This window comes from Nuphar pumila, chromosome 7 (assembly GCF_984573655.1).
Source record: "Nuphar pumila chromosome 7, dmNupPumi1.hap1.1, whole genome shotgun sequence".
NCBI classification, from domain to species: Eukaryota; Viridiplantae; Streptophyta; class Magnoliopsida; order Nymphaeales; family Nymphaeaceae; genus Nuphar; species Nuphar pumila.
The window spans coordinates 114,202,441-114,274,529 of NC_143255.1; the positions used below are offsets into that span (position 1 = coordinate 114,202,441).

The following is a 72,089-nucleotide window of genomic DNA, read 5'->3' on the forward strand; positions in this document are numbered from 1 at the left end:
TAGAAATTCTCAGAATACACATTTCAACTAATCAAGCATCCAATTAGTTAAATGATATACCTATCAAAGGAGCCCGTGAAGATGAAGGCTGAGACTGGCTACTACTGGATGAATGACCAATGTAAGCTCCACGAACCATATTCTAACAAATAAAAAATGTCATGCAATACATTCAAATTGTCGTATGATGTTATGAATATTATTCTAACCAGTTAAAAGAGAATCATCAGAACGTTATGATGAAGAAAATATCAAATTTATTATGCAATATATGATGTCATACAATCACAAGAATTATGATGCATGCATTGATAACTTAATATTTTCATGTGCAAACTATTCATAACACGATACATTCATTTGAAACATGCTTTCATTATACAATTTCAGATGTAAGTCATAATGAAATTGAAAGTAACTACATGCAAGTATGGATACAATCACATCAAACATTGCAATACATCAAAAATATTTATATAAAAAAAATATCAAACATGTACCTGCAACAAACGCACTCTAATATCCCACTAACTACTACCAGGCCTAGCATGAAATCCGTACTCAAAAAATAAGAACACTTCTATTCTCATACATTAAAATTATGCTCAACATGATCTCCAAACTCCAACAAAGCAGTCCTAGATATCAACAACTAAGTGAGTGTGTGAACAGTAAAGTGTTGCATCCAATAAATTAAATAACATGTGATGCGCTTGCATCACTTACTCACCACAGGTATTTACCCGATTTGTATTGTTTTTGTCACTTACTTACCAAGGGTGGCAGGGCACAAGCGGGATCCGTTGAGAAATCTACAAGAGACACTATGTTAAAATGAAGTCACCCTCTGTCGAAAGGAAAAAAATGTGAATAAATATCAAAGTCAGATGGAATTTCGGCGAGGCGTAACGCCTCCCAGGCGTCGACCACCTCTTCGTTCGGCCCAATAGGTTTTCAAGTTCGACCGGCCAGTCAGTAGGCCAGCGATGTACGACAGCGACATGAGGTCTCCAGAGGGAGTGATCGTCCCCCGGAGCGACAGGCACGGGGTGATGCCGTGGTTCAGGAACCCGACGAACGCCAGACGCCCCCCGCCCATCGCCCCCCCTATCAAAAAAAAAATGAGGCAGGAGGGGCGACCCCCTGGTGAAAAAAAAAAATGAGGCAGAGGGTCGCCCCCCTACCAGAAAAAATAAAGAGGCAGGGGGCCGACCCCCTGGCGGAAAAGCAGAGGGGGGCGACCCCCTGCTCGAATAAAAAAATGAGGCAGGGGTGGCGACCCCCTGCCAAAAAAATGAGGCAGGGGGTCGCCCCTCTGCCAGAAAAAAAAAATGAGGCAGGGGGGGCAACCCCCTGCCCGAATAAAAAAATGAGGCAGGGGGCGACCCCCTGCCGAAAAAAAATGAGGCAGAGGTTCCCCCCCCTGCCGGAAAAAAAGAGGACCCCCTGCCAGAAAAAAATAGGTAGGGGGCGACCCCCTGCCGAAAAAAGCAGGGAGGCGACCCCCTGTCCGAATAAAAAAATGAGGCAGGGAAGGCGACTCCCTGCCCGAAAAAAAAATGAGGCAGGGGGGGCGACCCTTTGTCGAAAAAAAAAATGAGGCAGGGGGTCACCCCTCCTTGCCGGAAAAAAAAGAGGCAGGGGGGCGACCCCCTGCTGGAAAAGTAGGGGGGCGACCCTCCCTGCTGGAAATAAAAAACGCGCCAGGGGGCGACCTCTGCCGAAAAAAAAAAACAAGGCAAGCGCCCCCCCTGCCGAAAAAAAAGAACGAGGCAGGGGGGGGCGTCCCCTTGCCGGAAAAAAAAAATGACCCACTTACCTGGGAGATGTCGGGCGGCGGGCGGGGGGTGACGGGCGGCGGGCCGGGGGGTGATGGGCGGCGGACCGGGGGGTGATGGGCCGGGGGAGGGACGGGCAGCAGACCGGGGAGCGACAGGCGATGGGCCGGGGAGTGCATCGGGCGGGAGAGGGTGGCGGCCGGGGGAGTACGTCAGGCGGGAGAGACAAAACAGTAAATAGAAAGAAGGGTTCTGATTAGGGATTTACGAGAAATTTAGCGACGGATTTGAAAATTTTACATGACCAGTTAGCGACGAAATATTTTCATCGCTAACGTCGTCGCTATGTAGCGACGGAAAAATTTCTGTTGCCAAATCCATCGCTAAATGCCGCGGGTAGTGCGACAAAAACCTGATGTCGCTAATTAGTGACGGATTTGGCGATGAAAGTTTTTTCGTCGCTATTTTTGTAAATATTACGGATTTTAGCGACAAATTTGTTTCTCTCATTAATCCGCTGCAAAGTTGCGACGGAAAAAATCTGTCTCAAAATTTCGGCGCTAATGACCATTTTTCTTGTAGTGATCAGCCAGATTAAAACAACTTGCATCACTAAATGGACCATGTAGATCACACCTGGTTGCATTGGTCGATTGAGAAAATCGCTATGGACCCCTCATCATAGAGAGAATTTAGCCAGTTCTAACCTCCCATATTGTGAATTTTCTGTCTCAAGCTTTTCCAGATAGTACCATGAGATTCAACCAATTTCAGGTTAGCGAGCACTTAACTTTTGAAGTTTTTCATGTTTCTACCTCATGGTTGCATTCATTTTTTTACAAGCAAGCTTGGTTTAGTCCGACCCCCACCAGTCATACAACGTACCATTGGGATTTGAACTTGCAACGTCTCAACACAAGATGACATGCACTAACAGCTCCTACCAAACATTAGGAGCTCCCGTATCATCAACTACAAGGAGTATAGTGGAATCCTCGTATAACCTTTCAAGGCAAAACCAAACTCAGTCCCTTAAATGTTCCTAGGCCTAGCATATGTTTCTTGTCAAAGTTTCATTTTGACTCATTGTTTACGATTTATTAGAAATATACTCGATTCATAGTCCAAATGCCTTATAATAGCCTTAGCCAAGTTGGTGGTCGAGGTGCAGGTTGCGCAAATCTAAATAGCTACTGGTTATGTTTCCTAAGGGTTTTGCCTGCATTGTCTGGGGCTCGTTGATAGGGAGGTCTCCTCTTACCCTAAGTATGAGTCTCTATGTAGGGCATCCTGTTCCACAAGACAAAGCAGGAAGCTCACTAGCGATCAAGGGGGGCACCCACAGAGTTTTACTGAAGCAGTGTCAAACCAATCAACAGGCATGTAGGTATGTCAAGCTAGCTAAGATCAGTGGGTCCAGGTCTCCAATTCCAAGTGCAGTCTCCACGTAATAAAAGAAAAGAAAAAATCACACTATCTTTAAGCAATAGTCATAAGGTTCAATTGTTCAAGGGGCTATAACCCCCAACTGGGCTCTGTAGAAAAGAGAACAAAAAAAAAAGGGAGGGGGGAGGAGGGTGGGCAACAAAGAAAAAAAGAATAGGAGCACTACTTATTTTTAAATTATGTTTTGAAGTTGAATTAGAAAAGCATGCTGCAACTTCATAGTTTGCAAGGCAAACTACAGCAACTCTTTTCAGACAGAACTGTGAGTCAGGCAATTGTCTTCTTTCATTTGTGGCTTTTTAATTCATTTCAAAAGGAGATATGCTTAGATAGTGATGATAGGTAATTTAACCATTGGTTATGATTGGAGACTATGAAGTCCCATTCATATTCTCTGTATAAAGGTCAACTCATGACAACTGCTTTGCCACCTTTAAAATTGAGGCATATCAATGGAGAAGAATTTCTATTGATCTCGTTGCATGAAACACTTCATACAAAAATATATAAAAAAACAACTTACAAGGTAAGATGGAGCCTTACATTACGGTAACTACTCTTATCCTAATATCCTTATTATAGCTTTGATAACAACCCAACCCTCCTAATGAGGTGAGAAAGGATAAGAATCAAATGAGATGAGGCTGTAAATGAAAATCATACACCAAATGTACATGTTTTCTAATACTCCCTCTAAGTTGGGGCGTGTGGATTTAACACCCCCAACTTGTTCTTGAGTCGATGAAACAGGTCCCGCACTAAGGACTTAGTGAAAATGTGAGTACATTGTGAATGGGAGGGAACAAATTGAATGCAGATCTCTCCATTTTAAATTTTATCGTGAATGGCATGACAATCAATTTCGATGTGTTTTATCTGCTCAAGGAAGACAGAGTTAGCTGCAATATGAAGAGTTGTCTCATTATCACAAAATAATGTCATTGGTTTAGAATGGTGAATTTGAAGATCCAAGAGGAGCGACTTGAATCATGTTAATTCATAACATGTCATGGCCATAAACCAATATTTTGCTTTGGTTGAGGATCGAGTAATTGTGGTATGCTTTTTAGTTTTTCAAGAGATTGGACTATCTATAAGTAAAATAAAGTATCCCGATGTGGATTGTCATGTAATCAGACATGAAGCCCAATCTGAATCACAATAACTAGTGAGGTGTAGTTGTGCAGAAGATGAGAGAAGAATACCTTACCTTGGCATCCCTTTGAGGTATCACAAAATCCGAAGTGCGGCTCTCACATGCAATTCTCTCGGCTGGTGCATGAACTGATTGAGAATGTGGACCATATATACTATTTGGTAATGGTAAGGTAAATGAGTCTGCCAACGAGCGATCAATATGAGGTGGCATCATTCAACACTTTTCACTCTTCGTTAGTGAGTTTGAGAGATGGATCCATCAGTGTGTCTATCAATTTGGCTCCAAGATAACCACTATCACCAAGTATATCTAATAAGTATTTTCGTTGGGACAAAAAAATACCTTGTTTGGATTGGGCTACCTCAAGGCCGAGGAAGTATTTTACCCATCCAAGATCTTTAATATGGAACATGTTGTTCAAGGTGAATTTGAGGGTCTTAATATATCCAACATCATTTCTGACAATTATGATATCATCAATCAATGTATATGAGGATGAACATGCAGCCAACTGATGTAGATTTTGAGAATAAGGAATAGTTCGCCTTTGACTGACTGAAACCGATGTTTTAAAGTGAGGACGAGAATTTGGCAAACCAATTGTGAAATGATTGTTTAAGGCTATAAATGGACTTATTGAGATGACATAATCGCTGCTCCCACTGACCAGAATATCCTGGTGGCAAGCTCATATAGACCTCCTCATCCAAGTCACCGTGCAAGAAGGCATTATTGACATCAAATTGGTATTTTGGATGGCAGTGATAGCTAGTAAACATCAAACAATAACCAATTTGGCAATGGGTGCAAAGGTTTTATTATAGTCAAGCCCTTCAACTTTTGTATATCCTTTGGCTACTAAATAAGATTTGTATTGTTCGATGGATCCATCAAACCAATGCTTCATTTTATAAACCCACTTGCACCCAATGGGTCTTTTATCGGGAGTTAAGAAAACAGGAGTCTAAGTATCATTGGCTTCTAATGCCTGAATTTCAGTTGTCATCGCCTCCTTCCACTTGGCATCTTGAATAGCTTGGGTAAAGTTTTTCAATTCAACGATTTGGGTTATGGCTGCTAGAAAAGCTTTATGAGAGTCCAAATTTTTTTTGTAAGACAAATAATGAGTGAGAGGGTACCAAATTCTTTTGGTTGTGTCCATCTCTGACACAAAAACTTGTACAACAATATAGCATCTATAATCCTTGAAATATCCTGGTTGAGATTTGGCCCTGGTGGATCTTCTCGGATTCAGATTAGTGGATATATGTCACTCCTGATTTGGATCTGAATTTGGATCTGGATCAAGCGATTGATCATGTTTTGGATCAAGCTCTAGTTTGTGGACATGGTGTGGGACATGATCTATAGTATCAATCAAAAAATGTGGATCATTGTCTGGGGAGACATTTGTGATTGGTAGAGGTAATACTACACCATAATCCTTTTCATATGCACTTGGCATGTTTTGAAATAAAAAATGTTCTTATGAAAAATAGCATCCCTATTAGTAAAAATATTATGGTTATCGAGGTCATAAACTCGATAGGCATTTTGGCCATAGGGATACCTGATGAATATGCATTTTTTTGCACAAGAATCAAACTTATGTGAGTGATGGATGTTATGTGCATAACATAAACACCCAATCACACAAACATGTTGGTAAGTAGGATTCTTATGAAACAAAATTTCATAAGGAGGGAAGATTTCCTTGGAAACGTAGGGCTTGTGCCATATTTAAGATATCATGGTGTTGGCATTCTACGACCCCGTTTTGTTAAGGTGTGGACATGCAACTGTGTTGGTGCACGACCCCTTGGTCATGAAGGAAAGATTGCATCTCATAAGAAAAAAAATTGGTTCCATTGTCATTGCGAAGATGTTGAATTTGAGTACCAAACCGGGTTTTAATCATGGAGAATTTTTTTTTCATGAACTGCATGGTTTCATATTTGTATCTCATTAAATACACCCAAGTGATTTTGAAAAAATCATCGATAATAGTTAAAAAATAGTGTGCACCTAAAGTAGACAGGATTTGGTATCTCCTCCACAAATCTCAATGTATTAATTGGAAGGGGGTTGTGGTTGAGATAAAACTAGTGGAAAAAGGTAAACGTGTTTGCTTGGCAAAATGACAAATCTCATAATGGTCTTAAAAACACAAGCATCAATCTTATTGGAAGTAACAAGAGTTTGAAATCACTTATTGAAAATATGGCCAACTCTAGAATGCCAAATGTGGGTTGTGGTGGCAGCCAAGGCAATTTCACTGGTTGTCTCAAGAAAATAAAGCCCATTACGTCTTCTATCTGCTCCAATCATCTGTTTCGAGATATGATCCTGTAATAAGCAAACATCATCGTCAAAACATGCTATATAATTCAGATTTCAGTGTAACGCCCCAAAATTTTAACCCTAAAACTTTTTTTAACAGCGAAAACAACTTTTTTCTTTGGGTTAAATATTCTGGGCGGGTTACAATACAATTAATCATCATAACTGAATTAAAATATGAATATTAAGATTTAATCCAGTTTTAATAGTTTAAAATACATATCAAAGTATTTTGATAACAATAATTATTTTTTTAAAACTATCCCTAGGTATGAAAAAGACTGTCTCTCGATGTCGCCCAAACATTCTGCATTTGCTCAGTAGTTGCACATCATAATCTACCTGAAACTCTATAAAATGAGTCAGACTCATGAAATCCCGATAAGAAATAACATATTTGCAATAAATACACGATATCAGATATATTTAAACACAACCTCATATATCAATCATGTAACACATTATCTTAGCAGACAGTAAACATAAAATCATGCTAACAAGTCAATTTAATGCACATTCATTTATGCTAAGATCACAATAATACAATAAATGATGCATATGCATGAACATTTACAAAATGCAAGAACATATACAATATACATGAACTTACCATTTTAGTGTTCTGAGTCCTTCATAAATGAATAACTTCTTATATTTACTTATTATTTTCTTGCTTAAATGATGCATGCCATGTTCTATCTATATGCAATTCACAATTTTATTTCACTTACCAATATCTGTCTATAGGTATAACACATACTCCCCCAGAAGGAGGTATGGCCCAGGTTTGTATTTTTAAACAATTGTGTCTTATTAATTTGCGTGATGCCTCAATTGTATATACTCTAGAGAGAAAATATAATTTTATAGAGAGAGTTCCCAACTCTTGCAACTCGATATATCTGATTTTCCTCATGAGTCTTACCTATCATACCGTGAACAAATCGTGTTAGTTCCTTCGATTACGGGTCCTGTGGATGGAGGCACAAGCAACCTTCCATGCTAAGCCAATATTTCCACAAAACCATCAATATCAAGCTTACGCTCCTAATAAGCTACAAGAGAATTAATTTTATTTTTGTTTTCTTAATTAATTTTCTTATTAATAGTGCCAATGCAAACATGAAACCATATTCAGGGTTCATATACAACAATATTCATGACACTCAATGCATGCTTTCAATTAGTCTCTACCATAAAATCAATACAATAATGCAATCAATATGTATATACACAGTCAAGGTAGACTAATCACTGATATTTATGCATGTTCAATTAAATCAATAATGAAATATATTCATTTAACATGCATATCAATCCAATATCTCATTTAAGCATTGAAAAACATATTGTAAAAAGTAAAATGCAACTCGGTATTAACACATGTCATACTGTGCAATTCAGATCCCTGTTAATCTAATTTTGAAAAACCCACCAAAAATCTCAAAAACCAAATTTAACTCTCACCATTTTACTGGGATTTTCCCATCATCTTAAGAACATAGTTCAAGAAATAGAATTAAAAAATTTATTGTAATAAAATAAAAAAATAATTTGAGACTGAACCTTGTTCAGAAAAAAATATCAGACAAATCCTATTAACTGCAAAAATTTAATCCAGATTGAGGAATTTCTCAAGATTTATAAAAAAATCTTTTGACAAAATACTTTTTACAGAATCTTGTTATACATGTTACCTTTCACCCATATTTTTTTGATTAGTTTTTATTACGGTTTTAAAGCTTTCAAAATCTTTAGTTGGAATCGTCCTGCTGACAGGGCAAAACATTTGTATTATGTTGCAATAAATGTTTCGGCCACAAAACAAAACCAAACCGGATGAAACAAGATTCAAAATTCAAGTCTTAGATGTGTGGAACACTCCAGTATTTTTATTTTTATTTATTAACCTCATTTTTATAGAGATATTGATTTTTTTCTGAGACTTATTGGAATAAAAAATGAGGACAAAATAACCAAGATCTAAACTCATGCAAGATCTATTAAGCAAGAACAAAAAATATGGTGAAATTCATATAATCATAATTTTTGAATTCTCTAAACATATTTTATAACATCATACAACACATCTTTGATTATATTTAGGCTAATTTTGTTAAAACATTAACAAACATAATCCAAAAATCATAAAACCTTCATGAATATCTCAAATACGATTTCATCTATGCAATAATCACAAGTGACAAAAATAACATAGAATCATGGATTATTTATTCAATAACATATTGTTTAATCATGTTATACATGTCCTAATTTACCATATATGATCAGATTAACTTTCTTTATTATAAAACATCAAAACCCTAAAATATTTTTAGCAAAACCTTCTTCAAAATAATTTTCGCATATTTTTAATCAAGATCTATGCAAGAGACATATTTATAACATTAAGATCCATAGAAAAACACTCAAAAAATGCTTTTAATTTATTATTCATGCTAAACAATCAAATAAAATACATATCTATCTATTTATATAATTTTTGCTTTTTAGGGTTTTGAAACTAGCCTTTTTCAAATCATTTTCTTAAAACTGATCTTCCAAAATACTGTTTTAGGTTTTTGAAAATCTTTTTCATATAGATCTAATAACCATAGATGTTCTACGCATAGATTACATGAAGATACAAGCCTTGGATCAAAAAGAGGATATGCTAATGCATCCCAAAACCAAACATCATAAAAGTTGAGATTCTCTACCGAAAATATCCTTCTCGCAACAACATCGTTGTTTTTTCCTCTACTCGTACCTTGTTCTAGGATGAATTAGACCTTCACCAAGGTGGTTGCAAGTCTCTAATAGAGGTCTAGACTTTTCTAATGGCTTGGAGGAAAAAGAAGATGTGAGAAAAAAAAAGGGAGAGATGCATATCCATTTCATGAGGGCCTCTATTTATAGATTGGCCTAGGCAAGAGTCTCATCTCTAATATAGAAAATTAATATTTATTAATTTATTTTATTAATAAAATAATAAATAAATTATGAGTCCTAACTTATTAAATTTTGAAGTTAACTAAGCTAGAGGATAAAGGTAGTGTCTTCTTACCCTGTCTTGAGCTCCAGTGACATAGTAACCTTTTGGGAAGCCTATAGACCCAAAGACTCAACAAAATCTGATATTTAAATAGCCAATTTGATAGCCCTCAAATGTAGATCGTTGTGGTAGTCTTAGATTTAATCGTATGCATACAAATCAGCAAGAAAATTTAGTCAATGTTGAAAAACGTTAATTTTTGACCTACAATCATGCATGAACTTTGGTCGATGATAAAATGCTCAAATCAACATCAATTTAGACATGTAGATAATTGATTTTGGTGCCCTCAAAATGAGAAACATCAATATCAACTCCAATTTAATAGGTGAGCCATCGATTGGCCAAACTTTTTGTCGAAACCATAATGATATTTTTAGAGTGTCTCGCCCTATGGGTCTAATCCAATGAGATTAGATCTAAATATCCTGAGTTATATCCAATCCAATCCATACTTAAATTAATTCAAATGTCATAAATTATATCCAACCTAATTGGGTTAGATTCAAAATACAGTCTGATCAATTTTAAACAACCAAATTTTGAACCTTATCCAAGTTGAAAAACCCAAAATAGAAGCCAACCAATTTTAAAAATTATATTTTTTAACCAACTCGTAACCAAAATCACCAAATCTGATCTCTGTTGAGATCTATGACTCATAATAGACCTAACTAGAGTCCTAGTTCAAATTAAACTCTTAAATCTCACCAAATTTTAACTTGATTTTTGCTTTAATTTTTCTTTAATTTAAAAGTTAAACTAAAACAAAATTCTTAGGTGTTATACTCGGGTAAGTTTACTAATAGAGATTAGGTTGAATTTGAATTCAAGAATGCACATGACATTCACAAGATGAATTTTTGGAGTTAATGCCATTGTCGATATGAGATATGTGGGAAGTGATCCCATTGGGAAGACTGAGTGGAGGGCAAGATGTGGGTTGAGGTGAGTTTAGGTTTGAAAGGGAGCCAGTCATATGGTCGGTCGTGCCCAGGTCAAGAATCCAATATTGTGAAAGAGATGAAACAATAACAAAATTTTAGATATTACCTATCAAGTTCGATTGTGGTTCTGATTGATTACCTTGGTTGATGAAAGCAAAAAGTTGTTTGACCTATTCCTTAAAGAACTGTTAGTTGAGCATTGTTTTCTCACTTGAAAAGGATGTCGTGAGAGCAGACTGGTTCACTTTTGTGTTAGGCATCCCTTCTCTCATCTTTGTCAAGATTACGTTTCTCTTGGTCATCCGATTTTGGGAGCCTTACAAGTGGTAACATTTTGCCTTAACGTGACCAACCTTTCTGTAATTGTCACAATGAGGTCGAGTTCACGCTTGGAGTAATCGACTTTGAGTTTTAGCCACCGCAACAAATGGTGTCTCAACAGTAGCACTAGGAGTTAAATGCATATTGTGTTGCCGCTCCTCTTGAATGATTAGGGAATATGCCTTGGATACCTTAGGGGGTGGTTGCATAAGTAGAATTTGACTATGAACAGTGTTGTAGTTATCACTCAAGTCCATAAGAAATTGAATGAAATGTTCTAATTGTAGTCGATCATGCACAAATTTCATACTATCACACGCACACATGAGAAGCAATACATATGAATCAAGCTTGTCCCATAAACCTTTCAACTTTGTGAAGTAATTTGCCACCGAATTTTGTATTTGATTCAAATTGATGATTTGATATTGGATATGATAGATCCTCTACACATCGAATTGAGAAAAGCAGTCCTCAAGTTTTTTCCATGCCTCGGCTAAACTTTGAGCATATATAATACTCTTTCACAAGTTCTTGTGAATGGCATTAAGGATCCAGAAGAGAACCATACCATTGATTCACAGGCTTTATGATGGTGCCATTGATGAAACCCACATTATTTTTGGCACTAAGTGCCATGGATATCACCCACTTTCATATTGAATAGTTCTCTCTGGTGAGAACTTAAGACATGAGTTAGGTGCTCAGATTGTCCGAATGATGGATATAAAACAATTTCGAATCAATAAGATCATTGTCCTTTTGAGGTTGACTACTATTGTGGTCGTTAGAATCCGTGAAAGTTGGGCCTTAGAAGCCTACTCTGATACCATGAAAGAAAATGATGATAAAAAATATTGATGGAAAAGAATTTTTATTGATCTCGTTATATGATACACTTTATACAAAAATATATAACAAAACAACTTTACAAGGTAAAGCGGATGACTTTATAAGGTAAGGTGAAGCCTTAATTTACAATAACCACTCTTATCTTAATCTCCTTATCATAGCTTCGATAACAACCCAACTTTATTAATGAGGTGAGAAAGGATAAGGATCAAATGAGATGGGTCATTAAATGGAAACTATATACCAAATGTATATGTTTTCTAATAAGGTGATATTGAAAATCACCAGTAATGGTGATTTTTTCAATATCCACCCTCGTTATAGTAGTACAGAGCACCACCATGGGGAGTCCTTTTAGGTTCTTCTCAAGGTCATTTTTGTATCACCTTTTGGGCTCTTTCAAGGGGATTTTTGTACCATAAGGGCATTTTGGCGGTATGGAACATGTCTTCGTACAAGATGTGTAGTGGATATTGAAAATCAATATCACCTGATCCCAACCCTTAAAATTGACAAGAAGCTTTCGGTGGTGGCGTTAGATAGGGGTAAAATGGTTAGGATATGGGTTGGATCATGCCTAATTAAAATATGAATCTAAATTTTGTGCACTTGATATGAGTTTGAATTGGAATTTGAAAAAGATACAATAACTTAAGATTGAATCTGGATTCAAACTATATACAATAATACTGGATTCAGTAAAAACATAAAGATGCTCCTTACATATAAATATGCTATCAAGATGGATTTTGATTTGAATATGAAAATGGTATCAAATTAAATCTGAACTATAACATATTCAGTACTGATGTTAATCCGGTTTGAATCTAAAAATGGTCTGATTAAGAGAAATTTTGAGTCTGGTCCAAATAAACATTCTGATCTTACTTGAAGGATCTGAAACAAAAAATAATATGATAAATTCAGATAAAATATCCGACCATATCTAATCCATTTTCACCCCTAGTGTTCATTAACTCTTTATAAACTTATGTTCAACACAGACCTAAGGTGTCAATAATGCACAAGGGAAACTTAACTAGGATAGACAATACTATTTGCGACAGAATTTTGTTTCTAGATTTCTCATGCGATAAAAACATTCTCAAGAGAAAGAAAAAGCTTTGATAAAGCTATAGGGCCAATCTAGGACACAAGCAATCCATCCATGGTTGTAGGATCCCATCATCGCTTGGATGTTGCATCACCGTGAGCGGTACCCCTCACTATTTTTTTAGATGAGGGGTACCCCTTACTTGATTTACTGTCATGAACTATAGTAAGGTTGAATGTATTAACAAATACAAATAATGGCCCACAATGGCTTCACTCGGTAGGGATAACTTGTGAATATCACCAAGTTGATGGGATGCCATGAATTCAAAGACTGGGGGGCATGTCCCTTGTTGCAAGGTCAAAATTGGCTATACTCCCAGTAGACGGAGGGGATCTCAAGTTTTTTACCAAACTGGATGCCGACCAATGTGCGGTCGGAAAGAGCCCCCCCCCCCCCCCCCCACAAAAAAAAAAAGAAAGAAAGAAAGAAACAACTTACAAATGATGGTGTCTTGCATGACAACATCCACTGCAACATCTAACAAAAAACAAAAAAAGGTTTAATTACATGATAATATGAGAAAAAAAAATTTTAAGTTGATTTTGCAACTAATAGATTCAATTAGGGTCTGTAAAATTAATTACTCACACTCACACGCACAAAGGGGCACCAGGTTTAACGTGGTTTGACCAATGTGGTCTACATCCATGAAATCTCTCTCTATCTCTCTACATGTTCAACATAGATGAGAAGTTTCCTTTAAATAATGTTTCAATTATAAGGATTTAGGAAACGAACTCCTTAATGAGTTAGTTCTGCTCATCTTGGAACCTTCAAACATCGGCATCCCATCCTTGGGAGGAGCTTCTTTAGGTAAGAGTGTATCCTTCTTGGTCTTATTGGCCTTGCCTTCTTCAGGTTGGAATCTATCTACCTTAGGCTTATCTTCATTAATTTGTTTATAGTGTCTATTAGTTTTGAGAGTCTTGTCTTTTAAGGAATCTTGAGTCATCTCCACTTGGTAGATTGTTGGAGTCAATATGTCACCCGGAGCCATTGGACCCATTTGGATATGATGTGGATCTATCGGGAATCCATATTTACCTTAACAACCCCCTCAAGCTCAACGACCTAGGGAGGGTGTTGAGCTTTTCCTGGAAGAAAGTAAATCTAGAGCTGGAGAGAAATTTAGTAATAAGATTTGGTAGCTAATCAGTAGTGGAGATGTACTTGACCTGAAGATGATTCTTGGCAATGTGATCCCGAATAAAGTGCACATCGATATCAATATTCTTGGTATGACTGTGGAAGACAAGATTGGCAGATAGATAAGAGGCACTAATATTGTCACATTAAAGGATAGGTGAAACTGTGCAAGGAAGGTGAAGGTCCTTCAGTAAAAATGTGAGTCATGGAACCTTGACAACAATTTTTGATAGAGAATGATATTCAGCCTTTGTACTGTAGTGGGCCACAATGGATTGCTTTTGAGCGTTCCAAGAAATCAAGGAGTTACCAATAAAAATAATAAATCCCCTTGTCAACTTGGGATCATCTATATTGTCAGCCCAATTGACATCAGAGAAGGTAAAAAATTGTAAATTTACGCACTTAGGAATGAGCAAACCATAGTCCAAGGTATGTTTGATATGGCGCAATATTCACTTAATAGTTTTCCAATGAGCACTAGTGGGATGATGCATGTACTGGCAAACTTTGTTAACCATATAGGCAAGGTTCGACCTAGTTAGAGTTAGGTACTATAGCACACCCACCACCTGGCAATATCGAGTCGGGTCAGCCATAGGTTCACCATCACCAAGAGTCAACATGGTGGATGTTGCCATAAGGGTTGTGATTGGCTTGACCCCAGTCATATTGGTTTGGTCCATCAAATCAACCATATACTTTTATTGAGATAAGGACAGACCAGAGGTGTAATATCTGATATTTGTTGGTACTTTTTTAAAGTTTTGTAATTTTTGGATAATAAAATTTTGAGGCCGTATTCATGAATTTCTTGTGATTGCATTCATATCAAAATTTTGATGAGAACGGTCTTTGTTTCATCAAAAATTGAGTTGATTTGAGTTTGGAGTAAGCCCGACAAGTTTTGGTCATTTGGGGAAAGTTTCAGAGTGTTTTGATCATTTTGGGAGAAGTTCAGGGGTATTTTAGACTCAAAGATATTGTCATATGATTCTGTGTTAGCCGAGCCAGTCAACTGCATGAGGGTCATAGTTGTCCACTTTTAGTTTGATCGAGTGGCATGTTAGTTAATTCTGAAGTTGACCTAGGGTGGCAATGAGTTTGAGGGATCCCTGGGAGAAATAAAAAGCATGCAAGGCCATTTTAGTCTTTTAAAGGACTGAGCAGCCACCCAGCTTAGCCAATCCCAGTAGGTCAAACCTACCAAGGTAAGCAAGACTCAGTCACATAGCTAAGCTCATTAAGGCCTTGGTTAAGATAACTAGGATTTAGACTCAGTTAGCCTAATAGAAGGCTAACTAGGGCCCAAAGAGCCCATTCTAGTTGAATTTTGGGTTGAAAATTAATGGATCCAATCCAAAATTCAACCCAACCTAGCCCCTTTCTTTTTAAGAGACCCAACATCTCTCTCTAAAACCCTTTCACGAATCTGCATGTCTCTCTCCCTGTTTCTTTCTCTTCTCTCACTCCATTGTTACTCTCTCTTCCCTCATTATTGGAGCCATGAGGTGTGCTCCTCCTTCCACCCATTTTCTCTTCGTAGTGCTGGTGAACTGCACCATTTTTCTTTGTACATCATTGTTGTTGTGTGATTGTGTGAAGTTGCTGCTGGAGGTATTTATTCTGTGAAGAGAAGCTTTAAGGAAGGACTGACCAAGGTAGGTTAATCCTTCCCTTTCTCATCGATTTCGTCTTCACCTAGCTCTTCTTCATTCCCCTTCTTATTTCCCTTCATTTCCTCTGTTTTAGGCATCCTTATGGCGGTGGACAAGTTGCAACAAGGGTGTTGTTGCAAAGGCGACGAGTGTTGATTCTTAAGATTTTTATTGTGGCCTTATTCTTGTCAGATTGTGTTCCAAGGTAGGAACTCTATCCTTCTTTCCGCAATAGTGGCATGCATAGGCACGAACTAGGTTTTTGATTTGTGGATTTGTTTTGAAATCATGAAATGTGTATCATGTTAGATTTCTGTTGTGTACTTGCATGAAATATGTAAGGAAGCTCATGTGTTAAACTATTATTTTTCTAAAATTCGTACGTTGAAATGTTTCAGAAAAATATAAACCATGATCTATTCATTTACATGTTGAAATAATCCAGTTTGTATGAATATGCATGCTAGAAAATGTTATTTTCGTGTGCTACGTATGTTGTATGAAGGCATGAATGCTTTGTAAAACACATTATGAGATATTTTTGGGCATTGTGTTTGCCAAAAATCAAATTTTTGATATGTTATAAATGATTCTGAGAACACAAGAGTCGATCCTTGCTTTGAAGAGTCAACCCTTGCTTGTTCAAGTGATTTTAAGGCAGCCTGAGGGTTGACACTCGGTTGTGGAGAGTCAACCCTCAGGGTGTGTTGTAAGAACCAAGAGTTAGTAAAGGTCGACCTTGCTTTGACAAGTCAACCTCTGCTATTCTGTTTTATGTTCCTGAGACTTGAGAGTCGACCCTTGCTTTGGAAGGGTCGACCCTTTGCAAGGTGTATGTTGAATGCTTGTTGTGTAGACTCGCAAGGGTCAACACTATGCTTCAAGGGTCAACTCTTATTGGGTTGTAGTGTTGACCCAGACTCACGAGGGTCGACCCCTAGTTCCAGTAGTTGACTCTTGCTGAGTCTTGGGTTGACCCTTTTGTGTCCAAGTCAATTCTTTCTAAACAAGAATCAATCCTTACACTATGTGAGTGGATTTTCAATATTTTAAATAGTGTTTCTTCAAATCTTTGACCCAGTTTTGGATAAAATGTATTTGGGGTATATGGTTGTAAATCTATGAGCATGTGGTTTTAGAAAAAGAAATCCATATGCCTTTTAAGGTTTTGCCAAAGCCTGTGTTGTGGGAATGATTTTGATATTGGGCATGTGATTTAGAATAAAAAACTCATATTTCCTTTAAAGTTTTGGCAAAGTTTGTATTATGGAAATGATTTTAGAATTCTTGATGGATTGGATTTCTGAATACTTTGGAAGTGATTTTGTATACTTGAAGGTTCCATATACTTTTGAAAATGCTTTATGAAATCTTATAGTTTTATGTATGTATATGTGTTCTTGAGAAAGTCTTAAATTTTATAATAACTACCAAATTAGTGTGCTTTTCAAAGGCTTTTGTTGAATATAACAAACTTGCAAATTTATGTATATTTTGAAATGATTTCTGAAATCTTTAATGCATGAAGATGTGTATATGTTTGTTAAAAATTTAGTATTTTTGTACCTTGTCATGTTTGGAATAGTGTTATTTTTGTACTTTCTATTTGAGGAAATATCTGACACTGTGAATCAAAGGAGTCAACTTCTGTAGTTCAAGGTCGACCCCTTTTGGTTCACAAGTGTAGGGCACACCTGATAGTCAATTCCTGCTCTTGAGAGTCGATACTCCAGGTCTAGGTGTTGGCCCCTACTTCCTGAGGGTCTATCCCTTTCTTTAACTAAGTCGAACTCTGAAGGTGAGAGTTGACCCTTTTTGGAACAAAATAGTTTCTATTTAGAAAGAGTCGACCCTTGAAGGGTGAGAGTCGACCTTTGCTGAAAAGAAAAGGTTTTTTATTTAGGAAAAGTCAACTTCTGAGTCGACCTTTGCTGAACAGAATGGGTTTTTGTTCAGGAAGAGTCGACCCCTAAGTTGACAGAGTCGACTCCTTTGCACTAGATTTCATGTTGTGGGTGTTTTAAACCGAGATGAATGTTGCTTAGCATGAGTAATATACGGTTTAACTTTGCATTAGTTTAAGAAACCTATATGCATTGTGATTAAGGGGTTTATGCATCAATTTTGGTTTCAGTAGTCCAAGGAGGGACCTAAATCATTTTGAGATACTAAATTAGTTGATCATGAATAGATGATCTCTAAATTTGGTTTAGCATAATATATGTTTCTTGTACGTTTGAACCTAGTATGCAGATGTGCTGTGAGCTTGTTTTATGTGAAAGAAATACATATGTATATGAATGAACTTGTGTGTGTTCGAGTTAGGACATTATGCACACATGTAGTTATTAGGATTTATGATAATACACATGGTATAAGGACCTTGTGTCAAATAATGTAATATAGCACTAGGTTATGTAATTAAATTCACTTTCAAAAATGATTAGAGATACGTAAGTCTAAGAGGACTAAAAATTAGTTGTGGGGTTCGTAAAATGGTGAATTTTATGAATTTACTCTTTATAATTAGATTGGACCTTGGGAGATGAGATATGCTCAAGTGTGAGCATATTGTGGATGATGGTAATGCTTAAAAAGAACATGATGCTGATTAGGACACAATTGTGACTCTAAGTATGCAACTAAGAATCTTATAAGTAAAGAACTTAATGTAACTTATTGGGCACAACCCTATGTACCCAAGGGGTACTATGAGAAATAAATTCATAATGCACAATAAGTAAATATGAAATAAGTTACACCGATATTGAAAGTCATGCCCTGGAAGATGGGGTGACATATACATGGAATTAGCTTATTGAGCGAGTTAGCACCAACCCCATGGATGATGAGTTAGAGGCAATCACAATTTCTGGTAGGCCTCGTCTTGGTCACTAAGGGTAGACTAGTCCCCAACTACGAAGGCTTAGGGGATGATGACTCTTTGTAGTTGGAGGTCTTGGCTACGTACACTAGTGGTAGCACAATTTTTCAAGGAAATGAACACATTGACAAAGGGTTCTGGGCTCTTGGTACTGGTGAATCCCGATGCTCTTTGGAGAATAATAATAAAATATGATAAAAATACAAGTATAAAAAAATACACCCCCAAGTAGACTAGTGAGTCGGGCAGTGGTATCCCCATGGAGAAGAAGATAAGAAAGTAAGACAATAAATTTAGTGCATCATTTAGAGGGCAAAAGAATAAGATAAATGAAAGATTTAGCAAATACTTGCGTGCATCTAGGATATGCACGTGTGGTTTTAATCTCTTAGTGGTTGAGTCGACTCTTTCCCACAAGAAGTTGGGAGTTTGGACTCATGTTGAGCCACAAACTTGGAGTCTAAATAGGATTGTGACCTATCTGTGTTTGCTATTGTGAGATGGGTGGCCTTGTTCCTACTGAGACGTGGTTAGTCCCACCCCTGCTTATTTTTCTCTTTTCAGGTACTCGTAAGAAAGGCATACGTCGAAGATGATTAATGCTGAGGACTTGGACACCCTTGGAGCTGATTTTGGACTCTTCTATTTCTTAGACCACTGTTGTATATTGTATTGTTTTGTATATTGGGTCGATTGTATCTTGAAACCCTTGTTTCTTTTTTGTATCGTTACCCCATGTTGTTGGATTTTTTTTTGTAAATAGTACTGATTGTTCACCAAGTTTTGTGTAGATGAACATTGAATTTAGAAGTGGTGGATTTTGTAAATAGTCTATACTTTATTGAACTTTTGTATAAAACTTTGAATATTCAATAAATAAAATTATTTTGTATTTTTCGTTGTGCAAAGAATTCTCTTGTCATGGATGATTTTTTTTCATCTAGTTGATTTTAAAAGAAACTCTTTATTCTTTCATTGTGTTCTGAATTAATTGGAACTATATATTTCAAAAGAAAAAAGCTTCCCCATTTTTTTGAGTGTTACAAGAGGAGTGAACAATGGACTCGATGCCAAGAAAAAAGTGCAGGCCACCTAGGCCCTTAAGTGCAAACTCAGATCCCAAACTTGTCAATAATGTAAGTTAAATAACCAGAAGAGCTTCCCGTAATGATAATGACATCCACATAAATAAGGACATATATCAAAAGACCTCTCTTGTGAGCATCAAATAACGACGTATTAACCCGAGATCTAATAAAACCAATGCTAAGGCTGATTAGGAAACCTGGAATCCATACCTCGTGGCTAGGTCATATACACCTCCACATTCAAAATTTTATATAAGAACACATTATGGACATCAAGTTGATGAATGAACCATCTCGGAGAGGCAACAATTGTGAGGAAATACCAAACAGTGGGGGGTTTTACAACATGACTAAAAGTCTCAAAATAGTTAATGCCTTCTTCTTGACTATAACCTTTGGCAACCATACATGTTTTATAGTGCTATAGGAACCCATCAACACAACGTTTGATTTGAAGATCCATTTACACTGCATGATATTGGTATTGGGTTTGGGAAGAACGAAGCTCCAGGTACCATTCCATAAAAGTGCATTAAATTCATCAGCCATGGTCTGATGCCAGAGAGGGTCTTTGTGGGCCTTCGTGAAGAAAGTTATCTCACAATCTTGCAATAACTCGGTAAAGAAAATGAGTGGTAGAGGGTATCTAGAAGAAAGATAGGCTTTAGGTTTTGGAGAGCCAGTTTGCAAGCGGGTACCATGGAATGAGTCAAAGAAATTGGCGGATCCTAAGGAGGAATAGACATAGAAGAGGATGGGGCGAGTGCAGGGTCAATTTGGAGAGGGGTGGGGTCAGCTGGATAAGGTGGTTGGTCCAAGGAAGAAGTATCAGATGTACCATCTAAAATAAGAAGTCGAATGGGTAAAAGAGGAACATGCACAAAGTTAGACGCAGGAGAGGGTTCAGGTGAGGTGTGTTTATAAGGAAAGTCTTGTTTATTAGACTGAACATTAGAACCTACTATGACTTTGTCAGTGGTAGGGTCCAGACACATGCATCCCTTATGTTAACTACTATAACCCAGAAAAAGACACTTTTTTGCTTCTAAACTGAAATTTGTGACTATTAAAAGGTCGAAGGCAAGGGTAGCATGCATACCCAAAGGTTTTGAAAAACTTATAATCAAGACTAGGGTGAAGCAAAATTTCAAAAGGTGATTTCTTATGGGTGACGTAAGATGAGAGAAATTAATAAGGTAAACTCTAGTCAAGAAAGCATAATCCCAGTATTTCTATGGTAATCTAGCTTGTACCAAAACTGTAAGCTCATTGTCTACTAAGTTTCGATGTTTGCATTCAATACAACCATTATATTCATGCGTGTGTAGACAAGTGATACGATGTTCAATGCCAGAAGATTTCAAATATGCAGATTTTTGTATTCGCCACACGTCACTCTGAAGGGCTTTTATCCGTCTACCAAATTTCTTTTCCACGTCTTTGAAAATTTTGAAAAACTGAATCAACTTGTGATTTTCTTTCAATAAAAAATAGCCGAGTAAATCTAAAAAAAGTATCCATAAAATTAATATAATATAAAATGTCCTCTACTAGTGCAGGTCTCCACACATCAAAATAAATCAAATCAAAAGGTTCATCAACTTGATGTGTATCAAATGGTAAATTATGACTTTTACCCATTTGACATGCCTCACACAAAATACTACCACTATAATGCAAAAAAGGAAAACTATGCTTATATAAGATTTGCTGAATTATGCAAAGAGAGAGATGACCTATCCATTTGTGCCATTGTTTGATGGATGCCTGTGCACCAAAAAATTTTGACTCCCTACTTGTTGACTCTTTTACCTTAGGCAATCAAACCTGTATAGGTCGCTACCCTAAAGAACTGGTTTTCCTGTTTTGCGATCCTTAACAAAGCACCAATCATGATGAAATTCAAAAAATACATCATTGTCTTGATTAAGCCATTGAAAAGATAAGAGATTTTGAGTAATAGCAGGAGTATGAAGTATATCATTTAAAACAAACTGAGAATATAAAGTATTGAAAGTTGTATTACCAATATTTTTGATTTGTACGTGAGAGCCATTACCGATTTTAATATGCTTTTTTGCCCTGATAATCGGTCTAAAGTGACAAGTTGTTCAGGTCAGCTATCACATGATGGATAGCCCATGAGTCAGGAAACCATGCACCACCCTTTATATGATTCAACATGCTGTCACTGTAAGCTTCTAGAATTCCTGATTCTTCTGAAATTTAAACACTGCATAAAAGTGCACCATGACCCTGTTGCCTTCCTTGAGGTTGGACTTGATTAGGCGATTTGTAGGTCAAATTCACAATTAGCGGTTTTGGATCTTCATGTTCTTCAGTTGAGCTAATTGAACAAGCAACATGCCCAGCATATCCTCAGGTGTAATAGGATCATCTCTAATATTTAGGACAGTCTTTAAGGACCCATAATCACTCACATGGATCCCGACAAGAATATTCATAATCAAAATTTCATTAGAAACAAGTTTTCTCGCCATGGCAAGCTGATGAGCTATGTTTTTGGCTTTATGAAAATAACTAATGATATTATCTAGCACTTTTTCAGATTTTGCAATTTGAATTTAAGTTATTTGACTACTCAGATCTCAACTCAAATATTAATCTTACATCTTCATTTTTGTCTGCTCATGGCATGTGTGGTCCCCATGCCAAATTCAATATATAAATTATGAGATCTAATGCATTCGTTCACACCTATAGGGTCTTGTTAAGGTAAATACGGATCCACATCATATCCAAATGGGTCGAATGGATTAGGGTGGCATATTGACTCCAATGATCCACCAAGTGGAGATAACTCGAGATTCTCAAGAAAACAAGACTCAAAACTAATGATCTCTAAGAAGAAACTAATGGAGATAAGCCTAAGGTGGACAAACTCCTACCTTAATAAGGCAATGCCAATGAGGCCAAGAAGGATAGACTCCTACCTGAAGAAGTTCCTCACAAGGATGGGACGCCCTAGAAGGTTTCAATATGAGTAGAACTGTAACTCATTAAGGAGATCACGTGTAGATAGAGAGAGATTTCATGAATGTAGACCACATTGGTTGAACCATGTTAAACCTGCCATGTGTGCGTGTGAGTGTGCGTAATTAATTTTACATGGTATCAGAGCAACTTTGATCTCACGATCTGTGTGTGTCCCCTATTCTGCTTTTACATGACTCACGCCATCCATCAAGCTATCCATAGATAATTTTCTATTATGAGAATCTCAGTTTATCCTGTTATTGAAAAGCTATGACCTTATTGGGTACCTCGATGGAGCAAAACCTTATACACCTGAATTTTTGAATATGTTAAGTGGGAATGTATGGAGCAGCTATTATTTTATCTTCCCTATCTGACACTATACATTGTCAAGTTGTAGGTCTAAACACAGCATACACTGTGAAATATGTTAAGAAAAGTGTATGATCAACATTCCAATGCAAGGTGACGTGCACTAACAGCTCCAACCAAACAAGCATAGCCCCGTTGGTTCATGGATTTGTATTAGCAATCTTGTCTTTAAATAATAAAACATATTATTTTGATACTATTAGTGGATGTCAATATGCCATAAAACCATGAGTACCCAATGCAAGTTCACAATGTAAAAACACCATTCTCTAAACCCCTCTCCCCTTTTTAGTGTAGAAGTCCCATTCAGTCTTAAAATATGCATTTTCTTATGACTTGTATTATTCTTAGAAGGGGGGGGAGGGACATAAGGGTGTTTACCATCTGTGTGCCCTTTCTCATAAAAAGTTTTTGCCTTCTCCTTTGTTGAAACATAGACCTTTAGGGGCTCTTTATATTTCATTCGCATGCGATGAAAGTCCCTTTCATGTGAGAATACGATTTAAAAAATCTCTAACCAGCACAGCTTTACCGTGAAAACCCTTTCACATAGTGGAAGGTGTGGAGGAAATTCTGGGGTCCACACTGACACTTTCTCATCTGTGTGCTTCTCCAAAACGTGTTTGTTGCAGGACAAGAAAGGGACACCCTTTCCATGAAAGGGGCATGTAGTTACAAAACCACCATGTGCCCTTTTCACAAAGTCTCTTCCACTCCCTTTAGCTAGGGGTGTCAATGGGTTGGGTTTAATTCGGACCCAGGTGGAACCAGACTTAGGTATGGTATTGAGTCTGGACCTAGGTTTAATTGGATCCAACATAAGAGAAATCATACCGAACCCGATAAAAACTACATGAACCAGACCCAGGCCATACCCGATAAAATAATATTTTGTATCACTTTTACATTGAAAATTTGTGGGTCTTAATCGGAACTCGGGTCAGGCCCGAGTCTGGTATAAAATTTTGCAAACTATACCCGGCTCCATGTATTAATCGGACCTTCGTGTCCGGACTCGGGTCTTAATCAAGTCTTCTTATTTATAATCATACCTGGACTCTTTAGGGTTTGGTATGGGTCGAGTCCGGTAAACTCAATCCGTTGACACCTCTATCCCTAGCCGAGTTGGGAAGACATCTCATTCAAAAATAAAGAGCCCTGTGGAAAAAAAAACAATCCTCCATATACTGCCACGCGGGCTACTCATTTTCTTGCAGGACTCATTGTTTCAGACGGTGGAAAAAGGCCTCCATTTTCATTCAAAAGATGACATCTTTTTCCTTCAAGGGGTTTGTTTTATGCCCTTTCCAGGCTATCTTTCATAGGAAATAGGAACACCTTAAAAAAAAAAAAATTGAAACGAACATGTCTATGAGAAATATACGGAGGGACCCACATAATAAATGCAAAAAGAAAGCTTTCCTGCTCAGATGGGTTCATACCTTTCCCACCAAAAGTGGCTTTTTAAGTTTCAACGAAAAGTGACTTCCCTTCAATGGGATTGGCTTTGCTTAAGGCGGCGTTCAGTTTTTTCAAACATGACTCGGCTATAACTTTGAACCAAATTGACAATAAAAAACAATTTTAATATTTTGTCATCAAGTTTTCTAGCTATAGAAGCCATTGATTTTCTCACTTTAAATGCACATCTGGGAGCGTAATTTTTTTTAATCTAATGCATGTCTTCTTCTGATCAAACTTTAGTAAACAAACCCAAAATTACGTTTTTGAAAGGTCCTACTGTGTATATATATATTGAGAGAGAGAGAGAGAGAGAGAGAGAGAGAGAGCGAGAGAATAATCAAATCTGACATTGACATGAATTGGAATCTAATCAGATACAACTTGGATAATCAGCCTCATCCCCAGAGTCGGTGCATTAGCCCTAAACTATGGTCGGCCCTTCATTTCAAGATATAGGGGTAGTAGCTTTGGCTGTGTTGTTTCCCAACATCACCATACGGTCCATGCTTGCAACCCAGGAAGGGACCGAGTTGAGGCGGGGTCCACATGGCCATCATCATCAAATCATTTTCAAAGCTTGCCTTCTTGGCATATGAGAGAGAGAGAGAGAGAGAAAAAAAAAAACCCTGCCCCGTCCCCTGGCGCTTACGGCACGGCCTTGCCTGCGGCGATTAGGACCGCCCGCGTCCCTTTGTTGGCCCATGACTTACGCGCACATCACCATCCCCGCCATTCTCTCCCACCAATCCTCTCTCTCTCTCTCTCGCTCTCTGCCTATTGTAGGGCCCCTTGAGGACAATAATACAAACAACTTCTATAAAATATGTAGGTTTTTTTTGTGTAATTCCAAATTTGAATTCAATTTCAATTAAGCCAATCAGCGTTCAATTTTTTGAAAAATTAATCCAATCAGATTGGATTGAGTAATGCCGAGATGTCAACTGAACTCTATCCCCGTTTACATCTCTCTTTTTCTCTCTCTAGACCTGCCGACCTCCCCTCCTATCACCTTGCTAGTGAGATGCGTGTCTTGACCAGCCATCGAGCAGTGACTGGCCGACTCAAACCAATGGGGGTCTCCAAGCCCATTTTCTTTACCAAGTTCTGTATTTGTTGAGGGATCAGACTACTAAACAAATTGTTTGGCTTGCAATAGAATAAAGGTTGTTCATTGCTTTCAAGGCACTGTTTAGAATCTTATTTTTTCATTAAAAATAAGAACATGACCCATAATGAAATGTCCCTTGTGCAGTATAACCAGAAGTTCATAACCAATAAAGTTGCAGCTAAAACCAGGATATATTTCTTTATTTTTACCTGCAACAATCAATAACTGCAGGATTCCCTGTGTGAGCTAGTCTAATTTTGACAATTAATTAACAAGCGATTAGAACAGTTTATATTTATTCACTTATTTTTATTTTTATTTATGTCATTATTAATGGAGTTGAAGTTACCAAATAATGAGTAGACACTGTCGAATTGTTCCACACTGTAGTTCCTCCAACCACAATTTACAAGTTAATTAAAGTCAATTTAACAGATCATCTACAATGAATGCTCATATATATATATATATATATATATATATATATATATATATATATATATATATGAGAGAGAGAGAGAGAGTAATGCAACCCAAAGAAGGCTTCCTTTTTCATTAGGCCATTCAAGAATCCTAGTTTTAAGTATTTTTTCTCATGTCTAACACCCTAGATATGATCTATATGTTTTCTTTAATGGGATTCCCACTAAATCGAGCATGCTGAACACATCTAATGGTTCAGATCTATCAGAACGAGAAATGAGGGCTAATATGTTCACTTCTCATATATATATTAGAAAAATGATTTTTAATTATGACAAGATAAAACTAAACTAAAAAAAGGAGTCCTGCTGTTCTTTATTTTCTTTTTAATATCTTATACTATGCTGACGTTAGTCGTATGGTTTATGCTGCGAAGAGGCGTCAGGAGTATGTCATATTTGGGTTCCTCCTTGTGTTATCTCGCTCTTATGCCTTCATCACCAACGTTAATAAATAGTGATAGAAATTAGAATCCTCAAGTGTCCCAAGACGGTTCCCAAACACTTGGTTAGTACTCATGCCATGAAGAGTTAGGTTCGGGCTACATTTTGCAGTCCAAGCTTGATTAAAGTCGTACTGGGTCTGAACCACTAAGGTAATCAGGTCTGAAAACAGCCCAGCCCATTTACTAAATAAAAGGGGGATGGAGCCCAATGCCTATAAAGAAAAAAAGGGCGGGGGGCAACAGGCCCAACCCATTAACTGAGTTTTAGGCCCCAACCCAAACCCAGTCTGAGCCTGATTATAACTGGATCGAGCCAAGTTAAGCCCGGGTGTGGGTCGGGCTCATCAGGGAGAGCAGATCAGGTGATCTGATGACATCTTCACTCTCCATTGCTTCATCCCACAAGGACCTCATGGTGAGGATGCCAAATCACTTTTCTATTTAGCAGATCACTTGATCTGCTCTCCCGGTCAGGCCCTAATCTGGCTGCGCAGAGTCCATGCCTAAAACATAGCCTAAGTCACCGATAACACCAAGTTTATGTCCCAAGAGTACACAGGATGTAGATTGAGATGTGGTTAGATGATCGATGCGAGTACTTTACGAACACGGATCCCATAATTTGAACTAAGATGGGTTCCATCATAATTCAATCTTAGCCATCCAATCAACGGTTCTGGATGGCTAGGATTGAATGTAGGATGGAACCCATCCTATTTCAAATTATGGGATCCGTGTTCTTACTTTAGAAGGTATTTGGGTCACACAAAGCACAAAAAATCACCGACACTTGTAGATATTTTCTGTGTAAAAGGCAAACACAGAAAATCGCCATGCATGCAGAGATTTTTCTGTGTAAAAACACTAACTGCAGAAAATGGCAAGATGTGCAGTGATTTTTTGTTTTTTTGTGTAATCCATGCCACTGCATCCGCTCTGGATCTATCTACATTAGTAACATGACACAAGATGTGATGCCTCTCTTGTTTATCATTAAAAAAAAAAAATGGTTTGTCCCACTACATAGAGGATAGTTATCAATTTTGTATCAATCGTTCTACAAAACACCCTTTATACCTTATCAGCTCTACTATTTGGTGCAAGGTTGCAGTGGTTGATAAGGACGCCAAACTCTCTCTCTCTTTTATTGGTGCTTCGTATCAAAGGACGACCTCTCTCTTCCACCCAAGGGGCCAAGGGCAGGGAACACCGACCCATTTGTTTTCTTCCCTAGGGAACCAAGGGCAGACACGCGCATCTAACTCATTTAAAAGCTTCAAACACTGGAAAAGAAAATGAGACGGTGGGATTGATAATGAACGCAGTGCCTCCGTATAATCGAGTGCTATGCTTGCTAAGCTATTCCAGTATAGGATGCGTGACGTGACGTGACATTTTCATCTTTGAAAGACAAAGTCACAGCCCAAGGGTCCCTTTAATGCAGGCCAAAAAGAATGCCGCGTTTTTTTTTAATCAAAAAGGGCCCATCTTGTTGTCATCATCTTCATGGTCCATGGATTAGACCCCGTCCTCTTCCAAGTCGGTCCGGTAATCAATTACTTTCTCCCACTCTGACCAACAGCTGGAAAAGGAAAATGAAGCAACTAACCAAACAGCAAAGGGAAGAGAAAAGCAAGACAAATACGATTCTCTTTTGCATCGAAAAAAAGAAGAAGAGAGTATTTGCTTCACGAGTCCAAAAAAAAAACAAAGACCATATGGGCCCCCAAAAGAAAAAACAAAACAAAAACAAAAACCATGTTACATTCTCATTCCCCTAAAGCCTCTCTCTCTCTTGAGCCTTGGTACATTTTGATATTTACACGCAGAAACCACATAGACCTAACCGCGTTGGCTATGTCGACAGTACTAACGATCACTGTCCTGACATCGTAAAACTTCGTGGAGTTATTCTTGCAACAGGTGCACCTTGGTGGGACCTTAGATTTAGGATCTAATTTTAAAGGCGTAGAAGTTTGAAACTCTAGAGCTAATTGCCTTAGCTCCTCACGTTTGTGAACTTAGGTTCGTAGCACCACTTGTATAGTATGTGTGAGTGAGAACTCTTCCACTAAATTCACTACAATATTACAAGGTTTGAGAGGGGTTTCCTCTAGCCCGTGGCTAGTTTATAAGCTTCAAGCAAATACAATTGAACTTTACACACTCAAACATAAAAGGGAGGCACACAGTCTTTTCGGCTACACACTTTGCCGCATAACAGTTTACATAATATGCAAATAGATTGTTGTTGTCCCGGGCCGAGGTTGAAATGGGGCATGAGCAGTGCGGAGCTCTACTGAGTGGAAAATGCATCGAGCGTAAGAACGCGCGGTATGCGTCAGCTTGATCGGTGACGTGCGGTGGTAGCATGGCATGCGATAGGCAACGATATCATCGTTAGTGCATCGATGTATGGCGGCACAGACGTGGAGCGTTGTTTGGCCAAGCAGTGCCATCGGACCAAAGGGTGTTGCCTTTGGAGAGTGCTAAAGAACCTCTCAACTTGCGGAGGTCCCACGCGAGGCGATTGGACGCACGAGGGTGTGTGTGGGTTAGGAGTAATTCCCCCAGGAGTCACGCTAGGTGATTCCAACCGAGTAAAGATACTCGGGGCTAGGCAAGAGAGAGCCTATGCGCCAGCGAATGAGTTTGGGTGGTGCTCTTCGCTATGGCATGAAATCATCAACTGGTCTTCGGACAGGGGGTCGAAAGACTTGGATCCTTCAGTGGCGAGGTTTCAACTGGCTTGTGCATGGAGCTGTGATGTGCACCATGACATTCCAAGCTAAGGCAGGTTGGTGCCCTTCTCGGAAGTGCTTAGTTGGTATGGGACGACTATGCACAAAGTGGCATTGATAACATGGAACGCATTTGAAGATGCGCTTGAAGAGCTTCCGCTAGGCAACTGTGCGCGGGGTAGCGCATAGGGCCAATATTCTGATTCAGTACATTGAAAGTGTTGGTGGGTGGTTTGTGGCCGTTAGTCTGGCCATATTGGCTAGTCTAGCATGCTACAGGTTGCGAGCTATTCCATGTCCGTGGCAAAAGTGGCTATGAGATAGCGATTAGAAGGCTTGTGACGGCAAGGAGGACCGTTGCGCCGCATGGGCTTATTGAGCGAAAATTAGCCCGTGACAGTTGTCGAGGAAAGTTTTTCGGAGACCATGCGCACAAGTAGTATCACATGCTGCTGTGGAAGGCTGGCACAAAGATTGTGCGGCACTGCAGTATGGCGCACATGTGTGCGCTGTACTCAGATGTGTATGGAGGCACATTACAGGAGAGGCGTTGCGCTGGATGCACAATAATTGAGGCGCATAGGAGTGCACAGATGCACTGGCACACAAGAGCGTGCTGTGAAATACAGCGCGGCGTTGATTCGATGCACAACTGCGAATTGCGCACGAGCATGCAAAACTGCAATGGTCTGTGTGAGGGAGGTTGCGCGGCATTGAAGCGCGTGTTGCGCATGGCACAATGGAAATTGATGCATGCAGTAGCGCACGATATTAAGGTGCGGCAAAGCATGACACAAGGTATATGCACGACAGCTAGGGCACAACACGGTTTGGCTTGCGCACCAGCAAAGTGTGGCAAGTCCTTCTAAAGATTTGCTTCTCGATCCTAGGCCTGTGGATCTAGTCCAGTCGGCCTACACACTTGAAGGTAGAAGATAGACATTTCACTTCTGCAGAAAACCTCCTTTCTCTAGATATAGATAATGAAAAGGCATCGCTCCAAACACAATGCCTGATCTTGAAGTGGGGTAACCATTGATGCTCGATCCAAGCAGGTGCGGCACATGAAGAATGCAAGAGTAAGTACATGCACCGAATAGAAATTAGAATGAGCTGCGTAAATATCAAGCACTCACCAGTTTTGTATGGTATGCACCACGCTCTTGACGTCTTCATAGGTGCTTGAAGTCACAAAGGATTCACAATGATTCGTCGGATGTGCGATGAGCACGATCAAGGCAATTCACCCAATCTAAGCTCAAATCCAAGTCGGTTTGCCTTAGGCTAGCCGACGTTGGCCGAAAGGGGCATGCATAAACATAGCGTCTCCAATATCCCCAATAGGAGATGTTAATGCCCATAGGCATAAAAGAGGAAAATCCCCTTCCCAAAAGACAAAAGTCTTATTCAATTCAATATTCCAAAAGTTACAAAATGTGAGCAAAAGTCGCCTATTTATAGATTTTACAAAACCACAAACCAGCCAATAACAAACCCGCCCATACGATTAGAAACCACCCAATTTTCCAACTGCCATTGCCACTTGCACAAGTGGTCTCTGAAGAGGAGATGCACCCATATATTGTATATGGACTTCCCTCATGTGCCTTTTGAACATGCGTAGCTGGCTGCTCTGTCACATACTCTGCTGACGGTGTTGTTAAGATCAATGTTGTGCTGGCTGAACGGGCCTTGTTGTCACTGTGTGTGCTGGCCGACTGAATGCCCATGTTATGCAGTTGTGCCTTATGTGGTTGTGCTTGACTAACACTACCCAAATGGTGAAATCCTTCAGTTTGCATCAGCCCACCATGCTTTGCTTACTCTTTGTCCTCAAAAGTGAAGTGAGGGAACCGTTTGAAGAATTTTTCCTCTCCAATCTATGAAATACTTTTCTCACCATCTTTGTTTCATTCAACTTTTAGTCTTTTTATTCTTTGATTTCCTTTCTTTCTTAATATGCTTCGAATGATTCAAATTGGTTGAATGCCTTCTTCTAAGGGTAGGATCTCTTGTGGGGGTTCTCCATGATGAGGTTTCAATTGTGAAACATGAAATATCAGATGTATTTTAGAACCTTTAGGCAACTGAAGGCGACATGCCGCCTTTCCAATTCTTGCTTCCACTTGGAAGGGTCCATAGTATCAAGGTACCAATTTGGCATTAGCTTATGAATGCATACTCTTTTGTTTATGTGCCCAAGTTTTTCTTTAACCATACTCAGTCATTCTCTTCAAACTCACAATCTTTTCTTCCTCTATTGAATTGAATCTTCTTTCTTTCTTGAGCTCATGAAATGTTATGTTTAAGCATCATCAAGATCTTATCCCGACTCATTAAGGCATGATCTATCTCCACCACTTGTGAACTTCTATGTTCATAGGTGATTGGGTTGGGAGATGGGTATCTATACAAGGTCTCAAATTGAGTCATGTCAATGGTTGAGTGATAGATTGTGTTATAAGAGTACTCGACCCAAGATAGGTAAGTGATCCAACTATTAGGTTTGAAACTAGCGAAACATCTTAGATATGTTTCAATAGATCGGTTTACTACTTTGGTTTGAGGATGATAAGCGGAACTATATTAAATTTTGATTCCACTAAGTTGAAAGTATTCTTTCTAAAAGACACTTAGAAAAAATGGAGTCTCGGTTACAGACAATTGTTTTAGGCAAACCATGTAACTTCCATACGTTATCTTGAAAAGTTTGGACTACGTGTTTGGTGGTATAGTTTTTAGCTAAGGGCATGAAATGGGCATACTTGGAAAGTCGGTCCACTACAACAAAGATGAGTAAAGGGTTTAAGTGTCCTAGAGTCTTCAACCCTTCATACTTGTTTTCTTGACAATTTTGACAAACTCCCACATAATCTAAAACCGATCTTTTCATTTCCTTCCAATAAAAAATTATTTTCAATCGTTGGAAAGTTTTTGACAAACCCATATGTCCGGCTTTCAAAGAATCACGGTTGTCTTTAAGAAGCTCCTTAATAAGGTGGCTCCCATTTGGAACAACTAAACGACCCTTAAAGTATAGAATTCCTCATTTTTCTTCATAATTGGGATGAGTTACTGAATTATGGAAAATGTCCTTCAAGATGCCTTAAATTTCTTCATCTCCTTTTTGTTTTTCAAAAATTTGTCTACCCCAATTACACGTGAGTGTGGTGAGGACCCTTAAACTCACTTTTTCTTTACTTTCTTGTTTGAATGGTGCTTTTTCCCTTTGTAGAACTATTTGATGTTGGCCACCTTTGAAATACATGCACATGTTTTGAAAATCCCAAGTTACTGTGTTAAGAGTCTTTAGCCAATCAATTCCCAACACTAAGTCGGCCCCCTTGATAGCTAACAAGTGAAGATCTACCACAAAATCATATTCTTGTATGACTAAGCATTGGGCCTTTCTCTTTTAGTTGCATTCAAGCTTTGCATCATTCTCAACAATTACCTCAAACTTTTTTAATTTGGTGGTCTGTTTGGCCGCCTCTTTTTTTATGAAGCTATGAGTTGCTCTGGTGTCCACAATGATGCATACTTGATGTCCACTTAGCTTGCCTTCAAGCTCATGGAGTGAGGACCCGATATTCCGGAAAGAGCATATATTCTTCATTAACTTATCACATTCATCTAGTGTCTTCTCATTTTCAAGTTCATTCTCCTCCTCTTCCTCATAGATTTGGAGAATTTTGAGACTGTTACACTTGCAGCTTGGATAACAAGGATCACTACAACGAAAACACTAACATTTTTTTCTTTTTTTCTTGAGTTGTGCTTGGGTCACAAACTCGGTTCTTGGCTTTTGAAAGCTTACTTCTTCTCCTCCTTTAGAGAAGGTTTGACATGCTTGGGAACCTCCTTTCCCTTTCATTTTTGTAGTGAGCTACTTAGCTTTAGTTTTTCTTCAAACATTTTAACCACTTTGTAAGCCTCTCTAGTTGTATGCACATTTGAAGCAAAGACTTTAATTCATAACTCATCTTTAAGACCCCTCGCATATGAGCCAAAAAAAAGTCTCTTGGTCCATTGATGGAAGCATAGAGCATATCTCTTCAAATTCACTTTGATAATAATTAAGAGTGTCTCTTAACTTAAGTTGCTTAAGAGTGACACTATGATTGACCATCATAGTTAGCCTAAATCTTTCGATAAGAGCTTGTTGAAAGGTGTTATAATTAGATTTTCCATAGATGACTTTGTACCATAAATACCACCTAAGTGCACTATTCTCTAACGGTGCAATAGCTTCATCTACTTTGCGGTCACAAGGAATTTTGTAGTAAGTAAAGTAGTGAATGACTTTAAAGAGCCACTCCCGTGGGTTCTTTTCCTTGAAAGTAGAAATATCAACTTTGATCTTAAGCTTTGGAGCATTGTTCCAAGTAGGAACTCTATGCACTCTTCCCTCTTCATTATCCCTGTTTTCATGAGCTTGGATAGGTGTAGTCCTCTCATGTGTTCTACCTACAATTGCCACAATTGCATTAACATTTTGAGTGAGTTGTAGCATGAGCGTTTCTAATTTTTCCCATTCTTGCATTGGTTTACCATCTCTTTTAGTGATCTTTCTCATGAAATCGGCATGAGTCTCAAGAAAGAAGGAACGAGAAAGTTCCTCACCCTAATAGTGTGAGCCTACACACTTGAAGGTAGAAGACTGATGTCTTACTTCACTAAGCGTGAGGACATTTCACTTATGCAGAAAACCTCCTTTCGCTAGATGTAGATAATGAAAAGGCCTCGCTGCAAATGCAGTGCCTAATCTGAAGTGAGGTAGCCATTGGCGCTCGGTCCAAACAGGTGCAGCACATGAAGAATGCAAGAGTAAGTATGTGCACCGGATAGGAATTAGAATGAGCTGCAAAAATATCAAGTACTCACCAGTTTTGCACGGTAAGTGCTGTGCTCTTGACGTCTTCACAGGTGCTTGAAGTCACAAAGGATCCGCCATGATTTGTCGGATGTGCAATAAGAAAGATCAAGTCAATTAGCTGAATCTAAGCTCAAATCTAAGTTGGTTAGCTTTTAAGTTAGCCAACATTGGCCGAAAGGAGCATACATAAGCATAGCACCTCCAATATCTCTCAAAAAAATATCCTAATGTCCGTAGGCACAAAAGAGAAAAATCCCTTTCTCAAAAGACAAAAGTCCTATTCAATTCAATATTCCAAAAGTTACAAAATGTAAGCAGAAGTCACCTGTTTATAAGCTTTACAAAACCACAAACCAGCCAATAACAAACTCGCTTACACGGTTAGAAACCACCAAATTTTTCAACTGCTATTACCACTTGTGCAAGTGGTCCCCCGAGAAGAGATGCGCCCATATATTGTATCTGGACTGTCCATGCGCAGTTGGCTGCCCTGTCACATACTCTGCTGAGGGTGCTGCGATCAATGCTGTGCTGGCTGAACGGGCCTCACTGTCACAGTGTGTGCTGGCCGGCTGAATGCCCATGTTATGCAGCTGCGCCTCACTGATACTACCCTAATCCTAATGGTGCAATCTTTGGATTTGCATCAGCCTTCGGTACTTTCTCTTTGCTTTAAAAAGAAAAAGAAAAAAAAAGGGTTGGAAAAAAGCCGCCTCAGAATCTACTTACAAAATTCGAGAGGGCCTGCCCCTGCGCCTGCTTCTGCGTTAAATATAATATGACAACGTTTGGTCACTACTCTTGCACAATTTTTATACTCACGAGTCCACTCGGCACCTCACTGTCACCAACCGAGATGCGCTCGTCACCGTCCTCATTCCCCGTCAGGAGCTTGGCCCTTTCCGCCTGAACGAGCCAGTCCGTACGCCATACGACCACCATCATCGCCAGGACGCACGAGCCCTGTGCCGCCATGAGGCCCAGCCACAGCCCCTCGAAGTCGAACCCCATGTAGAACGCCAGCAACACTGCCACCGGCATCCCTACCAGGTAGAAACAGCCCAAGTTGATGTTGGCCCCCGTCCTGGGCCTCGCCGTCCCCCTCAACACCCCACATCCCGTCGTCTGCGGGCAGTTCCCCAACTCGCACAGCCCTATGATGGGCAGCACCCTGGACGTGATCCATATGATGTCGTCGTCACCGGTGTACATCTTGGCCCACCCGTTCCTCACCATGGTTGTGAAGAACAAGGCCGCGAACCCCAGAATGAAGCTGCAAGACAAGCCCACGACGACCGACTTCTTGGCTCTTTCCGGCCTGTTAGCTCCCAACTCGTTGCTCACTCTCGTGGACACCCCAAAGCTCAATGAGGAAGGGAAGATGTATATCAGGGACGTCATTTGTATCAAAATGCCCATCGATGCCACCGTTGCTTTGGGATTCAAGAGCAGCCCGCACAGCAGTATCATGATTTCGTACCACCACCACTCTAGACAGATGGATATACAGCTGGGTACCGCCAGGTTGAGGAGGGAGCGCCACCCTTGTAGGCACTCTCTTGATGGACGACCATACGAAAATTTAAAGGGTCTGGACAGGCAGGTATACATTAGCAAGCACAGGACTATGTTGATGTTGGTCCATGCCGCGCTCAGAGCAACGCCGCGAATCCCCATCTTTAGAACGGTTACGAGGAGGTAGTTGATGGGTACATGGAAGGCCATGGCTACCAATGCGCAGTAGGTGATGGGCATGGTGATGGTCTGCGTCCGGAGGTAAATTCGAAGCGGGTGCAGCAAGGCTTGGGCGAAGAGGTCCGGGAGGGAGTAGGTAATGTAGGACTGGGCCACCTCGATTATAGCAGGGTCCTGACCACAAATGAGGAGCATTTTGTTCATGTTGAGCCAGAGGAGGGAGATGGGGAGGCAGACGCAGAGCAGGACGAGGATGGTTCTTTGGAGAGTTAGGCCGAGGAGGGAGTGCCTCTTGGCTCCGAATGCCTGGCCACAGATGGGTTCCATCCCCATTGCTAGGCCGGAAATGATTGAATAACCGGTGATGTTGGCGAACCCGATGGCGAGCGAGCCGCCGGCGAGTTGGAGCTCGCCCAGGCGGCCTAGGAAGAGCATGGAGACCATGGTTCGGGAGTAGAGGAGGAGGCCCATCAGGACCATGGGGACGGATATCTTGCCTATGGTTGCTAGCTCTTTGACGTAGCTCGCGAGGACGGGCTCGGGGCCGTCCAACTCGCCTTGTTCGAGGTGGTTGAGGTCCTTGTGCGGAGAGGTTTTGGGGTTGAGCAAGGGGGCGAGGATGGTGGGTTCGGATTCGGCATGTTGGTCGTGGTTGGTTCGGGGCTCTTTCTGGTCTGATTTTAGGAGGCAGTGGGCTTCTTCCTCATGGAGGCTTAATTTGCACATGATGAAGGGTGAGATGAGGATCTTTCAGACAGAACAGAGGAGGTGGGGATGCTATATATCTATATAGAGAGAGAGGGCGTTCTTTTGGATGAAATAACAATCAAAGAATTCACAATTCTCTTAGTCTTGGCGTTTCTCTTACCTCGTGCAGCCTTTACACAGACTGCTCTTAAGTCAGGCACACACAGAGAGAGAGAGAGAGAGAGAGAGAGAGAGAGAGAGAGAGAGGGATTTTGGTGGTTGAGGTTCATGAGGTTTGAGTTTATATACGCTCTGGCGGTAAGACGAGTACACACGTTTCCATTTTATCTGCTCAAAGAAGTCGTCGTTTGCGAAACTTTACCACATTGAGGAGCTGTACATGTATGGAATCTATATTCAAATATAAGTACCAATATATCCTTGGGCCTATTCTTAGGCCTATGGACTTGGATATACCAATGGACTACAAACAGACACATCTCAGCAGCATGATCCCTCCTTCAAAGGCCAAAAAAAGGGCAGATCAGGTACAATCACATTGCACTCTTTGAGTATGCTCCACCTGACTGCCCTCCACCTCTGGTTACAGCCCGTCAGCTGTGGAACCCAACAGAAGAGTAGGGCAGATCAGGTGCAGACGCACACTAAAGTCTGCAACGTGAATGCACCTGATCTGCCGTTAAAAAAAGGGTCACCGATCCCTCCAAATTTCCGGCCTGTCCTGTTCAGAATTGCTGTTACTTCATGGTCATGATGCCCTTCAAGTCACGGCAATTTTTTTCTGGACATTCATTTCCCTAGTTTTTTATCCTAACTAGTGGACAGTCGCTACCATTTGATTTGAAACAGTTAAAATTATCATCTATTCCTGCTCAATTTGGTCATTGAGTTTATAAAACACAATCTTTGGCTGATAACAGCTATGTTTCTTCTTCATATCACTCTACAGCAGATCCATTAATCGTTTATGCTTATGCACTAACCTATTTGACTAAAAATGTATTAGTTGTTTGGAAAATAGAATGCAAAAACGAAGGCATACGGGTGTAGGTAGCAAAAATTGATACAGCAAATGACGTGCTTATGGGGTTTGAAGCAGGGATACGGCCACCCAATGACCCGAAAGGAATCTAAATGACAAAATTGCCCTTGATATCATGCCCAAGCAAACCAGAAAAATCAACATGATCTCTGGCTTTTGACTTTGTTTATTTCATTTTAAAGTACACCTTGATGACGACTATTCCCCTGTAAACTAACCGCTTTTACCAATGAAAACGTTTAGTATTATTGGGGCCGTACATCCATTGCTATTTTAAAACATAGCAGCAAATAAAATAGATGCAATTGGTTACACAACCAACAAGTTGCCACCTCATTATGCGAAAATTCGATCTCGCAAAGTGCGTCCCCTGGCGATTAAATTTATGGTTAAAGTACTTTGGACGCTATTTTAGAACGTGATAATTCATTAACTAAAATCAGTACAATTTGCGTTTTTTGAGGGGCAATTTGGGTATTTTGGGCTGCGATGGTGGGTAGGGGGATGAATGAAGAGCAAAACCTAAGGGTGCCATTTGTTTGTTCTTCTTGATAGGCAAGCTGGGGTTGACTGAGACCATTCTCTTGTGATAATGGGAGACGGCTTGAGTTGATGGTGCCGGTCAAGAAGCCACTAATTTGGTATGTCTGAACCGCGTTAGGGGGGGGGGGGGGGGGGGGTATCTGAGATGGCGGATCAGGTGCGATCATGTTGCACATTTTAGTGTGCTGCTGCACCTCGTCCTCTGCCCTCTATCTACTGTTGGGACTCACAGCTGACAACATGTACCCCAGAGGTCAAGTGCAGTGGCACACTCAAATTGTGCAATGTGATTTCACCTGATCCGCAGTCGGTAGTCGGTAGATGATATGATTAGTTCAAGTGCCCAACGTCTAACCAATTTACAAGATCTGGAGTATAAAAAATGAGTTGATTATTTTAAAAACTTGGCAAATTTTCTCATGTTCTACCACCATGATTCAGAGTCTATTGATGCATGTAGTCGTCAGAGGCAAGTCAACACCGTGTAGGCTTGGTGTTCTTTTGTTTCAGGTGAAATGGAGTGGTTTTCGTATGAAAATTGTTCTCTTTGCCAGCGTGAAACGAAATAACCCGGCACGAGGCCAGAGCGCATATATACTCCAGTGCATTGGGCCCCGTGTTTTCAAGTGGGAATCATCGTTTTGTAATGAAAAGAGAGGGCATGCGATAGTTTTTCCAACCGTGCTTACCTTTAGCGTGAGAAAATTGGATTCCCCTTGTAGCAAGCGGGTGACAAAATTGGCTGTTAATCTTTTGTTGGGCCCGTCACATATAGAGTACATGTAATTGGACTGAAAAAGATAAAGTACAATGTGATTGCACCTATTCACCTTCAAGTACCGTCAGTTGTGGGGCCGAAGAAATGTTCGTGGCGATCAACTGCACTTTAAAAGTGTGCATTCACATTGCACCTGATGTTTAGATGTTCGTAGTTATGCGTTCCAGCTTGTTCACATCTCTCATTTTCCCTGGGATTTAGGCAATATGGTGAAGATCTTTTTTTCTTTTTCTTTTTTATAGACAGACAAGCTGGGGTTAGGCAGGTGTTGGGATCAGGTGCAATCACAATGCACAAATTCAGCATGTCCCCTGCACCTGATCATTATCATCATCTGATGTTGGGCCTCACTCCGACAGGCTGTACAACATAAGATTGAGGATGATTTTGTGCAACGGAACATTGCATTTGTGCAAGATAAGCCTCGGTCAGGCACACCTCTGCCATCGATAAAAAAAACAAAACAGAAAAGAAGATTACATCAGGATGTCACCTAACAATAGAGACCAGTGGAAGGTTTATCCGATTTCTGGCTAGGCTCCAGGCTTTATAGAGACTCAATTTTGGAGTCCATACACTTAACTGTTCAAATGTATATGGCTCATCATAAGTGGTACCAGAGAGGCTGCTGCTTCAAACTTGAGACAAGGACAATTAGGGTACGTTTATTTCATTCTCATATAAGGAAAAGGACTTTCATAGGAATGAGCACATATTTTTAAGAAAAATCTTGCCAGCTCAGCCTTTTCATTAGAATGTTTTTGTAAGAGAGGATGTATCAAAGGATTTGCTCATGAAAAGTGATAGGTGGTAAGAAAAACTGGAACTCACTTGTGCCAACATGGTACTTTCTTACTATAAGACCCAAATCAAAAAACAGCCAAAGACCGCTAGGCCAAGGCAAAGAAAACGGTTAGTCCCATTCGATGGAAGGTGCTGCGAGCAACGACGCCAAACCACTTTCAAATATGGCAAACACGTGGACGATCGCTTCATCGGCCATGCTTTCAGAGAAGTTGAAGGGCGAGAGCGGTTAGACCCATGCAGGAGGAAGAAATTTGGATGAGGCGACGTGCAAAAGTCCTCGCCCTCGAAGCATGCATCTTCAGGCAGAACCGCCAGACGTGCGGCAAGTGGGTGTCAGACGACATAAGGACTTCGAAAGAGGCAACACATAGGCCTTTGCCCCCGAAGCATGCGACTTTAGGCAGAACCGTCAGACGTGCGACAAGTGGGCTTCGAGCGAAAGAAGTTCGGGGGAGGCGATGTGCGGACACCTCGCCCCCAAAGTGCGCAGCTTCGAACGAAACTGCTACAACGTGGGGTAAGTGGGTGTCGGGCGTGGCGCCCATGATTGGTACACAAGTTGCCTTTGTAACCAAAGAGCGGGCTTTTTAAAGAGGGTGTCCGACTCTTTAAAATAGAAAAAAAAAGAGAATAACAACTTTTGTATTTTTGGCTAAGTGTAAAAAGTTTATGTGAAAAGACAAAGAGGAAAAACCCATCTTTGGGAAAACTTCGGTGTGTTCCTTATGCGCTCATTAGGAAAGCTACTAAGTCTCCATTAAATTATGGAGAACTTAGGTCATGCAAGCTTAAGTGAAATTTTGATGCTTGTAACATTTGGTATTAGAGCTTTAGTTTAAGACGAAACCATAGTTGCGACTGAGATTCGTGAAAGAATGGGATGACTTGAGGAGTCGTCGGTTCCTTAACGTCACAAATCGGCGATGCTACTACTCATGCCAACAAAGGACAAGGTCATATGGTGGCCTTGGAGCGCCAAGTGAGGGAGATGGTGACTCGTGTTAATGGCCTGCTTGATGGAATTTGTGGAGAGATGGCCAAGACCATAGATGGATTCGAACGAGAGGTAGCCATTCTACGTTGGGTGTTGGGCAACGCCGTGGTTTTAGAAACACCGAAGATCAAAGTCCCTAAACCTAAGGCTTTTCTTGGTGTGTGGAGTTTGAAAGACCTTGAAAATTATCTATGGGATATAAAACAATACTTTAAGGTTGTATATACGAAGAAGGAAGACAAGGTGACTGTCGCAAGCATGTATCTGCACAACAAGGCAAAGCTTTGGTGGAGGACCAAACTCAAAGAAGACAACAACATTGGAAAGTTGCTTATCACTGCTTAGACCGACATGAAGCAGGAACTCAAACACCGATTCATGCCTTCCAATATTTCTTAGTTGGCTAGAGAAAGCATGCGCCGTTTGAAACTGACTGGGTCTATGCGAGAATATGTCAAGGTATTCAGTTCTCTGATGCTTGGCATCAAGACGATGGCTGAAGATGATAAACTCTTCTACTTTATGAGTGAGATTCAATCTTGACCCCAGACAAAACTTAGACGCCAGGAAGTGAAAGACTTGCCTTCGACATTGGCAGTGGCAAATCGTCTCTTGATTTTTGGGTGCACACTGGCACCGAATCCATGAAGAGCCGGTCATTAAAATACGGGAAACAACCTAAAGGCAAGGATGGTGGTAAAAAGGAGTCAAGAGAAAATTCTTTGAAGTCCTCTAACTTCTCAGGATGCTTCATTTGCAAGGGGCCTCATTGTGCTCAGGAGTGCCCGCAATGCAAGGCGATGAATGCGACCGTGATGCAAGAACCAGTGGAGGAGCTTTTGGCATCCATTTTGGATGCTCCGGCATGCATGAACCCCCTTCAGTTGGTGAACACTCTTCGACAAGCGGTGAAGGAAGCACCTCTGGGCCTGAGACTACTCTATGCAGTAGTTCGCCTGAATGATGTGACTGGCTATGACTTGATTGACACAAGGGCAACATACAACTTTGTGTCGACCCATATGGTGGAAAGGTTTGGGCTGGGGCTTACCCCGAACCCATGCCAAGTTAAAGCCATCAATTCCAGCCCATCGACTGTGAGCGGTGAGGCACTGGCTGTGCTAACGAAAGTTGGTTTTTGGAGAGGAGTGTGCAATTTCACTACTTGCACTCTTGATGATTTTGATGTGATGTTGAGAGTGAAGTTTCTTAGCCATGCCATAGTGGCTATTTGGCCGCATTTGCAGTATCTGATGATTGCGAACGAGGCACGACCATGCCTTGTTTCGCTTGTCTTTGGTTCTTTGGTGACAAAAGTTATGTCATCATTACAACTGAAGGAGGGATTGAGGTTTGGAGAGCCAACGTTCCTTGCTTCGTTGATGAAAATTGTGTCTGACAAGGAGGCAGGCGAAGTCCCTTTGCTCGTACAGGAGATCCTATGCAAATTCGTCGATGTTTTGCCTGATAAAATTCTCAAGGAATTACCATTGAGACACGATATTGATCACACCATTGAGCTTGTGGTGGGCGCTCGGCCCCCTGCACAGGCACCTTATCGGATGTTCCCACCCGAACTAGAAGAGTTATGGCTATAGTTAGATGAGTTGTTGCACGCAGGCTATATCCAACCGTCCAATGCCCCTTATGAAGCACCAGTGTTGTTCCAACTGAAGAAAAATGGTTCTCTTCGGATGTGTGTGAATTATCATGCTCTTAACAAGCTGACAATGAAAAAAAAATATCCTTTACCAAGAGTGGAGGATTTGTTCGATCGGCTAGGATGGGCACAAATCTTTACTAATTTGGATCTGCGTCCAAGGTGCTATTAAGTTAAGATAGTTGAGGGGGATGAGCCAAAAATGACATGTACTACTCGGTATGGCTTGTTTGAGTATCGTGTAATGCCTTTTGGGTTGTGTAATGCGCCAATCACATTTTGCAGCTTAATAAATAATATATTTCAACCTTACATTGATGATTTCATGGTTGTGTATTTAGATGATATAGTCGTCTATAGTCCCTCTTTGGAAACCCACATGAAACACTTGGAGGAAGTGCTTAACAAGTTGCAGAAGAACCGGTTGTTTATCCAGATGGAGAAGCGTATTTTTGCTCAACCAAGGCTCTCCTTCCTTAGTTATTATGGTAGTCGAGGCAAAGTGGAGATGGATCCATGGAAGGTTCAGGCCATTTGGAAGTGGCTGACACCTACGAGTGTGTCTGAGTTGCAGTTCTTCTTGGGGTTAGCCAACTACTATAGGCATTTTATGGAAGGCTACTCACGCCTAGTTGCACCCTTGATGGACTTGTTGAAGAAGGGGCGACTGTGACAGTAGTCGTTAAGCTGTGATGAAGCATTCTGGTTGCTTAAGGAGAAGCTTGCAAGTGAGTCTGTCCAAATTTTGTCGGACTTCACACAACCCTTTGAGGTGGAAACTGATGCTTTAGATCGAGCTTTAGGCAATGTTCTGATGTAGGCAGAGCACCTAGTGGCTTATGAAAGTAAAAAACTTTTAGAGGCCGAATGACACTACACGGCACATGAAAAAGAGATGACAATCGTGGTCCACTACTTAAGATTGTGACAATATTATCTGTTGGGAAGACCCTTATGAAAGTAAAAAACTTTTAGAGGCCGAATGAAGCTACACGACACATGAAAAAGAGATGACAATCGTGGTCCACTACTTAAGATTGTGACAATATTATCTATTGGGAAGACCCTTTGTTGTTCAAACGAATAATGTAACAAACAACTACTTCTTGACCTAGAAGCAGCTGAGTGCCAAACAGGCACGCGGGCAGGACTTCTTAGCGAAGTTTGAAATGGAGATTGTGCACCGATCGGGCAGTTCAAACCAAGTGGCCGATGCACTGAGCCGAGATGCACAAGCAAGCATGCGTGACACAGCTGCGCTGTCACAAGTGATGAGAGAGTTGCTTCAGTGGATTCAGAAAGCCTCGACAAGGGATGCAATCATGGCTCTCTTGATCGACATGGTGAAGGAAGGCATCTGCCAACAATTTTTGCTACAGGAAGAAGTCTTGTATGCTAAAGATAGCTGAGTTTATGTGCTTAAGATAGGAGGCATTCAACGAGAACTCTTGAAGGAGATGCATGGCAGTCTTTGGGCCGGCCATCCTGGCCAGGACCGTACTTTGGCTTTGGTGAACCGAAGGTTCTTTTGGCCAAAAATGCAAGAGGATGTTGAACAATATGTTTGAACATGCCTATTATGTCAACAAGACAAGGTGGAGCGACTGCGGCCAGAAAGGCTACTTCAGTTGCTGCCCATTCTAGATCGACCCTGGCAAAGTGAGTCTCTGGATTTTATCACAATATTGCCGAAGGTGGACAAAATAAGTTTAATTATTGTGGTGATTGATCGATTCTCTAAGTATGGGACGTTCATCCCAGCCCCGAAGGCATGTACCGCTGAACAAACAGCCAAACTCTACTTCAGCAATATGGTAAAGTATTGGAGTGTCCCTGTTGACATAGTAAGTGACCGTGATGCTAGATTTATTGAGCGGTTTTGGACTTGTCTATTTGAGTTGATTGGCACTAAGTTAAACTTCTCAACGAGCAACCATCTGTAAAGCGACAGACAGACTGAACTGATAAATGCAGTATTAGAGGAATACGTGTGGCACTATGTGACTGCGAACCAAAAGAATTGGGTGTCCCTTCTTGAAACAACCCAGTTCTGTTATAACTTGCAAAAATCTAGCAGCATTGAGCAGAGTCCCTTCAAAGTTGTGATGGGGCAGCAACCCCTCACTCCTGCAGACTTGGGTTTGACTGAACAGGGAAAGTGCCCTGTAGCAGTTAGAAGTGTTCACAATAGAAGGAAGGCTATGGACGAGGCACGCGACTGTTTGGCCAAAGTTATTCCGAAACAGAAGACCCTTAGAGTTCAAGGAAGGAGACTTGGTGATGCTTAAATTGACCCCTCAGATTTGAAAGAAAATCAGTAGCAAGTTGGTTCATCGTGACTTAGTTGCAAGATATGATAGACCCTTAAAAGTACTTAAGAAAACATGCACAATGACTTATAGGTTAGAGTTACCTTCAAGTATTAAGTCACGCCTAATTTTTCATGTAATCTTTTTAAAGCCTTATCATGACGATGATGAGGCCGGCACGAGGAGTGTTCAGTCAAGCCCCACCAATCGTGAGTGTGCAGTTCAATTGGCAAGTAGATCGAATCCTTGGCCATAGGTGGAAGGGTCATGGCAAGAAAACCCAGTTTCGTGAGTTCTTAGTCAAGTGGAAAGACTTACCCGAGACTGAGAACAATTGGGAGCGTGATGCTACCCTTTGGCAGTTTGAAAAGCTAGTTAATTCCTGCTTAACTGGATCGACAGAGACATCGAGCTCGGTGGGTGGGGAAAGCTTGTAAGACCAAAATCAAGAAATAGTCGAAGACCACAAGGCTAAGGCAAAGAAAACGATCATGGTGATGCACACCTTCGAAGGAGTCGGAGTGCAGGAGCAGTTGGTCCCATTCGGCGGAAGGTGCTACGGGCGACGACGTCAAACCACTTTCTAATGTGGCAAACACGTGGATGATCAGTTCACCGGCCACGCCTCCGGAGGAGTTAGAGGGCGGGAGCGATTAGACCCATGAGGGCAGAATGAATTCGAATGAGGTGACACGCGAAAGTCCTCGCACTCGAAGTGCGCAGCTTCGGGCACAACCGTCAGACATGCGACAAGTGGGTGCCGGGCCACAGAAGGACTTCGGACGAGGCAACGCACGTAGGCCTTTGCCCCTGAAGCGTGCAGCTTCAGGCAAAACCATCAAACATGTGACAAGTGGGCTTCGAGCAGAAAAAGTTTGGAGGAGGCGATGTGCAAAGACCTCGCCCTCGAAGAGTGCAACTTCAGGTGGAACTGTTGCAACATGGGGTAAGTGGGTGCTGGGCACAACGCCCATGATTGGTACACAAGTTGCCTTTGTAAATGAAGAGTGGGATTTTTAAAGAGGGCGCCCGACTATTCAAAAAGTAAAAAAAAAAAGGAAGAACGACTTTTGTATTTTTGGCTAAGTGTAAAATGTTTTCGTGAAAAGAAAAAGAGGAAAAACCCCTCTTTGGAGAAGCTTCGGTGTGTTTCTTACACGTTGGTTAGGAAGGCTGCTAAACCTTTGTTAGGTTTCGGAGAACTGAGGCTATGCAAGCTTAAGTAAAAAAAAATTTGCTTGTAACACTTACCATGATGCCTTGTTTCACTCATGATGGGAAAGGAAGGGCAATTCAATATTTTCTTATAAAACATATCTTGTTTGTTTAGTTCCCATATAAAAGAAAGACTTTATATGGTAACGAGCTAGGTGGTGAAAAAAACTGAAACCCATTTAAACCATAAGACTTTCTCACCATGATGATTTGATGTTTGCTTCATTCAAGGTGGCCAGCTCAACACTTATATCGTGCAAGTTGTATGAAACAACAGAGGCCTTATTGTGAGTATCAAACTTTATAGGTTGACCCATTTGACCATATGTGTAAAAACCCTTGTGGACTGGATGAAAGCTATGGTTAATTTCCAAATGGGTGGGTTTTATCTTTGATTGAAGTTTGAAAGAAGAACAATTTGGGTTGCTTTGCAGGTGGTCAAATTGACTTGGAGATACCATTGATGGGACGGGTTGGGACAAGTTGGCCATTCGAGTAGAGTTCTTGCTAGATGCCAAATCAAACATTCAAAGCCATACGCCAAAGAGCCTTAGATCAGGTCCGAGCATTCCGTTTACGACCACACGTAAATTTCAAACTTTGGGGGTTAAATCACTGTCATGGTTTGGACATCCTATTGCAGGCTAGCAGGTGGCACATTGACTATGGTCCGGTTTCAGTGTTCAATGTATAGAATTATTTGAGTGATCTCCTAGTGTCCACCGGGGATAGTTTCATGTGCTTCAATCATGTGACAAGGGATGCATACTTGGCGTTTGATTACATGGATGAGACTGTAAAGAGCAGTTCTGTTTGGACATTGCTGACCCAGGCGCATATGTATTTTGGACAACCTGAGTTTTTGTCCCAAGCGCTCTAATCTTTTTGGTTTCTGTGGTTTTTTGTTCCATCTGGTCTTCCGAACATCACGGCTCCGGGAGAGGAGTGGAACACGGCAAGGCACCTTATTAAGTGTTCTGCCTGACAAGCAGGACTCCATGTTTCAAGCGTCCATTTGTATCAACCGTGTCCGTATCCCTCATTCTTTCCCCCCACGTTGTGGACGTGGGGGAGGTTTCAATCAATAGAGAAAGTCGTTCCTCGTGCGAAACACCGTCGGCAACCTGGAGTCGTGAGACAGGGGGGCACCGTCATGGGAAGAGAGTAGACAGGGGGGTGGCACCCTTGCCCGGCGTTGTCTAAATCAAAAGAGAGAGACGACAGAGGGATGCAGCCATCTGTCATGGGTTTAAAAAAAAAAAAACCTCACCGACTCGATCTGGTTCGAACCAGATTGAGTTGGGTTCGGAAAGGAGGTGGGACAGAGAGTTAAAACTCTCTGTCTCGGGTTGTTAACAGACTGAATCGGGTCAATAAAAAGGGGTGAGACAGAGAGCGCTCTTTGTCCCATTTTTTTTTTCTTTTGAGGCTTTGGACGGACTCGGTTCGGGTTCTAACTAGACTGAGTCGGCCAAAGACCTCGGTTTGGGTGCAACCCAACCCGGGTCAGGTGGGTCCGAACCTATACTAGCTTGGTATGGGTGAAACTCATACCAAGTATGGTGTGTATATATATATATATATAAGGGAAAATAGAGACAGTGGTTGTCTCAGTTTTCTATCTTGAATCGGATCTGAATTTTGATCCAGTTGGACCAAACCCAGAACAGATCAGGTTTGGATTGGGTAGGACAAAACCAGAATGGATCAAGTTTGGGTTGAATTTGAATCCAAACCCAAATAGGGTCTGGTTCTTGTTGGTACTAAATATGGGGACTGAACTGGGTCTGATTCGGTTTGTACTAAAACGGACCTTTTGCTAGAAAAGGTTTGGTCACTGGATCCTTTTAGGGTCAGTATGGACCAAACCTAGACTAGGTTAAGTCTGGATAAGATTCAATAAAATCGAGAATAAGTGAGTAAGAATGAGAAAATAAGAAAACAAGTTCGACCCACTTGGGTCGGGTCGAACTCTATTCGCATACATACTTGTATATATGAATAAATAAATAAATAAATATATATATATATATATATATATATATATATATATATATTAGACCAATGAACCTTGAGACAACCAAACTTGGGTCCAGTCAATCAAGTATGGACCGAGCTTAGACCGAGCCATGTTCTGACTTGGACTTGGTCAAGTAAGTAAAAGATCAAATTACCCATGTGGCTTATGGTCGATATACAATTGGTGAAACAGTCACAATAACTTCGCACGCCGAACTCATAATTGAGTAAGGTTTAGTATATTAGATTTGAGAGGCTGAGAAGCATCAGACTATCCTAATTTTATAACCAAACACACATCATAAAAAAATGAGTATCGACTGAGCATTCTTGGGAGGGGTAGTTTGATCATTTTAGACAAATATGAGAAATGTTTGTTTAGCAATTAAGTAAGTTTTTATGTACTGAACAAATCCTAATACTACTACGAGAGACTTGACTGTAGGTTAGAGTACAAGGCTTGCATTTGAAGTAAGGGATATTATAAACATTTTTTAATTAATAATAAACAATGTGTTTGCTTGCATGTATGAGATAGTTTGCATGAAATCATATATGTTTGATATTGTAGTTGTTACTTCGCATATAATGTAGTTGTATTCTAGAAATGATTTTTATGCATGCTTGAGAAACCAAATGAATGCATGTGAGTTCACTACAATATCGAGAATGACTTCATGTATCCTTGAGTTTTCTATGCATGTGAGAAAATTGTGTGATTTTTAGACAAAAATCTATATTTTATGCTTCTTGAGAATATAGAACTACATCAGGTGAACAAAATTGAGTATTTGAGTGATTTCTTTGAGTCCATTCTTTTAGTTATATTTACTGCAATTTGAGTTATCTTAGCATGTTAGTCTTAACCTCATAAATTTTGAAAGAGGCGACATATGAAAATGGCTACCTGATGGCGGTTAGAGTGAGAGTTGTTATAAGTGTGGGCCACTAGCGATTTATTAATGTAGAAACACTACATCGTCTGTATGCTTAAATTTTTGTGAATATTAGAACCCTAAGAACCTGAGAAACTTACTTGAGATAGAGAAAATGAACTTAAGGGAGTTCATGTAGGAAAAGCAAGAGTTGCATATCATAGGGGTTATGTTTTACATAGTGATTTGGGACTCTAGGCAAACCAGGATGTAGCATGAGCCATGAACCTTAGGAGCAGGCATAACTCCTCGGTTTGACTCTCCGACTAGCAACTGGTGGGTCTTCTTTCACTACAGGGCCTAGTGATCTTAGCCGAGATCGCTTAGAGTGGCTCATAGTATGGCCAACATCGTAGAATTATGGTATTTTATATGGGTTGCTATGTCCATTGCAGGCTATTTTTGGTATAGTCAATTTAGAGAAATAGTTAGCATTAAGCAAGTGTTAACTTATGAGTTTTGAGAAGGTTAATGGGGGTTAAAAGAGACAAATATCTATGTTATGCGATAAAAAAACTAAACTAAGATTAAGAACGTAGAGCCCACTACAGTTATAAGTCAAAGTTTAAGTTGCTTATATATATTCTTTACTAAGTTAAAGAATCACCCCTCTTAATAATTACAACTGTAGGTTCCAAGAGATCTTTCAAAGATAGGTTGACTTAGCCGCGACTTTTGCAGGTGTTCTTAAGTAGCTAAATAGAGACTGGACTTTCATCTGATTTATATTTTTAGTTTATTGAACTCATATATGTATGAATGATGTAGCCTCTAAAGGATTTTATTATGGAATGGTGATGTTTTATTTTGAAAAAAAAATTATTCCATGGTTTCGTTGTGCTTACATTGGACTCTTCTCTCTAGGAAGTAATACATACGAACCTGGACTCGAGAGGTCCCGAATCAAAGTGTTACAGACAACAACAACAACCCACAGATATTATTGTCCACACAATCAAACACAAATATCAAATTGTCAATGTCCTTCAACTTGAATGCCTAGCCAAGTGTTTTTTGCCCTTTCTAACCACTTAATTCCATGTGTTGCACTTATTTTTGGCATTATGTTCACTAAAACGCGATAGAGGATTAGGGTCTTACAAATATATTCAAAAGCACTAGCACAGGAGGTAACACTTGTCTTGGTTGTGTATAAAGTACCAACAGGGGCTCCACTTGTCTGGTAGAAGCAGTGAGTGCATGCCACCTAGTGTTGGGGCATTGCAAGCTCAAATCCCAATGGTATGCTTGTATAACCGATGGGGGTCTGTCGAACTGTAGCTTGCCTATAAAAAAATATAAAGTAGCTAAGTGAGTCTTGTTAAGGCGGTCAATAACAAAGGTAATTCAGATGGTAAACCAGGTAATTTAGAGTCCAAATCCAATTCTGGAGGTCAGACTCATGAGGACTCTAACTTCCTTCCAAATATATTTCAAGCTTTTTATACATATTTGATATTTTAAATTTGTTAAAATTCGGGACTCGTTAGAGATTAATCTTATTCCACCATGATTAAACAAAGCAGTTCCAGTTTTTTAAAAATTTGTAATATCAAATAAATGTATAAAAAGTTATAAAAAATTTCAGATATAAACTAGACAAATAAAGCAAAAAAACCCTTTTTACAGATTTGAAAAATGATCTCCCATTGGAGAGATATGACTATTGCAAAATGAACTAAAAACATGAGTAACTCAAACGATATAGAGTGTGATAGGGTCTTGGTTTTCAACCAAAAACAGATATGAAATTATCATAAAAATTGCTGAAAATTGACAGAAATAAACTAGACTCAATAACGAAGATGCTGGTTTTGAGGGATAATAAATCTGATCTCCGGTTAGGGAGATACGCCCCCGACAAGTTGGTCTTGATTGAAATAGCGATTTACGCGATTTGTAGTGTTATTCAGTAAGCATACAAATCGGGTAAATCGCTATTTGAATCAAGACTAACTTGTCCGGGGCGTATCTCCCTAACCAAAGATCAGATTTCCAATCCGTAAAAAGCGACATCTTTGTTATTGAGTCTAGTTTATTTCTGTCAATTTTCAGTAATTTTTATGATAATTTCATACCTGTTTTTGGTTGAAAAACAAGATTCTGTCACACTCTATATCGTTTGAGTTACTCATGTTTTTAGTTCATTTTGCAAGAGTCATATCTCCCCAACGGGAGATCATTTTTTAAATCTGTAAAAAGGGTTTTTTTGCTTTATTTGTCTAGTTTATATCTGAATATTTTTATAAATTTATATATTTATTTGATATTACAAATTTTTAAAAAACTAAAACTGTTTTGTTTAATCATGGTGAAATAAGATTAATCTATAATCAGTCCCGAATTTTAACAAATTTAAAATATCAAATATGTATAAAAAGCTATAAAAAATTTCCAGATATAAACTAGACAAATAAAAGACGAAAACCTTTTTTGCAGATTTGGAAAATGATCTCTCGTTGGAGAGATATGACTCTTGCAAAATGAACTAAAAACATGAGTAACTCAAACGATATAGAGTGTGACAGGGTCTTGGTTTTCAACCAAAAACAGATAAGAAACTACTATACTCAATAACGAAGATGCCGCTTTTTACGAATTGAAAATCTGATCTCCGGTTAGGGAGATACGTCCCCAACAAGTTGGTCTTGATTGAAATAGAGATTTACGCATGACGGCTTACTCAATAACACTACAAATCACGTAAATCGCTATTTGAATCAAGACCAACTTATCGGGGGCATATCTCCCAAACCAGAGATCAGATTTCTGATCCGTAAAAAATGACATCTTTGTTATTGAGTCTAGTTTATTTTTGTCAATTTTCAGCAATTTTTATGATAATTTTATACCTGTTTTTGGTCGAAAACCAAGACCCTGCCATACTCTATATCGTTTAAGTAACTCATGTTTTTAGTTTATTTTGCAAGAGTCATATCTCCCCAACGGAAGATCATTTTTCAAATCTGTAAAAAGGGTTTTTTTGCTTTATCTGTCTTGTTTATATTTGGAATTTTTTATAACTTTATATATTTATTTGATATTACAAATTTTTATAAAACTGGAACTGTTTTGTTTAATCATGGTGAAATAAGATTAATCTGTAACCAGTCCCGAATTTTAACAAATTTAAAATATCAAATATGTATAAAAAGCTATAAAAATTTTCAAATATAAAATAGACAAATAAAGCAAAAAAAACCTTTTTACAAATTTGAAAAATGATCTTTCGTTGGGGAGATATGACTCTTGCAAAATGAACTAAAAACATGAGTAACTCAAACGATATAGAGTGTGATAGGGTCTTGGTTTTCAACCAAAAACAGGTATGAAATTATCATAAAAATTACTGAAAATTGACAGAAATAAACTAGACTCAATAACGAAGATGCCATTTTTTACGGATCAGAAATCCGATCTCTGGTTAGGGAGGTACGCCACCGACAAGTTCGTCTTGATTCAAATAGCGATTTACATGATTTGTATGCTTACTGAATAACACTGCAAATCGCGTAAATCGCTATTTGAATCAAGACTAACTTGTCGGGGGCGTATCTCCCTAACCGGAGATCAGATTTTTGATCCATAAAAAGTGACATCTTTGTTATTGAGTCTAGTTTATTTCTGTTAATTTTTAGCAATTTTTATGATAATTTCATACATGTTTTTGGTCGAAAACCGAAACCCTGTCACACTCTATATCATTTGAGTTACTCATGTTTTTAGTTCATTTTGCAAGAGTCATATCTCCCCAACGGGAGATCATTTTTCAAATCTGTAAAAAGGATTTTTTTGCTTTATTTGTCTAGTTTATATCTGAATTTTTTTATAACTTTATATATTTATTTGATATTACACATTTTTAAAAAACTGGAACTGTTTTGTTTAATCATGGTGAAATAAGATTAATCTGTAACCAGTCCTGAATTTTAACAAATTTAAAATATCAAATATGTATAAAAAACTATAAAAATTTCTAGATATAAACTAGACAAATAAAGCAAAAAAACACTTTTTACAGATTTGAAAAATGATAACCCATTGGGGAGATATGACTCTTGCAAAATGAACTAAAAACATGAGTAACTCAAACGATATAGAGTGTGATAGGGTCTTGGTTTTCGACCAAAAACATGTATGAAATTATCATAAAAAATGCTGAAAATTGTCATAAATAAACTAGACTCAATAACAAAGATGCCGCTTTTTACGGATCAAAAATCCGATCTCCGGTTAGGGAGATACGCCCCCCGACAAGTTGGTCTTGATTCAAATAGTGATTTACGCGTGACGGCTTACTGATTAACACTACAAATCGCGTAAATCGCTATTTGAATAAAGACCAACTTATCGGGGGCGTATCTCCCTAACCGGAGATCGGATTTCCAATCCGTAAAATACTGCATCTTCGTTATTGAGTCTAGTTTATTTCTGTCAATTTTCAGCAATTTTTATGATAATTTCATACCTGTTTTTGGTCAAAAACCAAGACCCTATCACACTCTATATCATTTTAGTTACTCAGGTTTTTTGTTCATTTTGCAATAGTCATATCTTCCCAACGGGAGATCATTTTTCAAATCTGTAAAAAGGGTTTTCTTTTTTTACTTAGCTAGTTTGTATTTGAAAATTTTTATAACTTTATAAACTCATTTGAGATTTCAAATCCGTTAAAAATGGGAACTGGTTACAGAATTTCAGGTTCTGTAACAGGTTCATTTCCTGAAATTGAACGGTAACTTTCAGAAGTCACCATCTTCAAACCAGAAAAAAAAATAAAAAAATCGTGAGAAAGGGTGTTACAAAAACCTTTAGCAAAAAACAACCGAAGGAAACATGAGCACCATGATTAAACAAAACACTTTATTGCGCCGAGGGAAGCACCCAAACTCCCCTCCTGTAATGGCAAAATCTCTTAATCAGGCTCCACAACTCTGAGTTGGACCATGTTGTAAGGGTAAAAACTCTGAATCAGGATCCACAACTCATTTAGTTGAATGATGCTACCCACGCTGGGAGGAGCCCCTAAACCCTCCTCCTGTAAGGGTAAAAACTCTGAATTAGGCTCCACAATAGTCAATGTGCAGGTCAGTCGGTGCTTGATGGAGCAATGTAGAATCTGGATGTGCACAGAAGCAAAAAGAGAAGGGAGAGAGAGAGAGTGAGAGAGTTGATGTTCATGGCCTCCTACAGGGGAGATTTCTTTATCGGATAATCTTACAGTGTAGAGACTGGGTCTTAAATAATCATCTTCGGGGCACTTAAGTCTTTACAACCACTCCTTTTCTAGATTCGTCATTTTTTTTGGCACCAATGGAGGAGAGGGTAATTAAGTCTTTGCAATTGCATCAAACTCCAATGCTAATTAATGCTGACAAACATGGGGATACGAGACGCACATGCTTACATATGTGGTGCTCTTTGGGCCCTCGAACATGAGATGTAGCTAACTGCCCTGTTCGGGGGGGGGGAACATATAACCTGCTTCACATAAAAAAGGTTTGAAATTGTTGCTATGAACAAGGCTTGAAGATTCTTTCTCATGGCCATAATTATAGAGGGAGTGTTAAGGCAGTCAATAACAAAGATAATTCAGATGGTAAAACAGGTAAGTTAGAGTCCAAATCCATTTATGGAGGTCGGTCTCATGAGGACACTAACTTCCTTCCATATATATATATATATATATATATATATATATATATATATATATATATATATATATATATATATATATATATATATATATATATGACAAGCTTTTCTAAAAAATAAAATTGTGGAGGTTGCTCCCTCCAACTGACTCTCAACGCGTCCAGGTGCATGGATTGACTCCAGCTAATGTTGTAATCTTTCCTTTTGTAATTCCTTTCCTATTGTAAATTTTATCTTTATGGTGTATTGTCAAGCACTTAGCAAAATCTATGTATGTAAGCACAGTAACAATTTTTGTTACCCATTTTCTATATAATACGAATCCTCACACTCACGGTTAACGTGAGGTTTCCAAGTGTGTTTGGTATTCTTTTCAAGTCCCAATACACAAGACAGGTGATACTTTGGCATTGATCATTTGGAACAAAATGTTTTACCTGATCGGCTCTGGAGATGAATGACCTAAGTTCATGAATTCCAGTGTTTCTCCTAGTAATGCCTTCTACTTTTAAACTCCAACTAGTTGTGGCAGCTGTAAGGGAATGCTGGAGCCGATGCCTATTTGTGCATGCCCAAGGTCCTCATAAATATGGCCTAATATTATGTCAAAAAATGAGCGTATAGTTTACTTAACTCTTTAACTGTGGAAATTAAACCAGCTGACGCACCGGTTGCGAGGGTGCTGAGATGAAAGTAACGGTTTAGACTCCGCTGACGCACGGGTGTGTGTGTCTATAGCTTTCAGAGGTGGGCCACGTAAGGCAGCATGGTCATGGGGCGCCACCTTGGATTTTTCTCGCTTCCAGAAGGTGTCACGGCCTATTTCCTTCAATGGGCCAGCGCGGCGCGACGGTCCTTCCTCATCGCCGCAAGCCTACTCGTCAACTCGCTTGTCAATCGCGGAAGCTTGTAATCAGAGTGCAAGAGAGCAAGAGAGAATAGAGGGAGAGAAATTGCAATCACAAGAAGCAATCACAATGAGGGTGAACAAAAGAAAGCTCAACGCATTTACTTCATTCATAACTTTGCCCGCAGGCTATTACAATTCAAGTATACGGGCTGCCCCTTCGGGGTATTGATTCACCTGAACCAGGCATCTTACATCAGACTCAACAAAAGCAAAACAGACTCTAAGCGCAATTGTACACTATAAGTCGCAAGGGAACATGCTCCCCCCTTCAAATCATGCGCCGTCCTCAGCGCCATCTGTTTCGTGGTAAGCCCTGACTTCAGTCGGGTAGCGGCTGTTCATTCGAAATGCAGGCTCCCACGTTGGTTTCGTTGTTTCCTCCCACTGCACCAAGTATTTCTTCGCTTGTCCCAAGTAGTTGACCTTGTGGCAAAGGATCTGACTAAGGTGCTTCATGACCCGTTGTGTTGCCGGGGCCCTCTGCATGATGGGAGCGCGTTGTGGCACACTGCGTTCCGGGTCTCCATCATCTGGATGGAACTGCTTGAGGTTGCACACGTGGAACACCGGGTGCACCTTGAAGTCTGGGGGCAACTCCAGCTTGTATGCCAGCTTGCTCACCTTCTTTGTGATGGTGAAGGGTCCCTCATACTTTCTTAGTAGTCTGCGGTGCCGCCCGCGAAAGATGCATGTGCGACCAGGATATAACTTCACCAACACTTAGTCTCCAACTTGGAACCCTGCGGGCCGACGGTGTTTGTCTGCCCACTTCTTCATTCTCTTTGTCGCTTTGTGTAAGAATGCCTTCGCCAACTCATTTTGCTCATGTCAGTTGCGAACAAACTGATAGGCAAATGATGACCTTCCCTTTTCTTGTGTGGCAAGAGTGTGCGGGGTCAGTGGCTGCTGCCCCGTGGCTATCTCGAATGGACTGTGGCCTGAAGACTCGCTCTTCTGCAGATTATAACAAAACTGTGTCACATCAAGGAGCTTCACCCAATTTTTCTGATTGGCACTAACAAAGTGTCTAAGGTACTGCTCCAGTATCCCATTGATATGCTTTGTCTGCCCATCTGTCTGCGGATGGAAGCTTGTTAAAAACAGCAACTCAGAGCCAAGTAGCTGAAATACTTCACGCCAGAACTTGCTCGTGAAGAGAGCATCACGATCACTCACAATGCTCTTTGGTATGCCCCAGTGCTTCACTACATGCTTTACGAACAACTCTGCAATCTTTTCTGCAGGGGACTCCTTGGAAGCTGAGATGAAGGTGGCATACTTTGAGAAATGATCCACCATAACCAAAATAGAACTGAGGTCCTCTACCTTCGGCAAACTAACAATAAAGTCCATGGAGATGCTATTCCAAGGACGTTCTGGAATTGGTAGAGGCTCAAGGAGACCAGCAGCCTTCTGGTTTGTCCCCTTATCTTGCTGACAGATGAGGCATGTCCGCACATACCCCTCAACGTCGTCTCTCATATGCGGCCAATAGTAGTCGCGCTCAAGGAGTGCTAAGGTCCGCTCCTGACCAGGATGGCCGACCCATAGTGTATCATGGCACTCCTTGAGTAGCTCTCGGCGAAGGCTTCCCCACCGCGGTACAAAGATGCGTCCCCCTTTTGTTACGAGAAGGTCATCCTGTAGCCAAAATCGCTGAGTCTTCTGTGCCTGCGCCAGAGAAACAAGGTGTTGTGCGGTCGGATCCTGCTGCGTACCCTCGCAGATGCGGCTCAGCAATGCACCCTCCAAATGTACTTCAGAAGACTCCTCACGCGCAACTGCCAGTTCAGCCCTACGACTCAGGGCATCCGCCACAACATTGGTCTTTCCAACCTTGTATTCCACGGCAAAGTCGAACTCAGCAAAAAACATCTGTCATCGAGCTTGTTTAGGCGTCAACTTCTTTTTGTCTGAAAATAGCTCTTGGCCACATTGTCCGTCTTGACGACGAACTCGACACCCAAAAGGTAGTGCCGTCAGGTCCTGAGGCAATACACAATGGCGGTCATCTCACGTTCGTGCACTGTGTAACGCCTCTCTGCATCCTTCAGCTTGCGACTCTCATATGAGATCGGAAGACCATCTTGCATAATAACTCCGCCAATGGCAAAGTCTGAGGCATCAGTGTGGACTTCAAAGGGTCTCGAATGATCAGGCAGTTGCAACACTAGCTCCCTCACTAAGGCTTTCTTCAAGCCATCGAAGGCATCTTGGCACGCTCCTGTCCAGAGCCATACCCGATTCTTCTTTAACAAATCTGTGAGGGGCGCAACAATGAGGGAATAACCTTCGATGAAACGCCGATAATAGTTTGCCAAACTGAAGAATGACCGCAATTCTGGCACTTTGCTTGGCGGAACCCATTTCTGGATGGCCCTTATATTCTGCCCATCCATACGCAGCACACCATGCCCCACAACGTGGCCAAGGAAGTTGATCTCCTCCTGCCCGAAGAGACACTTCTCTCGTTTGACACAGAGGTCATTCTCCTTCATCACCTGAAACACTGTTCGCAAGTGCTCGACATGTTCCTCCATGTTGCTGCTGTAGATCACGATATCATACAGGTAGACTACCACAAAATTGTCTAAGTAAGGGTAGAAGATCTGGTTCATTAAAGTCGTGAATGTGGCTGGAGCATTTGTCAACCCGAATGGTATTACTAGAAATTCGTAAGCACCATAGCGAGTGACGCAAGTTGTTTTCGGCTCATCACCTTCGGCAATCCTCACCTGCCAGTAACCCGATCGCAGATCTAACTTGGAAAAGATACGGACACTGCCTAGCTGATCGAACAAGTTCGCTATCAATGTCAATGGGTATTTGTTCTTCACCGTGACCTTATTCAAGGCACGGTAATCTACACATAACCGTTTAGAGCCATCATGTTTCATCTGGAAAAGGACCGGGGCACCAAATGGGGCTTTTGATGGACGAACAATGCCTGCGTCCAACATCTCGTCTAGCTGTCTGCGCAGCTCCTTCAGCTCAGCTGGCCCCATACGGTATGGAACCATTGCAGGAGGCTTCGCTCCTGGGGTCAACTCAATCTTGTGGTCGACCTCGCGTCTTGGCGAAAGACGCTTTGGCAATTTCGGGGGCATCACCCCCCGAAACTCCTCCAATAGTGGGGCTAGGGTCGGCGACACTGCTGCTTCTACCTTCCCTTCATTTGCACGCACTGCAACTAAGAATGTCTGCTCCCCATTCTTGACACCCTTCTTCAGTTGTATTGCCGATAACACAGAAGACTTGCCTTTCTGTGTAAGGCATTGCACTGTGTGTGACAGGTCTGACCCCATGATCGTCAACATGTTAAACTTTGGCAGCATCATAACATTCTGGCTTCGCAGAAACTCCATACCCAGAATCACCTTGAAATCGTCCAGGGGCACCACAGAGAAGTTGGCTTTGCCGACCCAACTCCCCACTTGAGTAGCCACATCTCTTGCTTCACCAAGGATGGGCTTGACCTCAGAGTTTACTATTTTGATAATCCTCTGCTTTGGCCCAGTTTTCAAGCCCAACCGCTCTGCCTCTTTCCGCGAGACAAAGTTGTGTGTGGCCTCCGAGTCTACCATTGCTGAAGTAGACTTTCCATTCATAATGACTTCTACGTACATAAGTTTCTTAGTGACCTGCATGTTCTTAGTTGCGCAACTTCTAACTGCGTTAATCGATCGCATGGCCCCCATCCTTGGTTGCATGGTCTCAGTGTCACTGCATTCAGTATCACTGCATTCTTCTTGTGCAGCATTGGCTTGCCCGTCGTCCTTTACAAGGCGCTTTGGGCACTGCCTGACGATATGTCTATCGTCGCAGAACCAACATGTCACAACCGCACCCTTGTTGCTGTTGTTATGCTTTGTGAAGTTTTGTTTCTTTTCGGATTGATGGTGTGTCGACGCCTTACCTTTATCATTGCGTTGCTCATCCTCCTTGCCTTCGTGGTCAGGCTTCTTCCCAACTTTGGTTGATGGGGTGAAAGGCTTGCGCTGAGTGTCAACTAAGCGCTCAGCCGCCACATATGCATCTTCCAAAATACGGGGGTTGCTCCTTTCCACTTCAGACTGTGCCCATGGCTAAAGTCCCACAATGAACCAGTTGAGCATGTCGTCTTCTGGCATGTTAGGTATCTCCAGCATAAGCTTCTGGAACGTTCTGACATAGTCTTACAACGAACCAGTATGTTTGAGCTCACGAACCATCCGATAAGCCTGCCTCTGCGCATTTCTTGGCATGAAGTAGTTGCACAACTCCATTTTGAAGTCATCAAAGGTGCATATCACATATTGACCCCTCTCCATGTCTTTGCGCTTCCGCCTCCACCAAGCGATAACATCCCCATCAAGTAAGGCCGCTGCAGCCTTGATCCTCAGATCTTCGAGAGTCACATTCTGGATATGCAAATAGTCTTCTACTTGGAATAAGAAGTTCTCAATGGCCTTGCTGTCGCGAGAACCATTGAATTTTGCGGGTCTTGGTACATCAATCCTTGATGGTCTCTCACCATTTCCGCCATTTAGGGTCACTGTTCGCTGCAACGTACGATTCTTCAACTGAAGCTCTCCTACTTCAGTCTGCAAATCGACCACTGTAGTCGTCAACGAAGTGACCTGCCCCATTAATAAGGTTACCTGCTCTTGCAGGCTTGCCACCACATCATTCAGTCCATTGAATGATTCACATGCTCGTGAAATCGCTTCATCATGCGAAGTCATCTCTTCCACCAGCTTGTTAACAGTTGCAACCAACTCTTCTTGGCTCCGAGGTGAACCCATCTCCTCAGCTTCAGCAACTGCCTTGCCTTTGGTGTTGCGCAAGTTTTGATAAGGCGCCACGATGTCTTGCTCATAAATCACAGCATGTCGGCGTGTCTGTCGATACCGACTCTGAAGTCTCTTTCCCAGCATGAGAACGGGCTCTGGTACCACTTGTCAAGGGCCTATTTCCTTCAATGGGCCAGCGCGGCGCGACGGTCCTTCATCACCGCCGCAAGCCTACTCGTCAGCTCGCTTGCCGATCGCGGAAGCTTGTAATCAGAGTGCAAGAGAGCAAGAGAGAATAGAGGGAGAGAAATTGCAATCACAAGAAGCAATCACAACGAGGGTGAACAAAAGAAAGCTCAACGCATTTACTTCATTCACAATTTTGCCCGCAGGCTATTACAGTTCAAGTATACGGGCTGCCCCTTCGGGGTATTGATTCACCTGAACCAGACAGCTTACATCAGACTCAACAAAAGCAAAACAGACTCTAAGCGCAACTGTACATTGTAAGTCGCAAGGGAACATAAGGGTTCCTTGTCATTAAAAAAATGAAATTTAAAAATACCCTGCAAGTTGGTGAAAGGGATTGATGAGGAAGACGGGAATGCGCGGCAAGGAAATTCATGTACTAAAGTGAAACTAATTGGAAAACCCTCCATCAAAAAGGTTTGAAATTGTTGCCATGAGCAAGTCTTGAAGATTCTTTCTCATGGCCATAATTATAGAGGGAGTATTATCACGAAGAAAGGTCTGCATCAAACAGGTCTTCAAGACTCTTTCTCGATTGCCATAATTATCAAAGAAATATCATCACGAAGAAAAAAACGGTTGCATCAATCATGGATTAAGCAGTATATTATCATGCCAATCGAATGAGATAGATGGATTGTTAGGTCGCACTATATATCATAGCAAGGGGTCTCAGTTTCGAATCTCACAGGGGTTATCCCTTACAAACATGGCCTTTACGTTGCCGTGCATTGCTAAGGATGCAACGCAATGTTGCAGTTGGAACCATACATGTTCTAGATTGGTCACTATGTTTGCAAATGATTTGTGCAAACAGGGTGTGTTGATCTAGATTGGGGCTTGAGCTGCCTTGAGTGCCTGTGCATTTGAACTGAGTTTATCATAGAAAGTGCCTGCATTTTCATTTTGCCACCGAACCAACTAAGTTTGTTGATTTAAACTGAGCTCAACTTGCAAATCAGGTGATAGGTGTGGCAGGTGATAGGTTTGGCTCGTTTTCCCTGACCCATTTAGACCAACTTGAGGATCAAGTTCAACCAATATGTGGCAAACACGTCAGACGTTATTTTATTATGTTTAATAATTTTTTTAATTGTTAATCAATATTTTGATATATATATATATATATATATATATATATATATATATATATATATATATATATATATATATATATATATACATCAAAAAATATTTCCTAAATCAATTAATTTAAAAAATTTGTTGTCACTGTCTCTTATTTAAAAAAAAAATTGCGAGTCCCAACACGCATCGAGTTCGAGTCCGTGTCTCTTTGTGACATAGATTTCATCGTCAACACGGTGAACTTCAGCAGGAATGCCCCTCGAAACTGCCAGATAATTCGTGAAATGAAGAAAAAGTTTTGAAGGAAGAAGCAAGAAAAACCAGATTAAGTATTTCCAACCATTCGTTTTTGTGTGATTCTGAAAGAAGTGAAGACAAGCAATTTCATTTCCCTAGATTAAGCGTGCAGGCAATGCTACCTTTGAATGCCGTTGAAAAAAGTTGGTGAAGGAAAACTGAATTTATGGTGACAGGTGATTCCTTAGTCTCTCGTGGATTTAATGCACTGACTTTTCCTTTTCGTCAAGAAAGCTTCGCTTTGGAGCAATCAGTGAGTCGTACAGCATTTTGCAGTCCCATGCATTCAAATAGCTTCAGAATATTACAAAGAGGTTGCATTCACTAGTACGGGTCATTAACAAACTGGGGCATTGGAAGTCAAAAAACGATCTAAAAATATGTTGCTGGTTGCTTCCTCCCACTCAAGGGGGCACATTGGAGGGAAAGTTGCTTCCTCAGGTGGGGAGGTATTAATTAACCAATGTTGTTAGTATCGGTGCGAATAGGCCTGAATCGGTCAATCTGTATCATATCAGCAAAAAATAGATACAATACTAACCCGAATAGGCTATTTTTTAATAAATATAAAAAATATTTAAATTTAATTTTTAATATTATTTTAATGGTTTAAACATGTGTCACATTTTGATCGACACTGAATATTTTTTAGCCCATTCAGAATGATTCAACATTGGTATGAACACATTTTGACATAAAAGCTGTTTTTTTTTTTTTTGCATTTATTATGTAGGTGAAAGACACCCTATCTCCTGTGAAAGAGAGCCTCTTTTATAGGAAAGGGAATGAAACAAACACTCCCTAGTTTTCAAAATGAGGGTTGATTTGGAATTAATGGCTAGGTCCACCTTTGAGTCTTAACCAAGTTTTAGCCAGATAGGTTTGTCAAACCTGCACCCAACTGCTCATAGGGGTTCCACTGGTTCAGTAGGGGCAAATTAGTGAATGTCAAAGGATGTTCCTTGTCATGAAGCTTGGGCGTACTTGGTGGTATTCTTGCAAACGCCCTTTGCAAAATTTGTATGTTGGGGATCCGACTCCCCAATATATTTTTTGATCCAAAATCCGAACCGTTTGCATCCCTACTTGGTGGCAAGGAGGATTTAAGGGTTTTTACAGACCAATGAGATCGTGATTAAATGAGTTGGTTTTTCCTGATTGTAAAAAAAAAATAGACCTGCATCTAACCAAGTCTTGTCACGTATTGATATTTCTGGAAAATTCAGACTTTAGGAAGGTAACATGTAAAAGTTTTTTAAATTCAATTTACAAGAAGTTTCCCATCATTTTTTGGTCAATTCCTATAGTTCAACTTATGCCACATAACAAGTTTATTAAAAGCTGTGTCCTCCACAATAATTAGTCCAAAATATATCTAGAGATAAGATAGGTTGGGATCACTCCAAATGAGAAAACCTTATTATCATCCGCACTAATAGCACGCACGTAAACATAAGAGTTATTAAGATCTATATTCATATGGGAAAAGTACCGAGTGCCAAGCTGAAGGCCCAGGTTCGAATCCCTCTGCCACATTGGGCTTAAGAGATATCTTGTAGGGGTCTGCCTAACCTCAGCTTGCTTATCAAAAAACAAAAGAGTTCATCACAAATTTATGCCCCTAATAAATTTCAAGATATCGTAACAGAATTAATGCATGTCGCTACCCATTTTTGTGATTTTATAAAGAACAGTTGTATTTTAGAAATACACCACGCTGTCTAATACATTTTCTTTGTAAAATTAGCAAAATGCTTACAATAAATGGCAATTGATGCACCAAACCATTATATCATTTATAAATAAAAAAAAATTTAAATTAGGCCAATTCTTTCAATTGGAATTCCTTCTTTTGGGGGGTAAGGAACCTGGTAGTTGGAATTCAAGGGGAGAGGTTGTTTTGACCAAATATGACTCCATAAATGGGTTTGGCATGATCAAAATAGTAGAAATAGATCTTTGGATCATATGTTTTGGATGTAAAAGTATGATTTTTTTAGGGTTTAAAATTGCATACATTGTTAGCCATTGATTTTTCAACCCTTTAATATAGCATATACGTTACCAAAACAAGATCAAAGGATTGGTTTCTACTAAACCAAACATGTAGATCACATCTAAAGAGTTAGATGTGCAAAAAATGCAAAAAAAAATTGCAGTTTTTCACTATGAGTTGATTATATATTATGAGGGTATATATATATATATATATATATATATAGGGTAACTAAAATATGTTTACCAACCAAATATGTTTCCCGGTATGAACCAAGATTTTCATAGGTTTTCTTTACTTTTTTTTCAAACATTTCACCGTACCGAAGTAATCTAGACACTTGGTTTTATAAAAATAAACTCTTGGGTTTTCCAATTATGATGTATAAGATGGATCTTTTAAGGGTTGAAAATCAGCAGCTTAGAATTTTTATAGATATTCAAGCATAAAAAATCACAATTCTTGATATGATTATGATGATTCAATAGTCGATTCTTAGCAAATGGACTATGCCTAATACATCTATAGGGTTAGATTTGCACAAGTAAATCAACCCAATCCCTTTGGTTGGCATTGACAAAGTGCCGCAGGTATTCCTCCAGCATGTCGTTTATTCTCTCTGTCTGTCCGTCGGTTTGGGGGTGGAAACTTGTGCTGAAATGCAAGTTCGTCCCCATTAAGTGAAACACTTCTCGCCAAAACTTGCCAGTGAAGCATGCATCACGATCACTGACGATGCTCTCTGGAATTCTCCAATGCTTAATTACATTCCGCACGAATAACTTTGCAGTATCCGCGGCTGAGCAGGTGGCAGGGGCAGGCACGAAGATAGCATACTTCGAGAACCTATCCACAACCACATAAATCGAACTGCAACATTGTGCTTTCGGCAAGCTTACAATGAAGTCCATGGTTATGCACTCCCACGGGCGACTAGGCATAGGTAGGGGCTCCAGTAGTCCATCGGGTCTCTGATTGATGGGCTTGTCTTATTGGCAAATCAAGCAAGTCCGCACATAGGCATCTACGTCATCGCGCATCTGCGGCCAGTAGAATGCACGTTCCAACAATGCCAAGGTCCTCTGTTGTCCTGGGTGACCCGCCCAAGTAGTATCATGGCACTCGTGCATCAAGCGCCTCCTCAAGGTATCTTGTCGCAGAATATATAGACGATCGCCCGCGGCGCGGAGCAAACCATCCTCTAGCCAGAATCTTTGTGTCTTTCCTTCCTTCACCAATGTGATCAATTGTTGAGCTATTGGGTCACTTTTGGAAACTTCACGCACTTGTTCAAGAAGATCGCTCGTCGGTTGGCTCACACTGTCATCCCAGGTGAGCAAAGCTGCATGTTCCGCCTTTCGACTCAAGTCGTCGGCCACAACATTGGTCCTACCTGGTTTATACTTAAGGACCATATCGAATTCTGCCAAGAAATCCTGCCAACGTGCTTGCCTTGGACTCAGCTTCTTCTGAGTTTGGAAGTAGCTTGTCGTAACATTGTCAGTGCGCACAACAAATTGTGATCCCAAGAGATAGTGTCTCCATGTGCGAAGACAATACACGACCGCCAACATCTCGTGCTCGTGCACCATGTATCGACGTTCAACGTCGTTCAACTTCCTGCTTTCAAATGCGATGGGATGTCCTTCTTGGAGCAACACCCCACCAATAGCAAAGTCAGACGCATCGGTCTGCGCTTCAAAGAGTTGTCGACAGTCAGACAACTTCAGCACTGGCTTCTCTATCAAGGCATGTTTTAACCCATCAAAAGCCTTCTGGCAGGCATCAGACCATAGCCATGGTTTGTCTTTCTTCAACAGATCTGTGAGCGCAATCGCAATCTGCGAGTATCCCTTGATGAAGCGTCGGTAATAATTTGCAAGCCCCAAGAAAGAGCGCAACTTAGGAACCTTAGAGGGCGGCTCTCATGCTTGATTAACTTCAATCTTCTTGTGGTCCATTTTGAAAGTGCCTCCTCCCACAATATGCCCCAGAAAATGGACTTTCTACTGGCCGAATAGGCACTTCTCTCGCTTGACATACAATTTGTGGCCCTTCAAAGTCTTAAACACAATCTGAAGGTGCTGAACATGCTGCTCCATCGAGTCGCTATACACCACTATGTCATCCAAATACACGACGACAAACTTGTCGAGGTGCGGATAGAAGATCTTATTTATTAGGGTCGAAAAGGTAGCGGGTGTGTTCGTCAAGCCAAAGGGCATGACAAGGAATTCGAACGCCCCATATCGTGTTACACAAGTAGTCTTTGCCTCATTTTCTTCTGCAACTCTCACTTGCCAGTAGCCTGATCTCAAATCCAACTTAGAGAAGACCTTTGCCTTTCCAAGTTGATCAAACAAGTCTGCGATCAAAGGAAGCAGGTACTTGTTCTTCATCCTCATTTTGTTCAGTGCCCTATAGTCGACGCACAACCACTTCGACCCATCGTGCTTTGCTTGAAAGAGCACGGGCGCTCCAAAGGGAGCTTTGGATGGTTGGATGATTCCTGCTTCGAGCATATCATCCAATTGTCTGCGTAATTCCTGCAACTCAGAAATTGCCATGCGATAAGGAAGCATTGCGGGTGGCCGTGCACCCGGTATTAATTCAATTTGATGATCTACCTCGCGCCTCGGAGGTAGCTTCTTCGGCATCTCGGCAGGCATAACATCACCGAACTTCTTCAATACTGGCGCTAAGGCCTCTGGGACATCCGCGACTTTTTCTACTTCATCTGTAGCACAGATTGTGACAAGAAAAGCCTTGTCACCACTTTTCATGCCACTCTTCAACTGGAGCGCAGACACCAAACGCTCACAAGGCTTCCCTGACATCGCAGTAACCATGCAGGGCTGACTCTCACTCTCAAAGCTGACAACGTTGATGTGGGGCATCAGCACTGCCTTGTTGCTTCTCAAGGATTCCATCCCGAGGATGACTTTAAAATCATCCATGGGTGCGACTAATAACGCGATCCTTTCTGACCAGTTGTGGATCCGCACTGGTACATCTCGAGCGACACCGTAGATGGCTTTAGCCCTTGAATTAACCGCTTTCATGCGGCTCTCTTTTTTCTCCTACTGTAATCTCAACCGTTCTGCTTCTTCACGCGAGATGAAGTTGTGCGTGGCACCTGTGTCTACCAATGCCTTTGTGAGTCTTTCGTTGAGCAAAAGTTCGAAATACATCAATTCTTTGCATACTGTCGGTTTCACATTGGTTGTGACCTTTACTGCATTGCGCCAACTGTTGGCGCCTCTACAGGTTGATCCTCTTCCTCACCCTGAACAACATTCGCAACTCGGGGTGCGCGGTTATCTCCATTCCCTTGACCGTAGTTTCTATTGGGACATGTATCCTGCCAATGATCCCCATGGCAGATGCGACAGTCACAGCGACGATAATTACCACCTTGAAAGTTATTCCAATTCTGATTATTATTTTGGCCATCTTGTCGGACATGATTCTGCTGGTTTCTCCGACCAACATTTTGTCCTTGGTCGTTCTTTCGATTGTTGCGATCATTTCTCTGTTGTCTGCCTTGAAATGCAGGGCCTTTCCTATCTAGCTCGGCAAGTTTCTCTGCAACCGCAAGTGCCTCAGCCAGTGTTGTGAAGTCATGTCGAATGAGTTCTTGGTTTGTCCATCCTTGCAACCTGTTGCCAAAGTAAAACAATCGATCCTCATCATCCATTCTCTCCACTTCCAACATTATCGGAAAGAATGCCTTGACATAGTCATGTACTGACCCTGTCTGTTTCAATGCCAATAATCTTTTGCGGGCCATTTTCTCTTGATTTTTAGGTAGAAAGTAGTCTCGCATTTCCTTCTGGAGGTCTTCCCATGAGACTATAGCAACCAATCCCCGTCGAACATCACCTAAGCGACGTCTCCACCAAAGGGTCGCTTCATCTGCAAAGTACATTGTTGCGGTGTGCAGCCTATCTGCGTCCTCTTCTATCCTCGCAGCTTCTAGAAATTGGTCCATCTCGTAGATAAAATTCTCGAGATCCTTTGAGTCCCGCGTGCCTTTATACTTTGCGGGCTCAGGTAGCCTGCAACGTGGTCTATCCACATATGTCGCAACACCGCTAGCCGGGGCAGTTCTCAACTGCCACTCTAACTGTTAATTCTTTCGTCGAACAACATCCAATTCAGCAGCCATGATGTTGAACCGACCTAACAAATCATCAAATCTGGTGGAAAAGTCCTCCACCGAGTAGTTAAGTTTAGTGGCAAGACTTTCCACCGAGTCTTTCACTCCCTCTACTGTTGTCTTGATCTCTGTATTGAGATCTCTAAAAGCGACACAAGTTCCATTAACCAACTTCTCCATGTTGGTCACTGACCCAGTCAGCTCCGCCACATCGCGCGAGATGGCTGACACCCGATCATCGGCCATGAAGTCTTCTTCAGCAGGAACCATACTGCTTGAAGGAGTCATGGCAATCTTCTTCGGCGCCATTGTCACTCCCAATGTCGACAAGGCTCTGATACCAACTTGTCACAGGCTGGGAAGCAAAGGCCCCCGTGACGTAGCTTCGGGCAATCACACACACTAAAGGCATGCCTTTTAAGCGTACAAGCAACGCACAACACACGCGCATAAGCGAAAGCAAGAATACGCGTATGCACAAGCACAAAGAGAGAGAGAGATGCAAAAAGCTTCTTTATAGATACTTGAAAGCAAAGTACATCAAGAGGGGAAGAGAGGGTCCGAATACACGGGGTTCTTATGCCGTAAGGCCTTGTGGGGCACTCTTGAGTGCCAAAGAGGTATATACATCAGAGCAAAAAGGTGAAAAACATGGCGGTCCGGAACAATCCAATTACAATTTAAAAAAAAATCTTTTAAGGGTTGAAAATCAGTCACTTAGAATTTTTATAAATATTCAAGCATAAAAAATCTCATTTCTTGATTCGATTACGATAATCCAATAATCGATTCCTAACAAATGGATCATCAGAATGCATCTGCAGGAAAAACTTTGAAAATCTTGATTCATACCAGCAAGCATATTTGCTTGGTAAACATGCTTTAGTTTCCCTGTAGGGGTAACTAAAACATGTTTACCGGTATGAATCAAGATTTTCATAAGTTTTTTTTTTTAATTTTACCATATGGATATAATCTAGACACTTGGTTTTATAGAAATAGACTCCTGGATCATCTAATTACAACGTATAAGAGAAGGATCTTTTAAGGGTTGAAAATCAGCGACTTAGAATTTTAATAAATATTCAAGCTTATTGAAATTTATTAAGGGCAATGGACAGTCAGCATGCTTTAGCTCAGGATTAGCACCAAATGGGTTTAGCACAAACTCATTTCATTATATTGTATATATAGGAGACGTGGTTTTCTGTTCTGTCCATACCCATGGTTGAATATCTTAAAAGGTGTTTGCCCGCCCTCTTAAGGTTTAGGGTTGTACTTTAGTGAATGGATGGATCAAGTGATTTGACAAAAAACCAACATTTTTTTGTGTGTGTTTGGAAATCACTATCATTAGATGCAGGTGGAGCAGCTAGTGCACGTCACCTTGTGTTGGGACGGTACAGGTTCAAAACCCAATGGTATAGTTGTTTAACTGGTATGGGTGTGCCTAACCCCAACTTGCCATTAAAGAAAAAAATCACCTGTCCTTTAGTAGGGGCTCCCCTTTTATAGGTGAGGCAACCAATGCGTGCCTTCCTCCCCCAGAGAACACTGGATCTTCTTTCCCAATTTAGTGCATGAGAAGGATTAAGCATTAAATAGACAACTGATATTTTTTTATCATGCATGTCATAATGCACTCACGTGCATTTGGGTGAATGATATTTACCGAGTAATTCCTTTCAAAAATAGATACTTACCAAGTAATTATAAGGAGTTTATGGGAACCGGAGGGGTATAATTTAACACTTTCAAAAACGAATTTTGATGAGTGGGCAAGGGCCCCACTTCCTACTGTTTGGCTCAATGGCCTCAACCATGCAATCTCATAGGGATGGCAGTGGACCAGAGCGGGCGTGGAGCTCTCCACCCCGCCCTGTCTCAAAATTTTGCCCTTCATCTTCGTAGCAGCTTTTGATTTTTACCTCCATCTCCAGTTCATTTTCATTTCATGTCTTTCATCTCTGATCCAAATGAGGCCGGTTGGGACGGATCCCCGTTTTCTCTCAGTATAAAATTTATATGGTGTTTTTTTAGAGCCTTTAAAAAAAAGAAGAGAAATGAGAGAGATCTGAAAGAAGACCTGTTTTTCGGGTTATATATATAAGATTTAAATGATATTTTATAATATAATACTATTAGTAATTTTATTAACCAGGATTGAGGACAGGGTGGGGGCAAGAGTAAGTCCATCCCCGCCTTCATCCCCACATGGGTTTTGATTTTCACCTTCATCCTTGACCCATTCCTCGTTTCGTGTCCTCCATCCCCATCCCAAGCAGGGTGAGTTTGACCGGATTCTCATTTTCACCTGGTCCACTACCATCCCTATGTACTTTTGTGCACCTGCGCACACGCACACAACTCCATGCATAATTGGCTTGCAAACAAAGTGCATGCATAGTCAATGGGCAAAAGGAGAGACCACACGGATGGTGATGCAACCTAGGCCGTGGCATTTTCATCCATCAAATTATTTATTTTTTTTTGGATAATCCAAGAAGAAAAACACGTCACCGACTTCACATTGATTGGCCTCCAACTGGTAAAACCCTTGAGGTCTTTCCTGCCCATTGAGGAGTACATCCAAGCTTTGACCATGTGGCAAGAAACACCACCTGTGGGTTTCGAACTTGTAACCCCTACTAGATGAGCGGATTCCCTTGTGGGTTTAATTCATCAATCTTCTCAAATGAAAATTCCACTTTTTTCTTGCTACGAAGAAATTTTGTGCAAAATGGCAAAACTCAAATTCATGTACTCTTAACCAAGGAAAATTTTCATAGTTTTTCATAATTTTACAAGCTGTACACATGAAAAGTTTTTCCAACTAGCCAATAAAAAAAAGTTTTTCCACCCAAGAAGATGGAGAGATGGAGAAATGAAGATAATATTTTTCAAATCCCTATATTCCATGCCTTCACATGATGTGAGTATCCATATTTTCGGAGAAAAATTGCAACACTTTCAGATATGGTTTCAAAGGGTTTCTGGGTTTCTTCTGCACTAACATGCCTGCCTGCCATGATTCCTCATACTGACATCATGCACGCAGCTTCAATTTCGTACAAACAGCAGTTGATGATGCCCCATCTCGGCATCCTTACACGCGTCTGTCATCTATTTGCATGACATGATGGGAGGCTGTTTCTTACTGAAAGCCGATCAGGTCCAAGGAGCCTATGAACGAAAAAACCCTCTAAGGTACCTAGATGTCGTCCATCATGGAAAATGAATGGCACCCAAAACCCTTCCAAACGGTGGGTTTCTTATTACCCATATGGGCCCTACAAAATTTTTTGATGTTGTTCACTTACTTTCTAGATGAATGACATCAATAGCAGATAAATGAATGACTGAGAATTGTCCAAGACATGGTGCTTTTAGTGGGTGTTGATTGGACTTCATTTTGATGAAACAGTAACTTAATTAGTTAATTTTTCAAAAAAATATAAAAGGGCATCATAAATCTTTTATAAATAATTAAAAAAATACAAGCCACTCAAAACAAAGAGAAAAACAAAACATATTTTAGTAAATTTTATGTTTTTCATCAATTTATCGTTATAATAAAATCAATAAATGAAATCACCAACCCAATGAACAAAAGTTAATAAAACTAATAAGAAACTGAAATATATTAACATGTTTTAAAAAAGATCAAATAGTTACTCTTCACAATTGAACTCATCGATTTTTCATATTTTGAAAATCATTCATAATTGATTTATTGCTAACGGTGTCAACATCGATGTAGGAAAAATAATTTCTATGACAATAAACTGAACTAGCAAGTGCAAAAAAACATTGAGAAACTAAATTATATCATATTCATATTTAGGAACCTTGGTTGAAACTAAACATGTTTTCGGTAATAAAGAAAATTATTTAAAAACTACAGAGCACCATAATAACATGTTTGTATACTTCAAAATTTAGCTTTGTTTGATATAAAGATCAAAGAAAGTACTTTTCATGAA

General features: G+C 40.4%; 1 protein-coding gene across 1 annotated transcript; it reads right to left on the bottom strand.

The window, feature by feature from the left end:
• Positions 1 to 34,534: 34,534 nt before the first annotated feature.
• LOC149833015 (protein DETOXIFICATION 49-like) lies at positions 34,535 to 36,871 on the bottom strand. Its single transcript, XM_090012679.1, has one exon. It carries the CDS (start codon positions 36,696 to 36,698, stop codon positions 35,073 to 35,075), a length of 1,626 nt encoding a protein of 541 aa, XP_089868805.1. The 5' UTR covers positions 36,699 to 36,871; the 3' UTR covers positions 34,535 to 35,072.
• Positions 36,872 to 72,089: the final 35,218 nt, after the last annotated feature.

Bases quoted from the DNA above. Each gene is read 5' to 3' on its own strand.
- LOC149833015 (XM_090012679.1), bottom strand. From the start codon at position 36,698: ATGTGCAAATTAAGCCTCCATGAGGAAGAAGCCCACTGCCTCCTAAAA.